Here is a 72,089-nt window from a genome sequence, read left to right as displayed (position 1 = left end):
ATATCTTGTGCTATCCAGTCTGAATCTTCCTTATAACAGTTTACACTCATTAGATAGTTCTCTCCTTTCCTTCTTTGAACTGCCTTTTATAAACATTAAGATTTCTGCCCAACCCTTTCTCTAGAATAAGGCCAAATTTTTCACTTGTCCTCCTCAAGTCCTGTTTTGCAAGTTCTGCCACTCCTGTGAATTCTGACCAACTGGTTAGCATCCAAATTCTGAAAAATTCTGTTATTCTGCTTATTCATACCAGAAGGAACTTTGATTTTTTTTTCCATAAGAGCAGACTTGATTCACACAGGTTCTGTTGATAATTCACCATAAAGACTGATTTTTTTCCCTCTCTAGCTACTCCCTCTTTGTATTTCTCCATGTGGTTATTCCTGCACTCTCCCAGCTTTAAAAATAAAAAGCCCAATGAAACATTGCAGAAACATTTGTGTGACTGCATGGAAAATATTGTGAGAAACTTGCTGTGTTTTCATCAAAGGATTAAGTTTGAGAAAGTAATGTCATGGATCCTCAGCTATTATAAATTTCCCTAAGCATTACCCATGAGAAATCTCTAACTCCACCACAAGTGGGTGCAAACCCACACTAAAATAATACTGAAATTACTCTGACACTTTATTTGTGCAGTGATGTGAACACAAACACTGACAAAGTCCACATGCACAAATCAGGAAGCTGCTGGAACCAAGCAGAATGACCTTAGCTCTTTTTCAATATTAAAAAAAAAAATTACCAGATTTATACACAAAATAATTTGTAAAGGAGGCCAAGTCACGCGTTTCAAAGACAAAACCCTGGAAGAATGAAGTGAAAATGACAATTTTATTGAGAGATTTCAGGGACTATTTTTGGGGAGAGGATGGGGCATGGCGCATTGCAAAGATCTGGGAGAGCACCAGTCAGGTTTTGTTTTGCTCATTCCACAGTTAGCTTGGCAGGTTTACCTTTACAATGTATTTGAACTATTTTTCATCATTATTATGAAGCAACTCTGTTGCAAAACAGGCTCAACAGTGCAACATTTTATTTAAATAGAAGAGAAAGTACAATGTCTAACTGCTGCTATGCCTGATGTTGCTCCCTGGTGGCTGGGAAAATCATGGAACAGATCATCCTGAGTGTGATCACGTGGCACAGACATGATAACCAAGGGACCAGCAAGGGTTTAGGAAAGGCAGGTCCTGCCTGACCAACCTGATCTCCTTTTATGACCAGCTGACCCCCCAGGGGATGTGGGGAAGGCTGTGGGTGTTGTGTGCCCGGACTTCAGCAAAGCCTTTGACACCATCTCCCACAGCATCTCCTGCTGCAGCCCAGGCCTGGACAGGGGCATCTTCCCTGGGTTAAGACTTGTCTGCTCAGAGGGTGTTGGGGATGGTGCCACACCCAGTGGTGTCCCCCAGGATCAACTCTGGGGCTGCTCAGGTTCAGTGTCTTCATTGATGATCTGGGTGAGGGGAGCGAGGGCTCACTCAGATTGCAGACGACATGAGGTTGGGTGGGAATGGGCAGGAAGGCTCTGCAGAGGGATCTGGACAGGCTGGATTGATGGACTGAGGCTTGGATCAGGAATAGGGGGGCCACAGGAGCAGGACACACCTGCACTGGGCTTTGTGAGGCCTCACCTCGAGTCCTGTGTCCAGTTCTGGGCTCCTCACTACAAGAAAGGCATTGAGGGGTTGGAGCATGCCAGAACGGAGCTGGGAAGGGGCTGGAGAATTCCTGAGGGAGCTGGGCAGGGGCTGAGCCTGGAGCAAAGGAGGCTCAGGGGGCCCTTGTGGCTCTGCACAAGTCCCTGCCAGGAGGGGACAGCCGGGGGGGTCGGGCTCTGCTGCCAGGGAACAGGGACAGGAGCAGAGGGAACGGCCTCAGGCTGGGCCAGGGCAGGCTCAGCTGGGACAGCAGCAGGAATTTGCCCATGGAAAGGGGGCTCAGGCCTTGGAACTGCCCAGGGAGCTTTGGAATGCCCATCCCTGGAGGAGTGAAAGAAACAATTGGATGTGGCACTCAGTGCTACTCTCTAGTTCACAGAGTGGTGATCAATCAAAGGCTGGACACGAAGGTCTTGGAGGTTTTTCCCAACCTAAATAGTTCTGTGAACCTATAATACATTCTGTATTTTATTTAGAACACAAGCTTCTTAAACATTTTTTGAAATATGCCTTTTAAGGCTAAAGGAATACATTTCCCAACTCTCCTGCATAGTTTGTACCTGGTTCTCAAAACTCACAGAATATTTTCACTGTTAGCCAACTTTTGGTTTTGCTCTCTGGGACTCAGAAGGTATCAAGAGACCTCACTGACCCGAACTGCTGGGTCCAGCTGGCTTTCTTAGGTTTCCTGAGGTTATCCTGCACACATACATTCATTTTTGGGTTTCTCCACAGACATGTGCAAACCCCTACACAGGTAATAGCACAGCCATAAGCTCAGACAAAGTTAAGATAACCAAGAGCACAATAAAGCACAATAAAGCACAAAGTGCAGCCTACATGCAGGAAAGCCAAACTGTGCTTTTGCTGACATGGGAGGCTGTGGCTGCTCAGCACCGAGGAGCAGTGTGGGGACACTGAGCTGCAGAGGTGTTGCTGTGCCTCCCTCACTCCATTTCTGCCACGGAGGAGCTCCCTGAGTGTTACATCTTGTCACTGTCATGAGGCAGGGACACTCACAGTACTCACAGTGCCAGGCAGAGGAGGCGGCAGAGAGAAGCCAGGAGGAAGGACAGTCAGGATGGAGGTGTGGCAGGACATGTAAAACAGCGGAGCATGAGGAAAAGATGACAGAATCACAGAATATCCCGAGTTTAAAGGGACCCACAAAGATCATCCAGCCCAACTCCTGGCCCAGCACAGGACACCCCAACAATCCCACCCTGTGCCTGACAGCATTGTCCAAACCCTTCTTGAGCTCTGTCAAGTTCAGTGCTCCCCACTTCCCTGGGGAGCTGTTCAGTGCCCAACCACCCTCTGGGTGAAAAACCCTTCCCTAAAATACTAATATCTCCTCTCCTAATATCTCCCTAACCTAATATCTCCCTAACCTAATATCTCCTCTCCCCTGAGAGGAGAGAGCTTCCTGCCCTTCCCTTGGGTCCTGTGTCAGCATTTCCACCTTTCAGCAGCTCTCAATTTCCCTTGACCCTCAGGTGCCTCTTGGCAACAGCTAAATCACTGAATGTAAGCCCTGTACTGGGTTATTCTGTGTTTAGCTGATTCCAAGCCCCCACGCAGCCACACCTCGCTAATACACACTGATCTGCACGCAGCTGGGCTTGAACAGAGGGAAAAAAATTAAAAAAACGAGAATATATTTAAGAGTCAAGCATGACTTAATCCAGACTAAGAGCTGGGTTATGAGCCGGCATCAGCTCTCTCGCCCCTTCCCCTTGGCCATGGGGGTCTCATCCCACCCGGAGTGCATCCTACTCACAGTGCCGGGTCAGCTTCATTATTCCTCCTCCTCCACCTCCTCCTCGTCCCTCTCCCAGCCTCTCCCTGCCAGCACCGGGAAGACAGAGGGAAGGGGAGCGGCCGCCTGTAAACGCCGCACCGCCCCGGTTAAACAACTTTATTGTCCGCAGAGGGCACCCAGCTGGCCGCGGAGAATGCCAGCCTCTCCTCTCCTCTCCTCTCCTCTCCTCTCCTCTCCTCTCCTCTCCTCTCCTCTCCTCTCCTCTCCTCTCCCTCTCCCTCTCCCTCTTCCTCTTCCTCTTCCTCTTCCTCTTCCTCTTCCTCTTCCTCTTCCTCTTCTCCCTTCCCTTCCTTCTCTTTCTTTCTTTTCTCTCTCTCTCTTTTGTCTCTTTCTTTTCTTTCTCTCTTTTTATCTCTCCCTTTCTCCCTTCCTTTTCCCTTCTCCTTCTCCTTCTGTGGTGTGGGTCCTTACAGACCATCTGCTCCCAGCTCCACTACCATGGCCAGGGAACATCCCACTACATCAGGTTACTCAGGTTTGGACACTTCCAGGGATGGGGCAGCACCTCACCACCCTCACAAGGAAGAATTTCTTCCTCATATCCAATCTAAACCTACTCTCTTTGAGTTTGGATCCATTCTCTAGGTGAACCAGTTATTTTTGAGTCTGTTGAACCCAACCCAGGGCTTTTGCCACTGGAGACCCCTCCTCCTTTTTCCACCCCTTATCACAGCTTTGATATAACACAATTTCCACCTCAAGCCCCAGCCCACCGCTGGCTCATCTTTTCTTGAGTACCAGGTGTTGTGCACCATCACCTGGGGGTTTCCTCCTGCTGGGGTAGCTGGCTCACTAATTTTCATTTAGAAAACTGTGGCAGTACCAGTTGTGGGTTTCTCTGGGTCTGGGTTGAAGGCACTTGAGATGGTGTTTCATGTTCACACTCAGGTGTTTATTATTTCTTATCAGTGAAACAGTCTCACTGCTGTGAGTTCTGCAGCTTTTCATTAGAAGGCACAAAATGCCCAACAATCTCTTGTTCCAAGGGCTTTTAAGACTGAACTATCCATGAAGAACTGACACCTGGATTATTTTCCCTTTTACCCCAATAACTGATCCCACAGAGCTGCAATGGGGACTTTTCTGCCCAATTACAAAATGCCACCCAAACCCATGGAGAAGGAGGAAGAAGAAGGTGAAGAAGAAACCCAGGACCACACCCTGTGCCCTCCATCTTGCTTCCATCAACAGACTAAAAACCCCAAAACCTCAATTTCTCACCAAGTGACACACCTACACTGCTCTCTATGATCTATTTCACACTTTAGTGGATTCCAGTCTATCTTAACGTCTGGGAAACTTTCTCCATGGATGAGGGTCAGAGTCAGTGCTGCCCTGAGCACTGGGTTTCCACAGAAAACCACTCAAACTACTCTGTGATTCTGCAGTTGCCCTTAAAACCTCTCAGATTTAGTTTCCACTAAGCTCTTTTGTTCCCTCTGCCTCTAATGATGCGCAGGAATTATGTTTATCTCAGCAAACAGGTGAATAAAATCCTGCAGGAGGGCTCATACAGGAACTGCAGCCAGAGTGGGGCTTTTGCATTCCTCCCAGGACACTGCTGAAAGCTGTAAATGTTTGCAGTCCCTGGAGGAGAGGTGTTTCTTGTCCTTGTCTGGGAGTGGTGTATTATAATACCCTGTAAATTGCAGGTGAAACCTAAGGGAGCAATTGCTGCATGTTATTTTCAAATGTACTGGAGCTTGCAAATGAAAAAGCAACAACCCACAGAACCTGGGTGTGTGAATAATTAAAGAGGCAACATGGGACAAATAAACTTAAGCAATGAGAAGCATTGGACAGAAAGTAAAAAGAGTTATGAGATGGCAAGAGGAAGTAAAGGACAACAATACTCTGACATACTTTTTAAAATATGCAATTACTTCTGCAGGAAGTGTTAACCTGCTAGCTGGCACATCAGAAAATGATGCCTTCTGTTAATAAATGATTGAAATTGTTGAAGACTGCACTTCTAGCCCTTAAAATAACAATAATCCAGCTCTAAACACAAAACACTGTGTGGTAACCAAATGAAAAATTCATATACTTTTATTAAAGCAAGGAATATTGACTAGGAGTTGGGATAATTTAATTTTGAAATAAATTTATTGTATGAGTAGTGGCGGGTCACAGATTCCATAGGGAAAAATTTTAAGCCCTTAGGAACTTTGTCACCACCTCAATACAGTGAAAAACCCACTTCACTGGCCATCAGTGGCTATAGGAAAAAAAGGAATTTTACCTGCTTTTACCCACAAGAAAAGTGTAGCAGGTTCCTTTTCATTATTGCCTAAACTGCATGGAATTACACCCAGGAATTTGGTCCAAATCCTGGTTTGCTGGCCTGCCAAATCCCAGGGATCCAGTGGCTGAGGGGATTTTAAGTGCCTAAGGAAGAGGAAACTCTCAAATGTTTTACTTCAGGTATTTCTTTTGTATCTGCAAAAAAACCAAACACCAAGCTACACTTCTTTCTTTAGTGATTAATCAAAGATGTGGGGTGCAAAACCCTTCTGAAGGATCATTTCTGATTTCATTCTGCAGACATTCATTCTGTAATTTGAAAGTTTAGATGAAAAACTTAGAAAATATTAATCTGCACTCTCAATTCCTGTGAGGCTGTAAGACCCTTTGGTGATAAGCAGGACAGGAAATCCACTCAGGAAACAAATGACACTGAATGGAGCAGGTGAATGCATCCACAGGGTCTTACTCTTGTCTTATCACCACACAATCCAGTCAGCAGAGGAAATTTATGGTCTAACCCAGTTAAAACTACACCAGCAAGTTCCTGCTTGCCCTTTGAACCATGGCACCAACAGAGAGATTTTCTGCATCCACCTCACTTCACTAACAAATGAGCAGAAGTGTCATTCCAGCCCTTGTAAGAATTTAATTTGTGTTTTCTGCTTGCCCACAAATGGCCAGCAGTGGATTTTCCTGCCAGGACAAGTTCAAAGAATTTAATGATTTAAAAGGAAGGCAGGGAGAGAATGTTGGACTAAATATTTGCTTGTAGAGCTCAGAAGAACTAAGAAAAGAGACCTCCTACATAAAATGTGCAACTGGTGTCTAATTTTACCTAAGACTTGGGGCAGACAAGAACATGCACATGGACAACAGGGGCAGCAGTGTGGAAAAGCAGCTATTTAATTCAACCATAATTCACCATGTGCCTGTGCCATAATTTAACTCACCCATAATTCACCATGTGCCTGTGCCATAACTCAGCAGTCTGTGTGCTGGTGACATGAAGGGGAGCATAGAGAAATAGAGATGTAAATGTCTATTATAATAAAATTACTGTTGATTTTTGTTTGGTTTTTTTTCTGGTTTTTGTTTGTTTCTTTGAGTTTTTTACCCTTTCCCTGTTTTTTTTTTTTTTTAATACCTTCACTGTCTTTATGAAATCCAGGAGCATATACTTAAAACAAGATGAGAACTTTTAGATACTTCTTTGTGGATATAAAGGATTAAAGTCACCTTCCCCGAGATATGCAAAAAAGGATCACTGGATTGTTTAACAAAGGGCAAAAAGCAAGCATTGATTGCTTTCAGCTGATAAGCTGGAAAACCTGTAAAGTTTGTGAGTCTGGGGCATTTCTGGCCTGCTGAACAATACAAAGGTGGGGCTAATTTGTGTATTTTTCTTCTGCTTTGTTAATCCAGAGAAACACACGGAGAATATATTTAATGGCACTTGATCCAGACAGAAAATGGATACATCAGGAGTCAAAAATAAATCAGCAGTTAAAAATCAGTATAAACCACCAGCCTAGAGAGTGTTCAAGTTGTCCAACAATAAAAAGAATCTCAATAAGAACACAGAAAGCTGAAAGTAATGTTAAGTTTACAATTAAAAAGCACTCAGGGGAAAAGTAAATAGTATTCCTACTCATACTACTTCAGAATTCCGGGCACATGAAAAGAAAGAATTTGAAGAAACATAATACCTTGTTTATTTATAGAAAGCAGTCTCATCTTGCTAACTGCTGTAAAAATCCAATACTCTAATATTTGTGTAGGCACTGGCAGCACAGATCCCTGCATTCTTTACAATAACCTGCATTTCTTGGGGAAAGCTATTGAATTCCCATGCCAAACAGATGATGAGTCAAGGTGTAGGCAAGTGGTACTTGTCAGCCTCTACAGGGAAAAAAAAAAGCCAAAGAAACCACAAGCCATTTATTTTTTAAAGAGTTTGTTTTGGTGGAGAAAGGGGAGAATAGTAAATGTTTGCTGTTTAAGTGGCCATCAGAATTACACATTGTACTGGAAATTACACAGAGCACTTGCCTTGCCAACCTTCACGTATTGGTGTGCACTCCACTGTCATTATCAAAAAAAGCCATATTCTTGCAACAAATTCTTGCTTTTGTGCTTCTCACACAAACTTAAAAGCTGTTTTGTCTAATCAGGCTGGTTTTCATGGGCAAAGATGAGCAAGGGAAGTGTGAGCAAACAGTTTTACAGTTTTGGATTCAGTGAGCCTGAAGTCCGGAGGGTGCTCTGAATACGATGGTGATTTCAAAAGCATAAGGGAAGTTTAGGCACAAGAAAAAGAATGAAAATTTTTGAGCAGAGCTGTGTAACAATGGGATCATGGAATGGTTTGGAAGTGGGTTTTAAGAATCATCCAGTTCTGATGTGGGTGGGGACAATTTTCTCTAGAACAAGTTGCTCAGTGCCCCATCAAACACCTGAACATTTACAGGGATGCAGCATCCACAACTTCTGGGGGACACCTGTGGCAGTAAAGGAGAAGCTTTGCTGAATATCAAGACAGAAATAAGCAAAACTTGCCAGCTTTGAAGGGAAAATATTAAACAGTTGATGCCACTCCATGTTACTTGACTAATGCCCTAAATTTACAACATTCACAATAAATACACTGTGCTGCCTCTAAAAAGCTCAGGGCTTAAAATAATGGACTTTGTAGAGAGGTGTTTAGGTGGAGGGAAGAGGGAGATGATAAACGATCAGAAGACCCTGAGCTAAGGATCTTTGAGGTTGGATATTCAAAAAACAAAATGAAAGGAACTTTTAAGGGAATTCAGACAAAAATCCAGAAAGTGCTGAAAGGGCTTGATGCCTTAGGAAGGCTGAGCTGGAGCAGAAGCTGGGCAGAGCTAAAGAATAAAGCAGGGATTTATCCAAAGGATCTCCTGCATGGACCCACCTGGGGCAGCACCAGAGCCCAGCCAGGGCTGCACCCAGGATGACCCAAAACGGCCCCAAAATGCCCGGCCGGGCACGGGGTCTCTCCCTGGGATCAGCTCTGCTCCATTTGCACCTTGCAGTTCATTGTCCCATCCCAGCTTCAGCCCCTGCAGTCCCACCCTGCTTGTTTTTCTCTCTCCAGCCCACGGGGTTTGTGCTCCTGGCTGAGATTTGGCTCATTTGTCCTTGGTGCCCAGCTGGAGCAGGAATTGTTTTGTCTCCCTGCTCTGTGCACAGAGCTCACCATCCCCTTCACACGAAGCTCAGAACTGCTCACTACAGCAGCACAGAATGTGGAAAATAGAAAAGCTCAGACCGGAGAGGTTGGAAAATGCCGCTTGGGCTCCACCTGGCGAGGAAAGAGCGCGGAGCAGGAATGGGGACAGGGACGGGATCCGTGTCCCTTCCCCATCCGCATCCCAAGGCAGGAACATCCCAAGTGTGACCCGAAACCATCAGCAGCTCCACATTCTCAGCTGCACGCTTTCTCTGCTCGGCTCTGCCCCGTACTGAAATTAAAAGTTGAAGCGGGAATATCTGTAATTCGGGAATAAGCAGGAAAAAATCACCTCGGAGCTAAACTTGGCTGCCTCCCCCTCCTGCCAGGTTCAGATGGGATCTATACAGCCGGAATTGAGAGTCACAGGAGGTGTTTGGATGGATATAATTTATCAGCTTTGAAGTTCTTCTTAACAGGATTTTAAAAGACACACAGAATAGGTTGAAAGAATTAATCATTTATTTAACGCAGCATAAAATCTGATTTTTTTTACATAGTGTTTATCTGAAAATGGCAAAACCTGAAAGTACAAAGTATCAATTTTTGGAAAATTGAGTAATGAGGCTTGACAGTAAGTGGGATAGAGATCCTGGCATAACCTGAAGATTGAATTAGAAAGACTATACCCCTTTGTTCCAAAGTTTGATCCCATTTTCTTTTCAGTCAATGTTAAAAACATTGTCTAATAAAAACAAAACAAAACAACAGGTGAAGAAATGCCTCTGTAAGTTGACCTTAAAGGTGAAATCCTCTCCACACTTCCTGAATAACATAACAGCTATTGTAGTGTTAAAAGCCTTAAAAGATCTCTGCATCTCCATATAAAATTTGCAATAAAAAATATGAACTGCCTATTTTCAGGTAAGTCTTAAACACTGAACTTTGTGTAGTTTATGCACACACAGAGTATCGGCTACCAAAGCAATTTTTTCCAGCACATATTGCAGTAATCCATGCCTTTGTGCTATCAAGAAATTGTTAGCTGTCCTTTTGTTGCCTCTAAACATTCTCAACTCCATTTTTTTTTTACCTCAGAGTTTTCCAAAGGACAACCGTGCTGCAAATACAGCCATTTAAACATTCAGCTCTATAATCCCTCTCTGAAAACACAGGAATAAACATGCCTGAGAAAGCAGGAGAAAATGTCCCTCATCAGAGGGGGACAGGATGAGAGGATTGTTACAAACAATGTCCTTTATTCAAGTGTTTTGCCTAAATACACATCGCTGTAAAATCAGAGCAAACTTAGTTGCTCAGCTGGAGTTTTTAGGATGCAAAATGTCATGGATGGAGCTCTCACAGCTCCTTGTGGTTCTCCTCTCCATCTCTGTACTTCCTGAGGATGGAGAACAAGCAGAATATACAGGACCAGGGCATATTTCTAAGTGGGATGTGAAAGAAGTCCAGGGAACGTAGTCAAGTGCACAAAGGAGCTCTTGGCACACAGCAAAATTCAGGGACCATTGGCACAGGTAAAGTTCTGGCTCCACTTCTCCTCCTAATGGCACTGCATGTATTTTCAGCCTACAGCTAATTTTTAAAGCATTAAGGAACTACTTTAAACAGGTCTGTGAATGGTAAACAAGAAAAATGTATCTTTTGTTAGAAAGCTAAAATTGGAAAATGGAGACCTTAATCTTTTAGCAACTTTCTTTTTGGGGGGGGGAGGAATGAAAAGGGGTGAATGGCCTAGAAGACAAATCAGAAAAATCAGATTTAAAACCAGTGAATTAGTAGGACAGCAACTATGCTAAAATATATTTATTTTAAGTGATTGTTATCAATTAAATAAAAAAAAAAAAAAAGGAAGAGAACACTTATTGAGGGCTGCTTCTTTTTAAATTCTAAACATTACCTTTGTGGTTTACTTTTTGCCTAGCTCAAAAGAAATTCTTTGTGTGCCTTTATGGTCTGATCTAAAATTCCCAGTATTTCAAAGACTACCTGACCACAAAGATCCAGGTAGATACAAACCATTCTTCTATTACTACTGCACAGTCATTGATATCAGCATGTTTTATGATTTCCTGTCCTGCTGTTTCCAAATGCCACTGCTGGGGGTGAGAAACAGCGCTGAGCTACATGGAGAGGGAAACATTCAGCAGCTGGGCAATGATCCTACCTAAAGATGATTGTGTCCTGTGTTCATCTGGGAGGGGATAATTCCCAGGAGCACCAAAAGGCACCTTGGAGTGCTGCTTTGCAAAATATTCAGGCAGGTGGAGCCTTGCCAAAGGAAATGGGGACTGTGGGATGCTGCACCTAAAGCAGCTGCTGTCTCTCTGTGGCTTTTGTGTTTTGGATCCACCTCACCCAGGGGTTTGGCTGAAGGCAAGCATTTCTGCTGGCATTCCCAAAGAGACTTAACCAGGATGCTGGATTACTGCCAAGCCTGGATTAGCACCTAATTAAGCCTCAAAAGCCAGCAAATCTAACTGGCTCAGAAGATTGCTCCTATCCCGTTACCAACCCTCTTCACTTCTCTCAACAGCGGCAGGAAATGAACAATTTATCAATCAGAGAGTCAAGTTTGACAGGAACTAATGTCTCGGTAAGAAGTGCAGCCTTTTCTGAAAAGGATCAATCTGTTATGTTCTTGCAATTTTTAATAAAGCTAAATGCATCCTATTTATTTTTCGTTCTGTAATTCCATTTAATTGCACCTCCATAGGTCACTGTACCAACACTTTCCATTAAATCACTGATTTTGCTATTTCCATTCATGTCTGAGATGAGGATATGACAACCAACACCAGCCCAGTTGTTGGAAACCCCTGTGGAAATCAAAGCAACTTCCAGCAGCACAATCATTTTTAATAGTGGAAAATTTAAGGATCTCTTTTTCTTTTTCTGGCAATGTGCAGTGCAATGCAACTCTCACAAGCCTTTTAATATTTAAAAGGAAAAGCTTGGTAGACACATGGCTCATCCTTCAGTAAGACAAAGGCAGCTAATACACAGCAAGGAACTGGATCAGGTTGATTTCTGCTGATGAATTTTACAGCTGTTTACAACAGGAGATACCAAAACCCCTTGACACATTGCATTTAGGTTGATGCACATCCTAAACACAATCCTTCACCTTAAAAACAGAACAATGCCCTCCACCTAATTGCTTTTACAGCACCTGAACAAAAGCCTTATTAAAATGCTTCATCTGTTTCCCTTAGCATTTAAATTGCTCCAAAAAACCCATGATAATATTTCCAAAACTTGCAAAGGCAGCGGGATAGAATTAACCTATTCCCAGGGCTAGGCTCGGGTTTAACCACTGGAACTCCAACCACACCCCCTCCAATCCCTGGCGATGGCACCGATGGCTTCAAATTACCTGCGAGGCTGCAGCCAGGGGAACGCAGCTTTCTGACACTTTCCTGGGACGTGGTGTTACATTCCCATCAGGGGAGAGCTGGGTCAGCAAGAAATATTGATATTTCTTACAAGGGATCGTTTGGAGTGCTGTGATTTGGAGCATCCTGTCTTCCATAATAAATAAAGGATATTTTTCTGGTTTTCTGTATCATCTTTATTCAATGCTCTGGGTTTTTTTCATTCCACTTCCTCTTTTTTTCTTTTTTTTTTTTTTTCTTCTTAAGGTGTGGTTTATTCTTACACCTGAAGCTGGCTAACAGGAACATATCTCATAACATATATATTTTTTGAAATATATCAGGGAAAGAGATCATTATGAGTTACCAAGTGACTACACTTGGTTATAGTGTAGTCTATCACCGTGTTTCATCTTCCATACAAAACTGCTCGAGAGCATTATTTTTCTTAATGTGTTGTAGGCTAAAAATGAACCCTCAAGGGTTCCCATTGCTCTCCTTGTTGCCAGAGCAACAAAGCAATGCTCACCTGAATTTCTGCCACTGTAACTATCAATTTACAAGCCCAGATGAAGTTTGTGCTGCTCACAGGTGTCACTCACAGCATTTTTACTACAAGCCACATTTTTAGTGTGAAGGAATGCCAGGAAAACTCAAGAATATATCAGTATTTCTACTTGGTTATTGCTCCTCTTAATTCAGGTGTTTCCCTTAAAATATCTTGACCAAGAACATTCAAAGGGAAAGGGTAATACTTATATCTTTTATATGAAATCCAGTGCACTAAGAAGACTTTAAGAAGAAAATCTCATTAAAAAGCCTTCTCAGAACCTTTCCCAATAAATTCCTTCCTAAAACTCTTTGTGGTGAGGCCATAGGAGGTTCTGAGGTGAGAGGAGCAGTGATGAAACTTTTTAAGAGCATACAAGTTGGTTTCACTTTCTGAATTGAAAGAGGGTTTATTGTTTAAAACTATCCATCCAAAATCCATATGGTGTTTCTGTTTGAAACAAGTGACAGAAGCATAACTTCTATTGCCATACTGTAGAAAAAGGAGGAATACAACTCTGAAGTTATTTGTTACTTATAAAACCAAAGCCAGGAGGATGATGTGGAACTTTTAATTAAAAGATATTAATGAAGATATATGGAAAATAGAACACTGAGAAAACAGTTAAGCTCTATGGCTTATTTCAGGTAATTCACAATTTTTCTCCTCTTAGAAACTAAGAGGCAGAGGAAGAAGGAGACAAGCTCAAAATTCCTTCCTGTTTCCAACTTCAAATTCCACAAGAAATCATTTTCAGACGTTGGATCACAGCATCAATTATTTTACTCCACTGAGCCAAGCAATCTGAAAGTGCAAGAATTGAAAAGAAAACCACAGGCACTTCCAGTTATGACATGAAAGACATAAGTTAGTTAAAAAAAAAACCCACAGTGTTTTATTTTCACACACATGATGTGCACCTCTGTAAAATGCACCATTACCGAAAAAAAAAAATAAAAATCTTTCCTTATTCCATGCAGAGTCAGATGCAGAGGCAGTGTGAATCACAGAGCTGTATGAAGGGATTTTGGGCAGAACATTGTCTAGGCAAGGGATTGAGAAATTCAGAGCTAAGCTTTTTTAAAAATTTCCTCATTTCCCATACAGATATGCAAACTGCTCTGCTATCAAAACGAAAAGAAATATTTTTTTCCTTTTTTAAATGTATAAAAAATCCTCAGCCTTGCACTCTTTCCAATCCAAACACTTAGGCCAGTGTTACAGAGAAGCCTGCAACGAGAGAAAAGAAAAATTGTCCTATCTGCAAAGAAAACACCTCATTCTGACCTCAGCATGATGATCTGCACTTGCAGAATGGAAGCTGGTCAAGTACACCCTCCCCTGCTCTCTCCCACTATCCTTTCCAGTCCCACCACGTGTTTGTTTTCAGCCAGGCAGGACACACACACACTTTTCATTTGATTGATGCCAAACTGAACACCTCAAGCTGAAAAACAAGGCAGCATAAACCTTTCACTTCACAGCCTGTCCATAAAGACAGGTGCTTCTCCTTTGAATTTCTAGGTTGCTGAGCTCAGCCAAATTAAAACAAACAAAAAAGTTGTCGTTCTTACTTTGTTTTCTTTCTGTTACACTCTCTCTAGAAATACAGCAGAACACAGACCTTGCTGTCTTGTCTGTCCATACATATGCAGATCAGCCTTTTCTAAATATCAAACCCAGAAAAAAAAACAAAACCCCACTGAAAGGTTTCTTTTTTTTTTTTTTTTTTTTGGTGCACCAAAGTGGAAAGTCATGAAGTATTGATTTTTATAAAATCACAAAAAATTCAAAGCCAAGTAGTTCCTTTTGGTTGTATGGAGCATCTTTGTGCTTCAAGACCAGTTCTAATCCACACACTCACCAGTGGTAGCATCCTTGTAAATTAAGAGAGGTAGTCTTGTTTTACTCTAAGGCTGAACGAGTTTGTTTCCCAGTTTTCACCACCTTGGACTATTTTGTTACAGCTCTCAGGGAGGGCGACCCTCTCAAATGGCAGCAGTGATCTTGAGGGAAAGAAACCACAAAACAACATTTCTTCTTGATCTCCCTTGCTTTTTCTCTGCTGCTTAAGTCTGACTTTTCTCCCTCCCCCAAACCATAAGCACAGTTTCAAAATAAACTGATGTAAACAGAAAGCAGTATTCATTTAATGCAATTAATAAGAAAGATTATTATTTTTTTTTCTCTTTTTCTACAGTCAGGGCTCGATTAGTTAGAAAATACTGACAGCTCCTTTTTTTTTTTGTGAAAGAGAGAAGGACAATTTTGTTCAGACAGTGGAAGAACATCATGGTGTGGTTTTTTTATCTTTTTTTTTTTAAAGTTTTTTTCATTTTTTTTTTTTTTAAGAAGGTACTGTAGAGAGCATAAAGGCTCATTGTACTGCAGTAGCAAATCCAGTACCGTAGCACTTCAGAGGTGGTTAACAGTGCTTTGGTTCAGAACCGGTGTTAGAAAATAAAGCTATAAAAGTCACGATGCGGGGGATTCGGTGGGAATTTCAACAGCGTTTTCTAGGAACGTAGAAGGGACTGAGGAGGCATTGGCTTGTTCCCCTTGGCAGAGCTCTTTGTCCTTGGTCCTGTTTTTAAGTCTGTTTTTGGGATCCAGCCTCTCACTTCCAGCGGTGGCGCACCAGGGAGGACTCGTCGTTGACCACGTCGTTGTCGGTGTAGCGGTGCTGGCAGCGGGGGGGGATGAGCAGCAGCACGATCAGCACCAGCAGGATGATCCCACACAGGCTCATCAGGGCGTAGGAGGCGATCCAGAGCACGGGCTCGTGGAAGGAAACGCTGGAGACGCAGTTGCTGGCCACATCTGCGGTGGTGAACGGGCCCTCGATCTCAGAGACGGGCGCGCCGTCAGCTTCTGGGGAGGCACAGAAAGGACAGGGTCAGGTCTGCAGACATCATTAAAAAGGACATCCCCCTCCCTCTGTCATCACACATCTCAACACACTCGAGTTTTACCACACCTCTCATTGCAATAAAAATGTGTCTCAGGTTGGAAATGGGGGTGTGTGTTCTGTTCCTATCTGTGGGGCAGTTCTCTGCTGTTCCCTGGGCAGTTTTTCCTTTCTCTCTCCCACAGCCCATCCTCCCTGCAGGAGATCTCTGCTGTCCATGGCCAGTGAGTGTCCCTGCAGGGCTGATCAAATTCCATCATCCCATGGGGAGATGCTGCGCCCAGGGCAGGAGCCAAGCATTCCTACCTGGATACAATCTGCCCTGGAACAGCACAGCAGCCTTTGCCCCCTGCATTCCCAGAGGAGCAGCTTTCTCCTGCCCTGCATTCCCAGAGGGAGAGCAGGCCCATCTCCAGCAGCCCTGGAGCTGCAGAGGAAAACTCCCCCCTTGTGCAGGATCCTGCTGCAGCAGAGCCACAGCTGGCACTGCAGGAGGGCTGAGCCCCCCTGGGATGGGTCTGTGCCCCCACCCTGACCAAGGGTCAGGGCATGTTCTGACTCTGGCAGTGCTGTTTTTTTTAAATTTGTACTATTGCATTTGAATTTTAATTTTCCCAGTAAAGAACTGTTATTCCTATTCCCATATCTTTGCCTGAGAGCCCCTTAATTTCAAAATTATAATAATTCAGAGGAGGGGGTTTACATTTTCCATTTCAGGGGAGGCTCCTGCCTTCCTTAGCAGGCACCTGTCTGTTCAAACCAAGACAAAACACAAGAATCCAGTGTTTATAAAAAGGGACTCTGAAGCTGAAGGAGACTGTGACTCTCCCACATCTCCACAGGCATTTCAATCAGTCAAAGCCCAAACCATTCAGTCAAAGCCCAAAGTGGATCACTTTTTTACCTCTGCACTAATCTTTCAAAAATATCCATTTAAATTCCCTACAACATCCACCTTGCTATAGGACAGGGTCTGGGCAGTTTTTTGCTTGTTTCTGGCATTTCCAAAAACTGGAAAAGCACCTCAGGTGAATCTTTGCTCTTCTGTGTTTGCTGCTTTAGGGAGCAGCAGAAAGGTTCATCAGCTCCACAGATATCTGAAAGGACTTTATGCTAAACACAAGGTTCAGTGTGGAAAGCATCACAGACACTCTTGTGGATGAAAATCCAGAAGGAAGGGGAGGTGAGGCAGGAGAACTGGGGGACAGATGTCCACAAAAGGGGAGTGGACGAGAGGAAGGTCACTGTCAGGAGTGAGGAACAGGGACATGAAGGAGAAATGGTGATGGGCCAGGAGAACTAAGCCAGCAACTCAAAAAATGATGACAAAATTAAGGCAAGAAGCAGTCATAATTCACTTCTCTAGCCAGCCACTTCCATGGCACATCTGAATATTTCTTCATGAGGGCCCCAGTTTTAACTGTCCTGTCTATTTCTCACACATTTTACATACAGGCACACTCTTGCCTGATTGGAACTGATCCCATCTACTAAAAACTGCATCTCTTATTTTCACATATCTTAGTCACAACTGCTGAAACCACATTTAAAGAGATTACCATAAACTACCCCCTTGGAAGGAAGAAGGCAGCCTGGATTTTGCAAAGGTGACCTTTAAGGTTCTTCAGGTTTTTTAAAAAAATAGGTTGGTTGCTTTATCTGCATGGATTTTGGTCGTCATTCAGTCCCTGGCCTCACAAGACCCTGTATCATTTTAAGATTTAGGTTTTGTTAGATTTAATTCAATTCAGTTGTGGGCTGGTGTTGAAAGGGGCAATCCTGCACCCTCACTGCTGTCCCTCACAGCCCCATTCGTGTTGGTGGAGGGAATGGGAGGCTGCAGCTCGCAGATCAGATGGGAGACCAACCTTCACCACAAACAAAATGCCCAAACAAGGAATTTCTGTGGAATCACTCATCTGAACCAGCCCTTTCTCCACCCCTAAGTGTGGGAAGACTCCTTGAGCAGGAATATGCTGTGAGAGCAAACTGGGGGCACCCGAGGCTGCACCCACGAGGACCCTGGCACTGGTGAATAACCAAACACCCACTCCCCAAACTCATTAGAGGGTAAAAATTCTGCCTAGAAGGTCTGTGGCAGAAATCCTTTTTGTCCAGAGTCCCAGGAATGCACTTTGCAATTATTTCTTATGCAATTATTTCTTCTGGACATCTCACCCCCTCACACCATTGGTTTGGCTCTATGAAGCTCTGCAGCAACACCAAACTCAACCACATTTAACACCAATTTCAAATGCAAGGCCTAAATATCATTACTTAGTTGTGTTTTGAAGAATTGTGGGGGAAAGGAAAAGCAGTGCAATTTTCCACCTTGGAAAGAACTTTGAAAATAAAAAGTCTCTAATTACTCATTATTTGGCTCCAGCACAATAATTACTCCTATTAAAGAAGACAACACAAAACTGTTGCCATAGTGGCTGACATTTTAAATTGCCTTTTGAGAATGCTTGATAGCAGCACAGCCTCTGCTTTCTTCCCTCCAAAAGGGAAAAAAGTTTTCCCTCACACTCTTCCACCCCCAGAGAAATTGAGAGGAAATTTCCCTAAATTGTTCAAAGAAGCCCTGAACATAAACTAACAGTCACACACTCAGTGTATTACACATTAACTGAATTAGAGGATTTTCATGTATTATTCTAGAATATCTGGTGGTACCTAACTACAGTACTTGTATAACCTTAAAGAAATGAGATTTTCTTCATTGTTGATAATTACAGGACAAAAAGGGTGCCTCTGGAAAAATGCTATTTTCTATCATTTGTGTAAAACTCAACACATGCTAGCTCACCCACTTGGGTGGTTACAAAAGCAGTAAACCTGGAATTAGATAAAATTCATCATAGAATTGTGAAGTACAGCTTGAAAGGGGCTCCTGGAAGTCACCTAGACCAGGATCCTACTCAGAGCAGGACTGTCAGCATCAATAAATCAGTTCTGCTGTAGGTTTATCCAGCCAGGCCTTGTGAAACCCCGAGGATGGGGACCCTGTTTCAGTGCTGTGCCACCCACCTGGTGAAGAAGAAACTCCTGAATGTCCCTGGTACATGTTGCTCTTTGTTATGTAATTTTATTTTCACTTACCTTGGCTTGCATTCAGCTTAGGGCCTACCAAAACCCCAATTCTTTTCCCACAGGGGTATTTATTTTTTCCTGATTTCTTTTTTTTTCTTTGCTTGGAAAGGGATCTTAAAGATTATCTAGTTTAAACCCCCTGCCATGGGCAGGGAACTTTCCATTAGACCAGATTGTTCAAAGCCCCATCCAACCTGGCCTTGAACATTTCCAGGTTGCTTCACTAAAACCAACTCGTTGATCTGAACATCCTGTCTCAAGAAGGGACCTGATCCAAAAACCTGTCCTTTTCATCCTGTAAACACTAGGATTATCAACAGGCAACTCAAAATTATTTATCTGAATAAGTCTTAAAGGGTTTCATGTAATGAGGAAAAGGCAAATTTCCTGCTACAATGGAAGAGCTTGCAACTATCCAACTTTCCTCATTCTCGGTACATCCTGGAGAATGAAAATGGTCCAAGGAATAGTGTGGGATAAGCCAGTTCTCATCTCTAGCCAAGTCTGAAAAGTAACCTGGAAGTTCAATGAAATTAAGGTTTTTAGTCCTGTTCCCATAATTTGTGTGTTCACCACGCACAGCCCTAACACCTTACAAAATCAATTTGATTTAATTTAACGTTCCCACTAAGAAAGCAAAAGTCATTGCAAAGCCACACTGAACGGTCTTTCACATTCCTCTGTTCCTGAAGATTGGAGGCACCAGTAATTCAGTTTAATTTATGCCCACGAGCTGCCTAGAAGGCTCCCAATAAATGCCATGAACGCAGTTGTTGCTATGGAGGGCAGGGCTGGCCTCCAGGGGAAGCTCCATCCCTCATCCTGCACTCACAGCCGTGGCTCTCTCATCAAAGTGCTGTTAAATATGGAAACCACAAGCTGTGCAGGAGTGAAACTCAGCATCACTGGCACAATCCAGCAAAATGTCATCTGCCTCATGTGAGTGGAATCTGGCAGCTCCGTGCCTCTCCTCTCAGCTGATTCCTCAGGAAGCAGAGTTCCTGCGATGCTGCTGAGACATGTGCGAAAAACGTGGACAAGGAGACCAGGAGGAAGCAGCTCAGAGCACCAGCTGGGTGTAATCACATGTCCAAGCTCCTGTAAATTCCAGTGGCAGCTCTCTTCAGCAAGCTCAGTTCTTCCTCTCTGGCAGAACTACGTGAAGTGGTCAAACTGCGCTTGCAGGCGGCAATACTAACACCGAGGTGTTGTTGTTATGGCTCTCAGATTATTTTTCTCACCAAAGAAGGGCTGGCAAAGCAGTTCTAGTGCACAGCAGCTGCCTGGTGTCCCCTGCTGACCACACGTGGTCCATGTGCTCTGTCTGATGCCCCTTCCTCCCCACACTGATGGATGCAGCAGGACAGGGCCAGGAGGCAGCTCCACTCTCGCTCCAGCTGCAGTCAGGAGGCACCAGGAAGAATGGGAGGCAGGAACACCTGGCCTGCAGCATTTGTCCAGTTACACTCTCCTGCCAGACACATTCCAAACGTGTCTTTCATCACTGCCTGGCACCTCACAGAAGTGTCCATAAAGCAACTCATACCAATACCCAGATTTTCTCTGGGATCGAGCTCAAAGCCAACAAGTCTGAGCTTGTTAACAATGGAGAGATTAAAATAAAAAAGAAGCTTTAAAACTGCCCTAAAGCTACAACTCAGCCAGCCAGTATCTCTGTTTTTCCCTTCATTAAGCACTGCAGTCCTAACTACCTTTACCTTCTCTAAGACCTTAAAGAAGCACTGCCAGTTTCAGTCCTTTTCTCATGCAAACCTCAGGTGAGACAATGTTTTTCAGGGCACAGACCATTCCTGTTTGGCACAGAGACCTGAATATTGGGTGCACATCCTTCCCCTCCTCTCCCACTTGGAGGTTCTTGAGATGTCAAAGCAATGCCTGAACAACAAGGGGGAGAAACCCCAAAACTTTTGGGTTTTAGCTACCCTTGGTGAGAGAAGAGACATCAGGAAAGTTAACCAGCACAGTAAAATCAGCCAGAAATAATGAGCTCCTCACATCTCAGCAGCTAGTTAATAAATTAATGGCTTTCAGCTTACAAAGAGAAAAGTAATTGTTTAGAATTAACACAAACACTACAGAGTCTTAATGTGAGCCCCATTTTCACCTCAGCTCTTTCTTTGCCAGGTTCGGAGGGGCTGAACAGGCTCAATTTACATTAAGAGAAAAGTGTGAGTAAGGCACTTCACTGCACACCTCAAGAGTTGGTTGAAGAATCCATTTATGCACAGCTCAGAGCAGGAACCAGCCCAAAATGAAACTGCATTAAAAACAGGGACTCATCTGATGTAACTGTTGGGAAAACTGCACACACAGGCAGATGTCCCAGAAAGATCATCTCTGTGAGAGAGAAGAACCCAGCACAGATACCCAGAGCTGAGCCTGATTCCCTTCATGCCAAAGGATGTTGCAATACAGTTTTGGGTTTTCTTTTCTTTTTTCCCTTCCTTTGCAATGTGAATAACTTGGAATTTCTTTAAAACACACCCTTCACACTGCAGGAGTAACCACCACACTTTCTGCCAACAGATAAGTGGCAAACGTGTTTCCCTGATTTTCCTCACTCCCCAAATCCTGAGAAATTTTCCTCTTACCTGCACAGGGACTCACTGCAAAGCCCACTCTCCTCTGGGCCCTGTCAAAGATGACATAAAATCCTTCCATGACTGTAGCACCAATGACCAGAGCGTTTGTGGAGGAGGAGATGCCGAATCGGTAGCACTGCAAATTATCTCCTATCACAAGGATGGGTTGAATGTAAAGCTGTTAAAAGGAAAATTTAAAAAAAAAATTATAAAAATAAAATTAAAGCAAAGTATAAAATGCAACACCTCACAGCAGGAAGAAGTTCAGAGTTTTTCATTTTTATAGTTCAGGCATGCAAATTCCACTGGAAATGGAGAAAGGATAGGGGCAAACAGATTTTTGTAAGTGATTTAAAACTGGTCAAAGCTAATAGGCAGGTAAAAAGGTAAAGCTTGTGGATTCTAAAATGAGTTTGAACACAGTCAGTCACTACATGCAGGTGAACAGCAAATTCTTGAGATTCTCACTTTTTACCATAAGGGAAGGGTGGCTGAGGCAGATCCTGGGAGATGAACTCAAATTAGAGAATAATTAGTTATTAAAATAATTATTAGGATGGAGTTGATTCAGAAAGCATTCAGTGTCAGCTTCAAGGTTCTAGATTTTATAAATTCAAGTCACATTTCACCCCCTGTCTCCTTGGGGAAGATGAATGATTGCCAAGCTACATGATCAATACAGAAAAAGCTTATCATAAGGCTTTACTATATTTCAAGTTAAAATGTACTTAATAGGTTCATTCTTTCCTTTGCTCCTGCCTGTCCCTTGAGGTAAAAGAATGTATTAGTAATGTTAGACAACACCAGCCTGTACTGCAACTGACGGGGAGGAGAAGCCAGAGAAGAAAAACAAAAGTGGCACATTATATTCTAAATATAATGGAATGGATGGAATATTAATAAAAGATAAACCAGGCAAGTTACAGAAACTGGTGAAGTGCTCACAAAGGGTCATTGCCAAGATTTTCATATTCAGAAGATGTGCTCCAACTCAAAATGCCACGAGAAACAAATCAATTCTCTTCCCCAACTGAGAAGATCAAAACGAGCAGAGACATTCTGTATTGACATCTGATGTGGCCAAAGCTCATGAAAACAAAACAGAAACTTGCCTGTTTTTCCAGAAAAAATTGAAAAAAAAATAATTCCCAACTATGTGGACTGCACTGAGAGGGAAACTGTGCTTTGTCCCTTTCTTTTTTTGCTTTTAGGTTTGACAAGTTTATTATTTTCCCTATTTAAAAATAGATTTTTAAGATTTGATTAAAAAAGGTTTCCCTTGCATGCAATAAGCCAGTTCCCTGTTACTGCTAAAAATAGCTCTTATTTTTTAAGAGCATGTGCTTTATAGTAGTAAAAATAAATGCACAGATGAGTAAACAAAGAAGGTTGAGACCTGTGGTAGGATAGAGATCCGAAACGACCTACTGGAGTTTTCATCCCTCAGGTAAATGGAGAGTTTGGGAAATAAGGACCAGGGTTTTTCATTTCTATCCCAGCATGCAAGCTGTGTGCCAGTCCAGAATTCAGAAGAGAATTCTTGTATCTGTAAAACAAACCAAACAAACAAAATGATACTTAGAGATTACATCCATTTTGATAGATTGTGGTGAATCACTACCACTATTTGATAGTTCTTTCATTTCCAAGAACACAAATTTGAGCTGCTTCTTTAAGGACCAAGGCAAAAATCCAAACCCCAACACCCAAACTGAGGTGTGTCATGACCCAGCATGACCTGGAGAAAGGGGAAGAGGCAAAAGCAAGTTTGGCTCTCCCTGCCCTCCCCATTTTTGTCCCATTATTTCCTCTACTGCAGTGAACACGTGGCCTCCCTAAGCAATCAATTCCACAAGGGGATTTTTCTGCCTCCCTCCCTCCCCTCTGACCAAACACCAATGGTTTTGCATTTTACATTTTATAAAAAAACACAAACCAAAACACAAACCACGTGAATGTGTCATGAGATAATGAGGTCACCTCCCTTCCGCATGCACCTACAGCTCCTTACTCAGCTTCAGAGTTTTGAAGCCAAGGGCTAAGCCAAAAATCTTCTGGCATCTGAAGGAATCAAGGTTTGCTGTAATGGAAGGAAACACACCCTCTGTCTCTTTAGAAGCCCTGTCACTCTCTACCAGCACAACCTGACACATGCTTTTGAAATAAAACTGATTAACAGTATTCTGTAACATATCCATGGAACTAACAAAACAAAAAGCCAACCCCTACAGAGCTTGTTTGGTTAAGACAAACAGCTTGCTCAATGTTCCTGCTCCCTGGAGCTGACCTGCTGCCAGATCTGAGCAAAACCCTTCCTCATTTTGCTGCATTTCTTTGGCTGGTTCTTGTTCCCCCATAAAGCAGCAGAAGGGAGGAGCTTGGCCTGAGGCTGCCCAGCCAAAGGCTCCATCTGGGTGAAGGAAAAAGATGGAACCCAACCTCTGCACTCTCCTCATTTGAATTTATCTGTGATTGTGGGTTATTCTGTGAGCATCAGCTCATTCACTAAAATATGGCATTTTACAGGTGACAGGCACTCACCATTGCCACACCTGCCCATGAAGGGTTTGTTAGGGCTGCACAGAGACTTCTTCCCATTTCCAGGTGCTCTGCCCTGTCCTAGGGCCTCAACAAGCACAGACTCATGTGAATAAGGAGATTTCCCACCACAAACTTTTACCCTGAACTCTCAGCTCCTGCTGAAGTGCATCCCTTGGCACAGGGCAGAACTCTTCACTCACAGCTGAGTCCCAGGCCAAACCTGCTGAGAAATACAGTTCTCCTCTCTTTCCTTTATGTCTTGAAAAGCAGATCTGAGAAAAATTGCAAGGTACCACCCAGCCAGGTCAGGCCAAGCCAACAAAGTGCTCTGTTTTAATTGCCTGCTTTAATTTCCCACAATGACTGCTTAATGCACTGCATTGCTTTCCCTTCCTTCTGCATGCTGCAGCAATGCAAGTGGGAGATTTGAGTGCATGATCCCCAAAAAGCTAATAAAATAAAGATTTTTAGGATTATCTGAGCCTTCCTTTGTTCAACTTTTTAACTGAACACTGTATTCTTGCTGTCCTGACTTCAGCTCAGTGAGGTGTAGTAGGTGTCCCCCCTCCCTGGCTCATCTCTGCCCATCTGCCAAAATCACCACCCTTCAACACCAAACTGTGCATCATAACAGCTGCTCCCTGAAAGCCTTCAGTCCAAATAATTTAAGTTTAAAAAACCATCTGCACCACTAAAGAGCACAGAGCTCACAGCCTTGTTTTTGAACCGAGCCGAATAAAGAAATGTGTCACAAACAGTTATCCCAGTTTGTCTGAGGGGGAAATAACACCTGGCTGGGGTGCTCATAACAAGCTCTGAGGAGCAGGAACTTGTTAACCTGGCTCACCTGTGGTCAGAAAAGTGTGTCTGACTACAGCAGATGAGTGGTTTTTTTCCAGTGGTACATCTCCTGCCAGAAGCACAGAGCTGCAGTACAATTGCTGAAAATATCCATTTTCCTGACATTGCTCCTACACAGCTGGACTTCCATCCCTGCACCCTCTAACTACTTTTCTTATTTAGTAGACTATCTCCTTTGTTTAGAGCTGTCAAAGTAAATTCTGGGCTGTGTGGAGGGAAAGGGGTCTCAGAGGTTAAAAAGAACTCAGAAAAAAAAAGCTACTTTATGCATTTTTAATAGGAACAGAAAAAAAAAAAAAAGAATTAAGCAGAGTGACTGGTTCCCCTCTAATACCTTATTGATCTGTCCAGTGTTTCCTTGTGAGGTGGAAGGCCCCAGTTCAAATGTCCTGACCAGCATCAGAAGGGAATGTGGATCACTGTGCCCACTCCCCAGGAGGATTCCTTATCCACAGGGTGACATTACAAGAGCTCCTGGGCTGCCTTCTTTCAATTCTCCCCCCATGGACTGAAATTGCTCCAGCCAACACTGAAGTGTTGTGCAAAGAGAAGAACTCGTAACTGGTACATTTATTTCAGATATTGGACATCTGCAGGCAGTGAAGGACACTTCATGCCAAATCTCTGCTCTCCATCAAGCAGGAAAAAGGATCTCAATCTTGAATTATCAGCACACAGGCAAACACTGTCTTTGGGGCAGCTGCTTTACTGTGTTCTCCTGTGATTTGCATCAACAACCACTGGCTGATTGTGAGTCCATGACAAAAACATCAAGTTTGTTCACACTGAAATAGCTGGTGCTTATTCTTCCTCTTTTAACCTTCTTGGTGCTGTTCCTTGTATTGAACAAAAATTTATGAATAGTTTTTATTAACCAGAAAATGCTGCTTCAGCCACTCTGCACACAGAGAACTCCACCATCCCCGTGCCCTACTTCTAAAGCCCACTCTGTTCCCAAAGAAAGATGCTTTTGAACATAAATAATTCAATAATGAAGGTCAAAAGCAGCTTTATTGATATGAATAATCCTAATGAATGGCATTTATTCTAGACAGCACTAAGAATTATACTTGGAAAGGAACTGCTTGCAGCAGCAGGTTCTCCTACTTTATAAACACCCTGTTTTGAATGAAAAGACTGAGTTTTGCACTCTTAGTACTTTGAATCAGAGCAACAGGGATTATGTCTGTGTTTCTGAAATGCTTAGAATAAAACACACCATTTCTGCCCTATTTCTGAAGCATTTCCATACTCACACTTCTTGTCTGCACTCGTGGCCCCCCCCTTTTCCCTCCTCCCTTTTTTTTTTCACCTCTCCCTTTCCATCAAAGGCCATCAGTCATTTCTCCCTTATTAACAGGGCTAGACCAGGGAAGGCTCTGCTCCCCTCAGGTGCAAAACCCACGAGCTGCAAGGCAGGCAGCAGAGATGGCACCCCTTTCAAAGACCCTGCGATCCCTGAAGAGGAATTTCACATTTCTGAGCAGGTTTCACGGCATTTCCTTACCAGGGATGTGCGAGCTATTGCCTGCACCACAGCACTGAAGACTTTCTCTGGCAGTCGAAGCAGAGTGGTTCCACTGTCTACTATGGCTTTATCAGCATTGTACTGGGGAGGGCAGAGAGAAAAGAGAGAGGAGTTGTAAGCTGGAGTTACTGTAATGCAGATCCCACTGTCTCCTGAGCAGAACAAAGCTGCTCCTTTTTGGCAGCTGCCTTCCCAGAACTGCATGTCATACTTGTCAGCAGCTCTCTCCAGCTGACAGCTTCAATTCCAGTTTCAATTCCAGTGAAATCTGAGAGGAAAAAAAAAAAAAAAAGAAAAGAAAAGCAAGATACTATCAGCCTAGACACAAGAGTGGGTTTATCTGCACTGGTCAGGAAATTATTGTGTCACCACAGCTGGTGCAAATGTCTCACTGCTGTAAAAAAGGGAATTCTGGCCGCTCTCAGAGGGGGCAAAAGCATTTTAATATTCAGTAGAGAGGTGTTCAACACCCTGATGCAGCTTCCAAGCCCTGAATCAAGATCTCTGCTAGCATGGGAACAGCTCTAGTTTAAACACAGCAGCCTGTTTTAATGGCTGGCATATCTAATATAAGAATAAGCAGAAAAAATCAGGCCTCATTCCATGTCTGTACTGGCTCAAGAGTACAAACGTCACACCTTTGTCCCTTGTCTGCTGAAAACCCCTAAAACACACACACAAAAAAAACAAGTACAAAGAAACTTGAAGTTTGTCTTGCTGCCTTAAAATCTGCACAAAAAAACCCCCACAGCAAACAGCTCTCTCATTACTTAAAGTTCAACCCTAAAATTAAGAGATTTCAGCAAACTTCAGATACAGTCAATGGGGTATAAACTTTTAAAAGGATAAATCTTTTTTCATGAACTCCTTAAAAACTATGATTAACTGTTGGGGGAAAAAAAGGCAAGTAGCAGTGGCTGCTATTTGCATTAACTACTTTTGCTGCCAGCTTAGGATTAATATAACTGAGCTGTGACATGTTTATGGCATAATCATAAGACACAGGATGATATACAGCCTAAGCTACTTAGGAAGAGGTCAAACAGCAAGTGAATTTTAAATACACTGGTTTGGATGTTATCAAGTCACATGGGGTCCCTTTGGGGCAGTGACAAAAATAAAACCCACCAAAAAAGTCAGAGAAAGTAACTCTTGACAGTTATTTCCACATTTTTTGAAAGAGCTGCTCTGGGGCTGCCATACAGAGCTGACAGAAAAGCAAACAGGAAATCATTTATTACACACTTGGAAATACTTCTGAGGAATGGAAAGAAATGCCAAGACCTTTTGAGTCCATTTTAGCAGAATTGTACCACAAAATACACAATCACTGGCATCCTGGAATGCCATCCTTGGGGAAAAAAAAAAAAAAGTAGTTAAAAGGGTTGACCATTGCTATAAACCTGTGCAAAAATCTGGGAGTAGTGGGATTGCTCACATGGGGACTGAGCAGCTGGTTTTGCCTTCTTGGCTTTCCTGGTCAATATTTACCAGTGCAAAGTGCACTTCTGGCAGCTCAGGACTTCTCCCAGCCCTGGCTGCCAGGCTCAGGGTCACAGCTGTGCTGGGGCTCTGGACACATTCCCAGCACTGGAGCAAGGGGACAGCTTTTCCCTGGCAAGGAAAGGAGCAGTCCCTGGTGGAGGCTGTGCAAAAATGTTCCATTTCCCATGAAACAACAGAGAGGGGAGAGGGCACAGAGCTCCTCATCCTAGAGTGAATCATGCATCCTCTGCCAGCGCCTAACCCGGCCAGCTTTCATTGTGCTGCTCCTGTTTTACTGCTCTTCCTCTGAATTTCTGTGGAATTTCTGTGGGAAGGTCTCCTTTGATCCAGCAAGGCTTGATCCTTCTGCACCAGTGAGAGCAACCCCTGGCTCAGAAAAGAGCAACAATTACAGGAAACTTTCCTAACACACCACTGAATTTTTCAGTGAGCTGTTTTCTGGCAACAGCATGTATTAAACTGCTGAAGGGCTCCCCTTCAAAAACATGTTGTTGACTGTTTTCTAAGGCAAGAAAGAAAAGCAAACATTTGTTTTTAAAGGACTAGTGGTTTTGCTTTCCTAACATAACAACAGAGAGAGGCATTTAAGTAGACCTTGTTCTGCTTATTGAGTTGAAAGATGCTGTGACTCATTTTAAATAATTGATATGGCAATATGATTTCAATATTTTGCATGGGAATATAATATTTATGCACATGTAATACTGGAATCATGCATTTCACTTAATTTATATGAACTATAAAAACTTTAAACTTATCACATCCCATTGATCTCCAACTAAGAGCATCAGAGTAGAATGAAATTAGGATGTCTAAAGAAATTGGGGCATAAAAATACAGAACTAAAATCAAAACATGAATACCAACAAGCAAGAGTAAGAAAGAGATAAAGCACACACATACACATATATCCTCCACAAAAAAAATATAATGAAATGCCTTTGGAATAAAAATTGCAAGAGCACAGTCTCATTAGACTGATCTAGATACAGCAGAACATTATTCCTAATAGAAACAGAAAGCTTATCCATCAGGAATAATAACTGCCAACCACAAGAGAGCAAAAGTTGATTGCAAGAACATAAAATAAAAAAGGAAGCCTAGCCTGAGAACTTCAGGAAGCAACCCAGGGTGACTCCTGTCCCCTGCCATCATGAGCTGTGAGCTCTGACAGCTCTGTGAGCTCAACCCAAAATCTCCCATTTCCTTAGTTCAACCAGAATTGCTGTAATTCAGTTCTCAGGAGACTGCAAAGCACATCTGCTTGCCAAGACAAAACTTGACCAGTCAGGGTTTTTTTCTTTTTTCTCAGAGCCAAGAACACAGCAGGGCTAATACCTCTCTGCAGTCCAGCTGGAGGTTCTGTCCCCCCACCTCCAGTTTGAGGATTTCCACCTGGTAGTACCACTCCTCCTTGATGGGGGTGTACCAGATCTCCCCTGTGTACAGACTGGGCTCAATTCCACCCAGCACCTAAGGGAGAGGAGAAAAGAAGGCAATTTAAAATCCCACTTGTTCAGTTTTGGGGCAAGTGCACACAAAAAGGGGGATGTTTAATTGTGATAACTCAGGAGCATCGTTTGTTACGATTTTAGTGTCAAGTTCTCTGTCAATAACAGAGCAGTATGAAACATCTGGACATTAAACAGACTGTGCTTCAAACAGAATTCCCATACTGGGCCAAATGATCAGCATTTTCACCTACAACCTCACACTGATTCTGTTATGAAAACTCCAGTTTTAATTTTAAAAACAGCATCTTCAGTGGATAAATCTAGGCAATGTATAAAAATGGGACAGAATAATAAACTTACACATTATTAATTTGCTTTATCAGATCAGAAAAGCTTTAATACTGACCAAGAAGATTTCATTTTTTCTTACACACATCCAGAATGGAATCCCATCCTGTCACTGCTATCACTCTTAGCTTCCATCAAAACCTAGGCAGAGGAGGGCTGGGAGTATTTGTGGACTCTGAACTTAAGAAAGTTCTCTCTTGGTCTTCAGTTATATGAAAAACATTTACAATATCTGAATTCTCCTCAAAATAAGTGTTTGTGATCAGCTCCTGTGCTGAGATGTTTATTTCAGCATCATTTGGGAACAGTCATTCCACCTCCCAATTCCAGATACAGAATGGGCAAATTCATGGTCCCACTAAAGATGATGGAAAGACTTCCCAGAGCAACAGCAAGCAGGAGATCTGATCTACAGATTTTTCCCTTTAATATGCTGTTGACAAAAAAAAAAAAAAAAAAAAAGAAAAAAAGACCCTTGATTCCTCTCCCCCTTTTCACATCACATAAAACAAAAATACTGTAGCATTTTGATGAGATTGAATAAATTTATCAGCTGCAAAGGGGACTACTCAGTTTGAGAAATATAGCAGAATCTGCCCTGAGGAAACACCACAACATTCATGTTTTTCTTTGTTAAAAGATGAAAAGTTTACTCAAACTTGAGAGAGAAAAAAAAAAGAAGAATTGAGAAGGAAAATAAATAACACTCAATTTTTGCCTAAGGGCTTAGCTTTTCTTTAAAAAAATAGAAAACCTATTTAAAATACAAAAAATATATTTAAACACTAAATTTGGCAGAAGCAGGAGAGTCAGAGAAAAGAGGGAGAGAGATGAACAAAGATACATTTTCCCTCTCCTATTGACAGATACCCACAAGACTACCTCCGTTGGTACCACTTCCAGAAACAGGGAGTCCAGCACCACACATCTGCAGGGAGAAAATGTTGGGGATCTTTGCCTGCCTCACGAGGGAGTCAAAGAATGTCTCCACAGAACTGGAAGGCTTGAAGGTGTTGAAAAAGCAAAACAAACAAACAAACAAAAAAAGAATTGCAGGGTTCATTAGAAAGTTTCTTCACAGAAACCAGCAAATCATTCAAACAAGACCACTTTTCATGAGTAAATTGAATTTCTGACAAGCAGCTGATGAAAGTTCTAGACATAATAAGCCATTAAAACCCCAATATCTGTCATTTTTCTGTTTCTGTTGTTTTTAAAAACATTTTTACTCTTGACCACTGTCAGCACTGCTGCCACCAAATCCCTAAAACACAGGAGTAATTTTCAATTGCAGTTTCCAAACTCAAACACCAGCTTTGGGCAGAAACTCTCACTGATAATTTCTGTTTGGGAAAGTCTCTGTGTTATTAGAACACTCAAAGGTAACTTGCCTTTCACTCCTTCCCACAGTTAAAAAGCGGAATTTTAAAGTCAAGACTTTCAGTTTTTCAGCACTATTGAATTCTAACGAACTTTGAGTTGAGTGGCCCAAATTTCCTCTCTTTTCTCTTGAAGAACTTCACACCCAAGCACGCTCTCTCCAGCTGGGTACTGGCCAGGTTCTTCCTGACACCACAGGTCCTGTTTTCCTTTGCAGTCACTGGAGTGCTGCAACTTCCCTGTAATTCAGGTTTGTGTGCACAGGGTCAGAGGGGCCAAGTGCTCTCACTACACAAAGCCCAGAGCAGCCTCAGAAGCCAACAGCCCTGAAGTCCTTGGAAGAAGGGAGGAACAAATGCCCTGAGTACTCTGCCTGCCCAAAGCAGAGGTCTGAGAACAGCTCTTCTCTTCTCTCTTCTCTCTTCTCTCTCTCTCTCTTCTCTCTTCTCTCTTCTCTCTTCTCTCTTCTCTCTTCTCTCTTCTCTCTTCTCTCTTCTCTCTTCTCTCTTCTCTCTTCTCTCTTCTCTCTTCTCTCTTCTCTCTTCTCTCTTCTCTCTTCTCTCTTCTCTTCTCTTCTCTTCTCTCTTCTCTTCTCTTCTCTTCTCTTCTCTTCTCTTCTCTTCTCTTCTCTTCTCTTCTCTTCTCTTCTCTTCTCTCTTCTCTTCTCCTCTCCTCTCCCCTCCCCTCCCCCCTCTCCCCTCCCCCCTCTCCCCTCTCCCCTCTCCCCTCTCCCCTCTCCCCTCTCCCCTCTCCCTCTCCCTCTCCCTCCTTTTGACAGTCCATGAAGTCAATAAAAACTACTCTCCCACACCTCCAGAGTAAAGCAGACTCATCAGGCAGTGCTGAATCGTTTGTTCTGTCTGAGTAGAACTCACTATGGGAAGTGAAGGTTGAAAATGGTAACTTCGTAGTTTTCCAATCACATTTTCAGTTTTAGATTTTAAAGTTATACATTTTGGTTTTAATTGAATCTTCTACCCGAATTTCCTGCCTCCAGAGGCGCAGGATGTGCTTGATTCTATGTTCCTGGAAATACTGTAGCTAATATTTGTTCTGAAATTATCCATCCACCTCTGTGGAAGCCCAGGGCACTGGGAATATTTCTCTCTCTCCTCTGGGGTGCCCTGACTCCCAGGGCAGCACTGACTCTGACCCTCATCCATGGAGAAAGTTTCCCAGACTTCAAGATAGACTGGAATCCACTAAAGTGTGAAATAGATTATAGAGAGCAGTGTGGGTGTGTCACTGGGTGAGAAATTGAGGTTTTGGGGTTTTTAGTCTGTTGTGGATGGAAGCAAGATGGAGGGCACAGGGTGTGGTCCTGGGTTTCTTCTTCACCTTCTTCTTCCTCCTTCTCCATGGGTTTGGGTGGCATTTTGTAATTGGGCAGAAAAGTCCCCATTGCAGCTCTGTGGGATCAATTATTGGGGTAAAAGGGAAAATAATCCAGGTGTCAGTTCTTCATTGGATAGTTCAGTCTTAAAAGTCCTTGTACCAAGAGATTGTTGGCCATTTTGTGCCTTCTAATGAAAAGCTGCAGAACTCACAGCAGTGAGACTGTTTCACTGATAAGAAATAATAAACACCTGAGTGTGAACATGAACCACCATCTCAAGTGCCTTCAATGCAGACCCAGAGAAACCCACAACTGGTACCCCAGCACACCTCAACTTTTACTTGATGAACAGAGAATGTCCTAGAATGAACTGCTGAGGACTTTGCCTTGGACCAGTTTTGAGAAGTATCCTCAGAGCTCTAATACCTCCCTCCACACACATCCCACAGCCACACTCTGGTACTACAAACTCTGTCAAAGTTCATTCCAGAGGAGCTAAAATCAGCATTTCCATCACCAGAAAAGCCAAAATCCTCACGTAGGACTGTGGCACTGCCACAACCCAATTTATTCTTTCTGGAACAAAGACAGAAGATCTGTAGGAAGGAGTGGCTGGAAGGGTGGAGCCTAATGCTGACAGATCCTCTGCTGGCTTGATTTTAACACAATTCTGTTTGTTGTCTTTGTGAAAGACAATCAGGGGGGAGGGATGGTTTACCTTGGCTAAGGCATCGTAGGCAAGACCCAGGATCCCGTGCCACTTAACCCCTGGCAGGAAGAAGTTCTCTGACTCCAGGATGGTGGCAATGTTGATGGTGTAGCTGCCATAGAGTCCTTTGGGCATGGTGATGACATCTGTGCCCAGCACTCCAGTCCAGCTGCCTTGGCTGTACTTCACTGTCACCTCAATCCCTTGAGATCTGTATGTGCTTGACCTTTAAAAGGAAAGGACACACTGATTCTGTTCATTTACAATGCAAGACCACAGAATATATTCCAACTCAGTTTTGCCCAGAGAGGGGAAAAAAAAAGGTAAATTAAGCATGCAAAATATGTATTCATACTGCTCCTAAAATCAGGAAAAAGCAGAAATTAAAAAACCCCAAAAGTCAAACCCCCATTTTTATCCAGAAGCAATCAGTAACTCAGCTCTTCACAAAGTGTTTTTTTAAAAAATAAATAATCTAAGGTATTATGTCACCTAGTGCAGTGTCCCTGACTCAAACAGGTCCATAGAAGCAACACTTTTTTAACTGGAGAAGGAATGTATTATATGGCACTAGACAATAGAAAGCTGCTGAATTCAAATCTAAAATTGAAATGTTGTGGACTAATACCCCATTAATATTCCTAAAGATCCTTTTTGGGCAAATTGGAATATTATTGTGAGTATCAGCAGTAAAACAGAGGTTTCCTAAATCTGCAGTTTGACCTATCTGTGAGGAAGTAAGTAGAATTTGATATTATTAACAAATGATTCACTGACTTGGAGGACAAACTGAACCAAGTCTTTCTAGACCAGGGAAGTAAAGGCAAAGGAGCAATTAAGTATGGCAAGCTAAAGAAGGGAACTGAATCCTGTTTAAAAAGCTTAAAAAAACCATTAGTAAAAGATTTTTCATTTTAAAGACCTGTAATCCATAAGCATTGTTCTCATATCCCACACACATCTCTACTGAAGAGCTCCAAAAGTTCTAGATCCCTCACAATTCACTTTGGATCCTCTCCTCTTCTGGAGAGACAGATGACCACACTCAGTTCATCTCAAGAGACTTTTCATGGCTTTTTGGGAAGTAAATTAAGGGGGGGGGAAAGCATAAATAAATAATTATAACAGCATCTTTACATGTGTGTAGAACAATAGAAAGGGAAAGAGTTTATTTATCAGGTGCAGGTACTTTGATCAATCCAGCTTTAATCCAACAGCCACATGAAGTGGCTTCACAGGCCCTGTGCCTGAGCTCACCAGCATGAATCTGGGGTCATTTTCATTATTATGAGGAACAACCTTCAGATGGCAACGTGGACAAGTTCCATAATTCAGACTTTTGTCCTGAGGGACACTTTGGTCATATGGACCATGCAACTGACTCTTCCAAGGCAGGGAGGCCAGGCTCTAAGCCTAAGCAGTTCCTGACACTCCCAAGACTTAACCCTTCAAGGGTTAACATCCAAGGCAGCAGAAATACATGAGATAATATTTCAAAATGCAGGAGTTCCGGAGATAACTGCTATTACCTGCACCTGATCACTTCCACTGCTCCTGTGTGATTCTGCATTTGTGTGACACACACACAAAGGAACATCTCTGCTCAGGCAGGGTCCTCAGAACACCTCTGTGACTCTGGCAGGGCATTTAATAAATCAAAATAGAGTCTGAATAATTAGTGGCATAAGGGAAATTGCAGGGGCAAGAAATGAAAGGGAAAATACTTTTCTTCATGGGGAAAAGTGTCTGGCTGAGCAGCAGAAGAGGAAACATCTGAAATCAGAGAGAAAATTGAGTGCTGGGAGAATAAAGTGAAGCAAATCTGCAGATACAAGCAGTGCATGACTAGAACAGCAGCAGCACACAGCTCTTCTTCCAGAAGCAGGCAGAGCAGTGGACCAGGACACAGAAAGACTGGATTCACTCTCCAGCACAGCTGCTGACCTTTCCTGTGGAAAAGCAAGGCAAGTCCCTTTTTCACCCCTTGTGCCTCAGCTTCCCCGCCTGCAGAAATGGATATGAAGACACTCATGTCATCTGTAAAGTTCACAAATGTCATATTGAAGAGGAGACTTTATTACTTCCTTCAAGGAGCAAAATGGGTAAAATGGGAAGGGATCTTGCAGTAAATTAGATTCTGTTCTGCAAAACCACTTCCCCAACCTCTTGCAGGTAATCAGCCACAGGTTTTTTTGCACCTTTCCACCTCACTGATCTAAAGGAAGAAAACTTTAGAGGTCAAACCTAGAGACTAGTTGTAATTCATGGGCTGAGTGTTATAAAACAAACACATGGCACAGAAAAGAAAATTACAAACAAGCTGTTTTGGCTGTGATGAGAAAAGAAGAAATTCACCTCTTCCAGCAGGACAAAGTATATCTTGGCAAGAGGCAAGGAATAAGGGCTCCTAGATCTTGGTCCTGTAGGGATCCTACTCCCTTCTCCCTCTCCTTCCCATTCCTATCTTCTCTCCAAAGCAGCCACCAGAAATCCTCAAAACTCACGCAGAGCTGGAGCCCCAGCTGAGCAAACCAGCAATGGGGTAATTTTCTCTTGCAGAGTTAATCCTCATTACCAGCACACAGCACAGAACAAAACACAACCAAAATCCTATTTCTCATGTCACAATCCCTTTGCAGCCAGCTCAACATGGCAACAGCAAATCCACCACGTGCAGGAAGCCCTGCTAACACCGACCTCACCGACAACTTTAAGACAAAGCAAACATGAAAATACAACAGAAATTATTGATTTCTAACCAAGAAGTCCCATCTAATCTGCAGGGCTTCCACAAAAATTTAAAATTTACCCCAAACCACAACCTGTACAGTGCACACAACCATCCTGGCAGGATCACACTGCAAAAACAGCAAAACAAACTGCTTTGTTTCTTTGGTTTGATGGTAAGTAATACAATACTTATTGTATTACCTCAATTTATTGCCTATATTTCTCTTACTTCCCTATCTCTTGGAAAGATCAATTCATGAGCAGCTTGCTTTTGAAGCTTCAGATGGTGAGGCAGTAGTAGTACTCTTTATTTATTTACTGAAATAAAACTGAATACTGCTCCTGAATACTGAAAGCCCTGAGCATGTCAGATTTACATACTGCTGCAGAGCCATCACTGATCACTCGGGTTCAAGTGTAAAAATCCCTTTATATGTCTGTTTAAGTAGCTCTTTTATCATAAGTAGAGTACTCAACAAAACTACTTGTTATTTTCAACAGCATGAGAAACAAACACAGTGATTTCTTTTCAGTTCAGGACAAATCAGGTAATTTTGCAAAACCTTCTGTATCATGGTGACTTATAGAGCATGATTATCACAGCCAACTCAGAACTTCTTACAGCAAAGGTTTGTCAGAGCCACTCAAAAACCCAAGTTTTAAAAGACTGCATGGTAACAGCTTTACTCACTTTGTAAAGAAAGAGCCAGATAATTAAACAGCAGGATTATATCAGATAGATTATGTGATACACAACATAATTTAAAAAGTTAGTTCTGAATTGCTCCAGGAGGGTTCTTCCTGAAAAACCTACTCTCTAGGTCCTTTGAAATGCCTCTCCCATGCACCCCCCTCAATTTCAGTCAAAAAAGAATCATGCATTCAATTTCTGATTTTGATCATCTGAATAAAATTAAACTAAGAGTGTGGCACCAGGAAATTAAGCCCCATCACTCTCTCCAACACAACATGAATATTCTAATAAGCACACATCTATAACTCATAACCCATTAATTTAACAAATTACTAATCTTTCTTCCCCCTTGTCTTCAACTTGCAGTTTAAGATGTCGGAAGCACTTCATGACAATATAGGGAAAAACTGCAGGAGTGATTACCAGATGAGAGGAACCCCCCTGTTCCTCTCTTAACTATTCCTCCTAGGAAGGAAGAGAAGTGCCCACAGGTCGTTTTTCTCATTTACACGTGGGCAAAGGTCACTCTTGGGTAATTTTACAGATCCAGCTGATGTGGTATCAATGCCCCTGTTTACCATCCCTGCAAAATCATGACAACCAAGCGTGCTGGTTTGGGCTGGGGATGGAGTTAATTTTCTTCACAGCAGCTAGCACAGGCTGTGTTTTGGATCTGTGCTGGAAACAGAGTTGAAATATAGAAATGTTTTTGTTATTGCTGAGCAGCTCTTGCACAGAGCCAAGGTCTCTTCTCCCTCTCACCCCACCCCAGCACTGCCAGGCTTGGTGTGCACGAGAATTTGGGAGGGGACACAGCCAGGACAGCTGATCCCAACTCACCCCAGGGATATCCCACACCTCAGCATGTACAGGTGGGGGATGAAGGGGGAAATGTTTGGGCTTTTGGTGAGATAGTGAGTTAGTGAGTGGCTGTGTGGGGCTGAGTTACCATCAGGGTTTAAATCACAATGCCAGGGAAGGTGTTTTGACAGCTGGGAAAAGTCTACCCAAAGGCCACTCTCAAAAAAAGACAAGCAGAAGCACCCAGGGAAGTAGAGGTGACTGGACTTCACCTCCAGTCAGGAGAAGACAGGAAATAGAGAGATGTTTTTGTTATTGCTGAGCAGCTCTTGCACAGAGCCGAGGTCTTTTCTCCCTCTCACCCCACCCCACTGCTGCCAGGCTTGGTGTGCATGAGAATTTGGGAGGGGACACAGCCAGGTGACCCCAACTGACCCCAGGAATATCCCACACCAGGGTGCCATGCTCAGCATGTATAGCTGGGGGAAGAAGGGGGAAATGTTTGGGGTTTGGAGTGAGTGAGTGGCTGTGTGGGGCTGAGTTGCAATTGGAGTTTAAATCACAATGCCAGGGAAGTTGTTCTGACTTCTTGGAAAAGTCCATGCTAAGGCCAGTCTCCAAAAGAGAAAAGCAGAAGCACCAAGGAAGTAGAAGTGACTGGGCTTCACCTCCAGCCAGGAGAAGTCTCAAATAAAACCTCCTGGAATCTATTTCCAAGCAGGTGAAGGACAGTCATGCAGTCACAGACACTCAACGAGGAATTCACGTGCACATCACACCTGACCCATCTCACTCCCCTCTACATCAGGACTGGAGGCACAGATGAGGAGAACAGTGGCTGTAGCACATCTTGGCTTCTGTCAGGCTTTGGACACCACCTGCCATGGCATTCCCATTTGGAAGCTGAGGATGTGGGGCTGAGCAAACCAGCCATGGTGTGGGCTGAAGGTGAGCTGCACCCCTGGGTCCAAAGGAGCCATTGACTCCTGACCAGCAGAGCCCCAGAGGTTGAGAGTGGAGGAAAAACTGTTCCACAGCCTGGAGAGAAGGAGGCTCAGGAGAGACTTTCTCACTCTTTACAAGTCCCTGGCAGGAGGCTGCAGCCAGGTGAGAGTCAGGCTCTTCTCCCATGCAACAGCAACAGGACAGGAGGACACACAGAAGCTGTGCTAAGAGAGGCTCAGGCTGGAAGCCAGGAGGAATTTCATCATGGAAATGATTGTGGAACACTGGAAGGGGCTGCCCAGTGAGCTGGGGGACTCATCTCCCCTGGAGGTGTCCAAGGAAGGCCTGGATGTGACACTCAGTGCTCTGGGCTGGTGACAAGGTGGGGAGTAGTTACAAATTGGACTCGATGGTCTTGGAGGTCTTTTCCAACCTCAGTGACTCTGTTGTTCTGTGAAGGTCTTCATCAAGAGCCTACATGAAGGACAGCCTGCACACTCAAGATTTGCATCAAAGGGAGAGGCTGCCATGCTGACTGCCACAGCCACAAGTTACAGTTTTTGAGGTTGGACAACAGGAAATATTTCCTCCCCAGGAGACTCTGGCATGACACTCTGCCTGAGCAGAGCATGGATTCTCCATCTTCAGAGGATTACAGGACTTGGCTGGGCTCAGCCATGGCTCACCCCCTCTGGTGACAGCCCCAGCTCATTTGGGATGTGTGCTTGGGGACCTACAGAGCTTTCTTGCAACCAACATTTTTAAAATATCTACCTGATTTCACTGGGGCCAGGATCCCTCCAATTTATTTATTTAAATGTAGTTAAAATATTTAAAATGGGAGAAGCATGGTGTCCCCAGGAGTCTGCTAATGTTTGTATTCTGAGCCCACTGCAGGACTTCATCAGTGCAACCCAAACCAGAAACTCTAGCTGCAATTTCTCTGGACTTGATTGACTTCTAAGTAATGACTTAAAATCAGGTAATGACTTGATTTTGAGTAATTTTACAAATCACCCTTCACTAACTCTTTAGGGCCTGGACTTCAAGGTATCATTATTAACCTTATATTAAAGTTCTCAAAACACAGTGTTCACTGAGAACACAATCAGAAACTGTAACCTTCACATGATTTCAGTTTGTCTTTCTCCCAAAACAAGCTCTGCTGTTGCTGTTTCTGCTGGTCTTGTTTCTGATGAGAGAGGCCTTGTCCTTCCAGTCTAAATAACATCAATTAAGAGAAAGAATACTTGTCCTTTTAATTCTTGCAATTAAGTTTTCTCTAGCCACTGCCTATGGAAGGGGATAGGTGGCTGGCAGGGAAAACATCCCTACAATTTATTTATTTAAATGAAGTTAAAATATTTTTAAAAACCCTGCAGTAGTGCAGAAATAGCTATCAAGTAGCATCAGGAATAGCTCTCCAAAATTCCAGATTTTCCAGACCTGAATCATATCACCATGATGTGAAATATCTCCATTAACTTCTAAATATATGACAGGAGGTGAGGCTACTCTGGTAAGCAGCAGGGAAATTATAGATTTCCCTCCATTCCCAGTGCATCTTACTGGAGAGAAAAGTGTAAAACCCCATGTTAAAACACATGTGAGGTAGTGAGAGGGGTGATACTCCCCAGTTTCCCAGCACTCTTAGTATTTTTATCCATATGCTTCAGCCAAAAATAGAGCCTGCATTTTGGAGACGTTTACCTGAAATAATTGAAACTAGAGAAAGGAAGAAAGGAAGGAAGAAGAAGTGTGACTCAGACAGACAAAGCTCGGCTGTGATTAATGTCAGCTTATGCTAAACACAGCAAATTTAGTGCATAACAAACACCAGAACCACCAAGTTGTATTTTATAAATAACCAGATTCATCAAGGTCTGTCCAGATCACTGACTGATTGAGGCCTGTGGCCAAACTGAACAACAAATTAGGTTTTGACTAAGTAATTTTGCTTCTGGATGAAATGTCAAGTAACTGATACAATTACCAGCTTTTAATTTTTGTTTTCAAACAAAGGCAAAGCATACTGAAACTTTTAATTCCTTGCAAGTCTATTCAGGTAAGAAATTGGTGTGATTTTGCAAATGATTTTTACCCTGTAATCATCTTCTCTTTTCTCCAGTTCTAATTAGTGCTGCTGATGTTCACTCAGAGCTCAGCTGTGCTGTCACCAGCGGGGCTGTTCATGGTGTCAGGCAGGGTTTTACATCAGGCAAATCCAAAATTCCCACCAGGCAGCCAACACCCCACTCCCATGGGATGTCACAGGAGCCTCAGGAGCTGCCTTATCATCCTGTCTTGCATGCAGGAGCCAGAATCCAAAAGACCCCCACCCCTGATTTCCACCATGGGTGCAGAACAGGTACTTACAGCTCAGGATTGAAGTAGGATGTGACATCAGGATCAGGCACACCTGCTACAGCAAAATTGCTGCTCCCAGTGTCAACCAGAATATTTAACTGAAAAAAAAAAAAAAAAAAAGAAAGGAAAGAAGAGGTGATTTGCATATCCAATTAAACAAATGAACAAAAAAATCATTGCAGTTTTTGTCTAAACTATCTTCAGTTTTAAAATCATGATGAGCATTGCCCTGAGAAATAAATTTAGTGTCACTTTTGGGAAAGATATGCTGCTGCAGCCCATCCAAAATAGCTGATCCTGCTGAAAAGCTTTAAAATAGTCTGTTCCTGGAAGGGGGAAAACCCGCCAAGCCCACATTTGCACAGCAGATGAATTCCTGATCATCTCCAATTTCTTTTTGGCCCAAGCCCACATTTGCACAGCAGATGAATTCCTGATCATCTCCAATTTCTTTTGGCCCAACCCATGAGTCTTGGCAACCAGTCCAGGGCACAGGCTGAATTATGGACTGTTAAAGCTCTCTTTGTCTTAGAGCTTGTGAGATTTCAAGGTAGGGGCAGAGTGCAGGTTAGACAGAGATAAGCAGAAGCATGAAGCTGCTCTGTGGATTGGCAAACACAGGAGCAATGCCCAGTTCATCCTGAGCAGCAGCAATCTTCCACAGCCTTTACCACCTTTACAAATGAGGATGGCAGATTTATTAACACTGTGATTGAAAGGTGGCCTAAGAGGGGGCCACTTGTTTGGTTGATTGGGAGGGTGATTTAGGCTGAAAATTGCCTAAACAAGGACAAAATGGGACACCTCCTTTCCTCATCTAGCTCAGGTAGCCAGGCTGGTCCATCACAGCTGCAGGATGGCAAAGCAGGATCACTTCTTTCAGTGAGACCTGGAAACCACATTAGGTACAGAGGCATTAAATGGTGAGTTTAAGTCAGTCAGACTTACTCTACTGCTACCAAATCAGTGGTCACACTTTTCCCCTGCTCTTGGCTGGATGCTTCCCAAGCCTCCCTGGCAAAGCCACAGGGCTGTAATGCAAACCAGATCAGGTTCCTCACCTACAGATACCAAGAAAAATCTGCCATATCAGACAGCCACTGCAATGGATGTGGTAGGAGTGGATATCAGAAAAGGGTGATTCCCTCCTTTGGTGACAACATGGTCTCAGCAGGCTTAAAACACCTGCTCCACAGAAAAATAATAAAGAATTAGATGTAGAAACCCAGGGCACAGGGAATATTTCTCTGTCTGCTCTGGGGTGTCCTGACCCCCAGGGCAGCACTGACTCTGACCCTCATCCATGGAGAAAGTTTCCCAGACTTCAAGATAGACTGGAATCCACTAAAGTGTGAAATAGATCATAGAGAGCAGTGTGGGTGTGTCACTGGGTGAGAAATTGAGGTTTTGGGATTTTTAGTCTGTTGTGGATGGAAGCAAGATGGAGGGCACAGGGTGTGGTCCTGGGTTTCTTCTTCACCTTCTTCTTCCTCCTTCTCCATTGGTTTGGGTGGCATTTTGTAACTGGGCAGAAAAGTCCCCATTGCAGCTCTGTGGGATCAGTTATTGGGGTAAAAGGGAAAATAATCCAGGTGTCAGTTCTTCATTGGATAGTTCAGTCTTAAAAGTCCTTGGAACAAGAGACTGTTGGGCACTTTGTGCCTTCTAATGAAAAGCTGCAGAACTCACAGCAGTGAGACTGTTTCACTGATAAGAAATAATAAACACCTGAGTGCGAACATGAAACACCATCTCAAGTGCCTTCAATGCAGACCCAAAGAAACCCACAATTAGTACCCCCACAATTAGGAATTTTCCTGTAGGAGGGAGTGAGACATGAAGATTTGGTTGCCCATAGCTTAAAGCCAGCTCACACCAGCCCCTTTGGAAGTCCCCATCACTCCTTAAGATGGGATATAGCTTGGGATCTGCAGTGGGAAGGGCAAGAGAGAATGATCAGGGAAATAAGTTTGGTGTTGACAAAGGAAGGGGAGAAAAAGGGCTGAGCTCAGAATTGAGTGTAAACACAAAGGAGAATAAAGCATTTTAAAAAGATGTGCTGAATCCTTCTCTAATAAGATTGAGTGTAGACAAAAAGTGTGAGTCAATGTTTAAAAACATCTTTGGTTTGCTCACAGAGGAGAAGGGAGGTGATGGTTACCCTTGTTTCACCCTTTTAATATAGTATGGGACTGAGGAACTCTGAAATTTAAACAAGCACACAAAACCAACCAGTAATTTCTGAGAATCTCTTCTGAACTGCAGGCACACTCTGTCATTGGTATTCCCAGCCCTAATCTTGCAGAAATTTTAAGACTAAAAAGAAACAAACCAACAACCTGAGCAAAGCTGCATCCCAGATTTTAGATTAGGCAAAGACAATACATTAAAATTTATTTGGCAACCACATGAGCTAGACAGAGTCATCTAAGAACAAAAGGACATCCACAAGTTCACTTGGCTCCAGGAGCTGAGGCTTTAAAAGCAAATAAGAACCTCTGAGGCTCTGCAATAAAATCCAAAGTTTGCTACATACTTCATTTCAATGCTATCAAAGCCTAACATTTTTTCAACTACCTAACAAAGTACAAACTATTCATTTCCTCCCCTTCTCTGGCATAGAAATCATATTAAAAATAAACAACAAAGAGGAGCTACAATGTGTGCCTGCATCTATCAGGACTGACAAAATTTGCCTCAAAGGGGTGCTGCAGGGCTTAAATTAATTAGCCTTTCCGAGGTAGTCTGTGATGCTTGAGCAATGGGCACTATACATCAGCTGCATAAATACATGTAGGTGTTGCCTTAGCCTCAGTGTTATGCATGGCACCATAAACGGAGGAGGACTTGGGGGAGAAAAAAAAAACCCAACCAAAACCCAACAAAAATCACTAAATATGACACACATGAAAGATATTTTCCCCCCACACCTTAAACACAATGTTATCACCACGGAATTCACAGACCATCCAAGGAAAGGGCAGATTTACTACCCACAGGACGGAGCAAATCAAGATTTCCAGAAGAAAATAGATATCCCCCCACAAAGAAAGAGGCAAAGCACAAAGCTGGCTGAGCATGCAGGCTCCAGCCCACTCGGACACAGCAGAGCTCACATGACAGATGCTATTGAGGCTGACATTCTCCATCCACATGTTTGTGCATAATGAGATGCAGGCAGCCAGGGCAGACACTGATTTATTGTAGTCCTCACAATAGGGCCAGTGATTAGCAGCTCATTTTAGGCTGGGTATAACTTACTGAGTTCCCTTTCTCCCCTGAATTTTCTTTAGTGCCTTCACATCTCATTAAGAGGCGATTTCATGGTGTCTCCACTGGAGCTGCTGGGGCAGCTTCAGGCCAGCTCTGGAAAGTCACAAGGTGGCCACTGAAGGAGCCCTGGTCCAGGGCTGTCCATCCTGTCCTGTCTTAACCATGCACAGCAGCCCTGCTGAGAAGGATTTGGGGTGCCTGAAAGGTTGGACATGTCCTTGGAAATGTCAGCTTGCAGCCCAGAAACAACTGTGTCCTTGGCTGCATCCACAGCAGGGTGGGCAGAGGTGAGGGGGGGATTCTGTCCCTGTGCCCTGCTCAGGTGAGAGCCCACCTGCAGAGCTGCCCCAGCCCTGGAGGAGCTGGAGCTGCTGCAGAGAGCCCAGAGGAGGCTCCAGGATGAGCAGAGGGCTGGAGCAGCTCTGCTGGCAGGAAAGGTTGGCACAGCTGGCATTGCTCACCTGCACAGGAGAAGCTTTGGGCTGAGCTCAGGGTGGCCTTGCAGGGCCTGGCTTCAAACTGCCAGAGTGCTAATATCTAGATTAGATATTAGCATTAAAACCAATGAAAAACTTCTTTCCTTTTGCTTTTGGAAGAGGGAAAGCCTTTTATGGGGATTTTTTTTTTTTTTTTGTGGTTTCCAAGTTCAATTTCAGGCCTGCACAACAGACACTTGAGAGCAAATCCACTCAAGTGTTTCTTCCCCCCAAAGGTCACTTTAACCACAGCTGTGGGACACGAAATCTGCACCTAGTAAAGTACCTGGAGATTATTTTGCTATCTGCATTTGCTATATGCAAATAGAGTTGTTATTATCAACAGGAGGCACATAAAGATCCCTATTTTACAGTGAGCAGGACAGGAACATCCACCTCTGCCATGACAAACTCACAGAAGGAGTCTGACATTATCTATATGCCATTAGTTTGTGGTTATAAAAAGAAGCAAATGCAAACTTGTTTACTGAAAGTCATGAACACTGAAAGCAGAAGCCTTGGAGGTCATGCATTTTATATTTTTTTCTGTTCTGAAGGGGTAGAGACACTAAAAATTCCCCAGTCCCAATGATTTCTTTCAACTGGAAGTTGAACACTTTGTCAATACTTCAAGGATCCCTTAAATTTTCCAGTGCTTGATTCCACAGCAGCATCAAATAGCACTTACTGCATGCTACACAGCTTCAATAATTTAACTTACCACTGTGTCTTTAATATTTTTAAGCCTTCCATTGCTAAATATTACTGCATTTTGCTACCAGAAAAACCAAAAATTTCCTATTAATGTGTTATCATTTTTTCACTCAGCAAAGCTTTGGCTGTCTGGGGTTCAGGCACCTGCCCTGGTTCAGCAGGTGATGTCAATATGACACATCCACACTAGACTGGCTGTTATTCATGCCTCATTTAACTGCCTGACATAAAACAATTTGCAGTTATCCACCATGCATTCAGAAAGTGACTTCCTTCACATTTTCAGGGGAAAGTGAGAGCAGCAATCATTCATTTTTTGTTGCAGAGAGGTTGCTCCTCTCCCTTAGCTGGGACAAAAGTTGCCTCTGTTCTGGTACACACCCTGCACAGACTTTGGAAAAGTTCCTCTTCCCTGTTTTAGTTTGAGGTTGGGAGGTTTTGGTAACTTCCAGAAAAACTAAACGAATCCCACAGGCTGGAAGTGCAAAATGGATTTCTTTGAAGCAGCTGTCTGGGTGATTTAGCACCCACAGCCTTTTCCAGGTGTGGAATCCTGGGCCTGCCTGCAAACCTGCTGCTTTTGATGTGATTCCCTGGGTCACCCACACTGAACTAGGGATACTCTTCATCCCCACTAAAAGACTGATCCATAGAAAAATCCACTTTTTCCAAGTACACAGGTCTGATCAATTCTTTTAGGTCAGGCAATAAAGTCCTACCACTAGACAGGCTTTCTACAGCTACCTAAAAGCAGGTTGGAGTGAGCTGGTGTCAGTCTTTTCTTCCAGACAACAAGTGACAGGATGAGGGGGAATGGCCTCAAGCTGCACCAGAGAGGTTTGGCCAGATATTAGGGAAAATTTTCCTCAAAAATTGTTATAAAGCACTTGACCAAACTGACCAGGAAAGTGGAAAAGTCATCATGCCTGGAACTATTAAAAAACCATATGGATATGGCACTTGGGAAAATAATTTATTGGTGAACATGGTGGTGGTGCTGGGTTGATGGTTGGACTTGATCTGAAAGGTTTTCCCCAGCCTTAACTATTCCACGATTCTGCAAAGAAACCAGACTGCAAAAATGTATTTGGCTCTTCATTGCTGCTTCAGCTGAAGCATAGGGAGGGGGAAAAAAGAGGAATAGGATTTGCACATGTAGGGCCATAAATACAGCAAACAATCTCATTCAGCCTTACATTTACTCTGGGGTTCAGTCAAAACTTTAGTGATATTTGACAGTCTCCTTCACAAGGCAGCAGAGCAAAGAAGGGGGCTGTGTAAGAACTCACAGAACCACAGAATGGTTTGGGTTGGAAAGGACATCAAAGCCCATCCAGTGCCACCCCTGCCATGGCAGGGACACCTCCCACTGTCCCAGGCTGCTTCAGCCCCAGTGTCCAACCTGGCCTTGGGATCCAGGGGCAGCCCCAGCTGCTCTGGGCACCCTGGGCCAGGGCCTGCCCACCCCCATGAAGGAAGAATTATTTCTAATATCTAATCTAAAACTCCTCTCTTTTAGGAATGATATCTCTCTTCATGATGAAAACTACAAGCCATCATGCCTCCTCTGGGATTTTAACTGGACTCAAGGGCACTCCTTTCTTTTCCCTTTTCTCTTGTCCTCAGTAAAGAGCACAACCATTCCACACCAGTAGCATCCATATGCCACTCAAAATCTTTTCATACTTTCATGATTTCTCCCAAAGCACCCACTTAAAATAGGGTTTGTAATTCTATATGCTTGCTGGAGCATGTCACACAGTGAACTATGACAGAGTAAAAAAGTTTTTATCCCCTTGCAGAGAGCAGAAATAGGAATCATCCCATCACCTGCTCAGGAGCTGTTACCACCCATCACAATGTAGATGTAGAAGTCCACCCCATCTCACCCCTGAGCTTGTACCATCTCTGAATTCTCTTTCTTATTTTGTCCCACACATAATAAACCCTCCAGAAAATAATCTGCTAGACAGTGCTTCAAAAACAACTAAAAAAAAGGGTTCAAAGAAGTGCTGCTTCTTGTTAGGGATTAGCAGCTAGAAATTACTTGGGTAACAGCTCTTCTTTTTCAAGCTGGTTAATAGATAGGAAAATTAGTTGGCAATTTAAATGCTGCCTCATTTAACACAATGATTCCTAATTACATTATCAGCCCATCTGGCAAGAATTGCTTACAACCATCTCACAGAAAAGAAAACACCAGTAACTCTATGCTGTGTTTGCCCACAGTTATTACATGTTATTATTGGCACTGACTGTCAGTCAGGTTATTTCAGCAATTTGTTTCTACAAATTAGTAATGTTACAATATACAGTGGCTTTTTAAGCACAGACATACTGTATGGGTTTTTCTCCCCTGTGTTACTTAGAGTTAGCATTTACAGCCTACTTTCCAATAAAAAAAAAGGTATCAGAAGGCTAGGCTTTAATATAGATTCTTCATCTGTTCCTCTGAAAATGCAGAAATAAAAGCAATTTAAAAGATGAGTTAAGAGAAATTTTTGGAAGCATTTCTAGATGTAGAAGACTGCAAAGTCAGACATAAACCTGAAAAGCCTCCACAATGACAGATTTCTGCTTGCAGAATATTGTGCACTTTGCTTAAAAGGTAAGACTGAAAACAAAAATAGGTAAATTTGTTGGACTGGCACACTGCCAGTGCAGGGATGGACTCTCCCATTTCTCACTGCTCACAAGCAGTCCCTGCACTGGAGGAACACCTTACCCCAAAGCCAAATGATCCTCTGCAGCTTGGATGGAATATACTTCACCTCAGAGGAGGAGGAGGAGGAAGCCAGACCCATATTTTACACCAAGTCCAGGAGGGGTATTTCCAGTGCTGCCCTGAGTGAAGTCACCTCACCAGAGGAAACAGACCTATCTGCTCCTACCTCCAAAAAAAAACCCCTCCCATGGTCACAAGAAGGGTTCACCTATGCAGCCAAGATAAGAGAGGCATTGTGAGGAAAGAAAATAAAAAAGAATGAGATTAATTTTCCAATGACGTTTGTTCAGCAGGTGGTGCCCACGTTTGGCTGCAGCTCTGGGGATGCAAAGGAAGGTGATTTATTGCTGCACAAAAACGTGGGCAAACCAGAAGGTCAAGTTTATCACCAAAGATAACTCCTGCTTGAACAACAGCAGAAGTCTGTCACAGAAACTGTGCTGTGTTTGCAGTCTGGGGAGTTAACAGGAGAACCAGTGCCAGCAGCAGACCAAGCTCTCCAGAGAGAGTTTGGCCTTTGCTGCCATTCCCCTCACTGCATTCCCAGGGGGTGCCAGGACCTGGGATTGACATTTACTGTCCTCACATCCCCTCTCTTCCCCAGCCACTTAAAACATCTATTCCCAAACACTCTCACACCCTCACTGGGCCCAGCAGAAGACCAGGAGCTTCCCCCCCATCTCTCCATGATCTCCTAGACTGGAAGGAATATTTCTTTTTTCCTGCCTGAAAAGCAATAATCTCTTTCTTTGCCAGAAGATTACAAAGTACTATCTGGATTAGCCAATCTATCCGTGTTTAAGAGCACTGCATGCTTCTGTAGTGGAGATTTGTATAAAAAACACAAATGCTAAAATGACAGATTGCTCTGAAGTATAAACTTGCTAAACTAAATTGTGAGTTGAAATATGAGCATCTGACTGTGGGACTGATGAATAGTCATTTTGAAGAAAAATATTACAGGAAGTGCTTTATATATATTATCATTTTGACAATAAGGGAAGGCTATTATGGTTTAAAGACAAAAAAAATAGTCAGCCAATCAATCCTGGTAACAAAACAAAATATCTATTCTTCATTTCTACGCTCTCCTTCCTGCCAATGCCCTCAGTTCCCTAAACATTAGCATTCTTTCTGCACATGCCATCTCATGTGCTATCTTATTTTTCAGGCTGAAATTTATTTGCTGTGTCTAGATTTATCATACAACACATCCATCCTATTCATGCTATGTGAACATGCTTTGCTGTTGAACATGAGCCATTACTTGCTTATCTTAGAGCTGTGTGAATCGTAGCAATTTTGTCTCATTGCCTTTTCAGAAGAGATTAACCTTTTTTTCCCTCTTTTTTATTTTTTCTCCCCCCAGATACGAGTCTCTCTCCCACCTCACATCCTATAGCAGACAAAACCAAGTGTGTGAAGCAATCCTGTAGTTCACATAAACCAGCAGCAGCTGAAGTCATGCTCTGCTCTAAGCACTGGGTTTTAAGGAAAATCTGGACTAATTACAGAGTAATAACAATAATCTAGAGGTGTAGAAAAAAATCACCTGTAAATAAGTGTTGACAGGCTTTAAATGGCTTGAGAAGATGAAGGAAAAGTGTGATAGTCTTTTAACAGATGTAGGGGTGCCACAGAGACCCCCAGGGAGACAAACCTTTCAGAAGGATGGGGTTGCATGGAAGCCAAGAGGTGCCTTCATCAGCCTTCCCCAGGGTAGCCACCAACCCTTACCAAAAGCAGAGTTAGTGCTTACTGAGAGCAGCAGAAATCCTCTCAAATTTGAGAGAGGAAAATCTGTCTATCTGCTGTACTTACACAACACACGTTCTTGAATGGAAAAGATAATGAGTGCCTAGACAAAGGGAGGATTAACAAAACCCCCACAAACACTCTGAAATTCAAGGAGTGCATGAGACATCAGCTATTTGTGCTTAAGTGCACACAAAAGCTCTTGTTAAATCCAAAAGCCTGTTTCCACCTGTTAGTAGGTGTAAAGGAACTAAATTAATCAATTTCCTGGTAATTACAGCACAGCACTGACGAGACAGGGAGGCTGGAAGCCAAATGCCACTGGGAGCAACTCTCACATTTAACTGCAAGCCTCGAGAGGAATCCCAGTGCCCACGCAGCCTGCGTTTAGAGACAGCCTAAGTCTAAGCCCTGTGTCCTAAATTAGCAAGAGTCTCATCCAGAGCTCACCCCTCCCTCCCTGGAGAACAGGGTGACTTCAGATGCTGGAGACACAGCTATTAATTCAATAATTCCATGGCTAAAAAAGAGCTTAACTCTTGGAGATGTGCTTGTGAGTGGCATCACCCATTTCACAGGCTCCTTCTCAGCATAAAACTCTTTCTCACTTGGAAACCAGAGTGTCACTGTTGGGACCCAGGACATTCCTCTGGCTGCCCTGGAGGACTCCAGGCCCTGGCAGGGGGCTCAGAGACCCTGGCACAGAGTCAAAAACACCTGTGCCTTCCATTTTAACCCATGGAAACAATTACCAACTTTGTGAGAGGAGTTACAAGCCACAAGGGTTTGAGTAGAATGATAGTGAATTTGTCACAGGGTGAAAAAGTAGAAATTTGGGGTTTTTAGAAGGGGGGTTCAAGAGGCAAGATGGAGGAATCTGAGCATGTCCTGTCCTTCTTCTTCTTGTCCTCCACCTTCTGCTGGGATGGTGACACTCCCGGATTGGTTTAGAGTAGAGACAGACTGTCTAACATAAGTGATAGCTATTGGGAAGTTATTGTAAATAAAATACATGTAGTTCATTGTATAAAAACCCAACACCACTCCAAGGGCAGGGACTGTGCCACAACCCAACCTGCTGGACAGACCTCAGCAGGTCAGAGAGAGAATGGAATGGATAAGAGAAGATAAACAACCTTGAAAAGCAGAGCCAAGGAATCTCAACTTCTTCTGTGGTCACAAGGCTGGGAAAAAGAGACTTTCTAACACCTCAGGAGCCATTCCAGCAACTCAGAACCTGAGATGTCACCACCATCACAGGGCAGACCTGCTGGGCACTGTCCAGCAGGATTCTGAGCTCTTTGAGCCATCAGATGGAGCTAAGGATGCTGTAGGAAGACCTGAGGAGGGGGAGAGCTTCCAGCTCCACAATAAACAGGGCACTGTCTGAGGTTAAATGTCTGCTGTAGTTCTGCTCACCAGCACCACTCAGGGCATGATCTTTCCACAAAGGATAATCATGTCAAAGAATTTTAGAGGTTGGGCTTTTTTAAGGGAGTCACAAGAAAAAAAAAAGGAGAAATCATGCGACTACATTACCTTTCAGAATACAATATTAAGGAGGGCTTCTTGCCTTTTTTCTTTTCCTTGGGTTAAGGAAATGAAATCAGTAAGCCTACATTAATGTATTATACCCAGTGAATGATTACAGTTAGAAGCTGCATTCAGTTCAGAATTTCAATTTTCCGAGGCTTTTGCTCTCCAAAATTAGCTTCCAATTTATTTTGTCAGGTCATTCTTTTCTTTTCCTCTATTGCTCATTAGACTCAGTGAAACTGCTGTCAAATAAAAAAAAAAAAAAAGAAGGCATTTTTAACTCTTCTTCTCTACCTAGCTTCAGAAGTCCTACAGTTAAAAAAAGAAAAAAAAAAAAAAAAAGGTTGTTTTGAAATGAAATCAACTGCAGTAAGACCAAAACAGTTTTACACATATGTACAGAGTCAAGCCATGCTAGGCAAACTCAAGAAGGCTTGAAGTGACTAATTTTTAAACCTTCCTCACCCTGTAGGTGAGTCACTGCCCATGTTTACTGTGCCATCTGGAAATAACCAAATTCATCAGAGGAATGAAGCCCATTCCTAATGTTCTAGAGCTTAGGCTAGGAGGCATCCCTAGCCTCATGAGCACTGCTAGTTTTTTGGTGATCTCCCTTCTGCCAAAGACAGCACAACCCCCTTGTCCTTCAGCAGCAGGCAGAACCCCTGCAGGAGAGGTTCAGTTCCACTCCTGTGTTCCCACCTTCTTCCAAAGGTCTCCCTCATACCAAAGATCTGAACTTCAAACTCAGTTTTAAATAAGATTCCAGCTTTTAAATTGTATTAAGAGATGTGAAACCAAGTGCCAAAGCTGCTCCTTCAATACTTAAGAAGAGGGTTTTATTTTTTGGTTTTGTTTTTTTAGAGACACTATTTACAAGAACATGGGGAATGGCTTCAAACTGAAACAGAGTAGGGTTAGATGGGGTATTAGGGAAAACTTCCCTGTGAGGGTGGAGAGGCCCTGGCACAGGGGGTCCAGAGAAGTTTTGGCTGTCCCTGGATCCTTGGAAGTGTCCAAACCAGGTTGGACACTGGGGCTTGGAGCAGCCTGGGACAGTGGAAGGTGTCCCTGTCCATGGCAGGGGGTTGGAACAAGATGATCTTGAAGACCTCTTCTTACCCAAGCCATTTAAAAATTCTTTGATTTGAAGGTAGTGAGTAAACACTGAAAAAATGCTACATTTCAGAGGCAAATAGAAAATGAGACTTGCAGGACAGCAGTGAGAAAAATCAGCTTTTTCAGAATGCTGCATGCCAGGTCTGATCTCTTACCTCTCTTCCCCCCCTTCACCTCACTCTTGTAGTGACACAATTCTTTCCAGGTTTTTTTTCCCCCCTCCTCTGTCAAGATGTTAGTTTTGGAGAGGAGTGTTTGTTAGCAAAGGTTTTTCAGAGCCTGGAGAGCTGTGAGGAGGAGAGGTGAAAGCAGGACACCCCTGACTCATCAAGTCTATCCCTTCTCCCTGGGATGAGCTGTTCCCAGCAGCACTTCCATACCCACTCTGTGGGGCACCACTCATTAGAGCATCCTCCTAGCTGTACTTACTGCCTGCTTTCAGGAATTCCTCCTCATGCTTTTTTAGTGCTCCTCTTCAAGGACACTGAATGCTTAGAGACATTTTCCAGTCTGTTCTCCTAAAATGCTGTAACAAACCCAAAGTGCAGAAGTTTTCCCTGGGTTTTTTTCTATCTGCTTACCAGTGAAGCAACCAACCTTGCCAAAACATGGAAGTCAATGGATATGATGTCATGGGAACACCCAGCTTGCTGCTGAAGACAAGTTCAGGGCTCTGAAAGCAGCCTGTTCCTCCTGGAGGCCAGGAAAGTACAGCCATTGCCATGGTCACCCAGCGAGATCCCTGGATTAGCTGGGATAATTGGGTATGGAGAGGTAAATAAACAAGCACACACCTTGGAAATCCAGCTATGAACTCCCTGTACTTCAAGGCATGACCTCTGCTATAAAAATGCCATGACTTGTTCTTCAGGCCTGGCTTGTGGCACTGCCAGACTTTATTTAACACGAGATCTGGGTTGTGTCAGCCTGGAAAGGCCAATCCCACCCTCCTGAACCACCTCCTCCTCACCTGTCACAGCAGCTCCCACCTCTTTCCTCCCTTTCTGCCCAGAAACAGCCACCATCCCACACTTTCACGCACCTGCTGGGCTGGCAGGATGGGAAAGGGACATGACTGGATCTGCCAGGGCAGGCAAGGGAAGGGAAGGAGGGAAAGATTAGGATAAAACCCGAAAGTTCATCTGTGTCAGGCACAAAGACTGGAATTTGGTTATTCTGGTGGTGTTTCCTGTTAGGAAAGTTGTGCCACACCTCTGGGGAAAAGGTGTAGGGCCAGGCAGCTTCCCACTGCTCTGTGCCATCCTTGGTGGCCACAGGAATGTGCACAGGGAGTCCCAGGTCTCAGAGCACAAACAAGGTGATGCAACTCCAGTGGTTTTATTTCCCTGGCAATTAATAAAGGGAATACAACAGATGGAAGGCTTTTGCTCCCCATTGCACCTGACCTATTTAGGATATTGCCATGCAGAGTTTGATTGCCATCATGGGTGTTCCTTGGAATTATACAAGGGAGTTCAAAGGCACAAACAGAAATCAGCTTTCTGCTCCACATTAGCAGGAAGGACTATTTGACTAGGAAACAAAAAAAAAAAAAAAGAAAAGAAAAAAAAGGGAAAAAAGCTGATAACCAATGTTATAATGATGTGTTTGATTAATTAAAAATAAGAATCATGTTTTTTATTCATATTTGTCCCAATGCTTTTACTTAAAAACTTGGCAGGACAATTTAAAAGGCAGTTTTGATTCTCGAGTGAAATAAGATATGCTTTAAAAAAAAAATTCTCTTTTTTGAAAGCAGCACTGATCCTCCCCTGCTATTGGAGTAGTTTATTTCTCTCTCTCCTTCTCATACATTCATACTTTCCTCTTTCCCCTGGCTAATACTGGAGAGGGAGCAGCTCTGGGAAATGAACCAGCTTTGCCCGTGGCTCATACATCATTACAATTGTTAACCAAGTTCCACTATAAAAATCTTGATTACACAGGAGAACACAGAGGCATGCAGGAACACAGCTTCATTTCCAGATACCAGATTGAGTTTGTAGGGCAGGAAGTTAAAAGACTTTGTTATGCTCTCGGGTTGATAAAGTCTGCCAGGACACACCATAACAGCAGCTCCCCACAACCCATTCCCCCGCACAGCAAGAATTCCAGTGCAGGAATAAGCTTCCTTCTACTCTGGCCAGGGCTTACATCCCACTGTGTGGTGATGGATGTGTGATGGGAGCTGGAATTGGATGGTCCTGAAGATCCTTTTCAACCCAAACCATTCTATTCACACCACTGGAGCTGATGGTGCTCAGGGCACTGGAATTGTGGAATTTTGCCCACTGGCAACTGCAAATGCTGTTGTGCACACCTGCCATGGAGGAAAGCTCCCAAACCTGGACAAAAAGCTGCATCTGGTCACTTGCCAAAGACCAAAGGTCGTTCAAGGTAAACCTGAAGGCTCAGCAGAGTGCAAATGAAAGTTAATTTTAGCTGGAACATGTAGCACACAGCAGCGCTCATAACCACAGCTCCTGAGAAATTCTGTGAACTCTCCCCATCCCCCACATGGTTTATCTCAGCGGTTCAAATGCAAAAATCTGGCACTTTGGATCATGTGAAATGTTTGTGTTATTCCCTGAAGGACTTTGCTAGTGAGAAGTAATGAGAAGATTATTCTCTGACAGTTAAGCTGAAGCATTGTGACTGCATCAGATGTTACACTGCTCCAGCAGCTCCCAGACTTTTGGGAAGTGTGACCACCTTTGATCTCCTCTGTCTTATTTGCAACCCCAGAGTCACTGAGAAGAAGAATGAATGAAATTAAATAAAAATCTCTTTAGTCAGAGAAAAGGTAGGATTGATGAATCATTTTCTGACACGCCTCACACTTCTGTAGCAGACCAGGCAGCACAGTGAATAAAAGCACAGCCTTTCCAAACCATGCTCAAGCAGCACAGTAATACTGCCCTGAACAGCTCAAGCTGCTGTAGTGTGCTCTGGCTTGAATCATGGAATGGTTTGGGTTGGGAGGGACCTTAAAAATCATCTCATTCCAACCCCCTGCCATGGGCAGGGAACCTTCCACTAGACCAGGCTGCTAAAAGCCCTGTCCAACCTGGCCTTGAAAAGATGCCACAACTGTTAATTTGTCACACTGCAGACACTGACAGTCAAGGTTTCTGTATCAACAGGTATCATAATGGAGTTCTGGAAGCAAAGTTTCCATTTACAGAGAAAAAAAAAGTGAGGAAAAAACCTCCCTTGAGATTTCACAAAGTCACAATTTTGAAAACAGATCCAAATCCTGCAGTCAAAACATAGCACCCCAGTATTTGATTTTCTATGCCAAAACTACTGCTGCCAATGGTATTCTTCAAATTCTTTTCTTCCCAAATGCCACAATAAAATGTTCAAGTTGGCACATGCAGGACCCAAGCTCCCTTATGATGACAAAGCCTTTTTAGAAACCCCAAATCCTGATCTTCTCTGGTGTGAAGCTTCTTATGGAAGCAAAGTAGGAAGCAGAAAGAGCCTGGGTGGTGAAAAAATTCTCACATCTGGCCTTGACCTGAGCCTGAGCACTAGGTGGGCTCCAAGGTGCTCTGCTGAGAGCCACTCTCCCAGGCAGATCCACTCACAAATATCAAGGAATTATCTGAGAGATGGCTGACAAAAGCATCCAATTATTTTTCCCCTGTCAAATGGCAGGAGCTGGCCTTTAATCCCTCCCTCAAGTGGAAAGGTGACTCTCAGTTCTTGAGTTGTCATGTCTTTTTCTTTAAAGCAAAAATGCCAGTTTTGGATCCCTAAGGATGGATTCTTCTCTGTATTTAGGGAGGAGAAGCTTACCAAGTGTTGCTGCAGCCTTAATACCTTTCCTATTTTAAAACAGGGCCAGACTAGGATGTGAGACCAGCATTTTCCCTGAACACATTGCAATCTAGCTTAATAGCAGTTTTTCTAGTAAATAGGTACAAAAATAAGCCAACCATAAAGCTAAATAAAATCAACTAATTTTAGTACTCTCAAGCTGAGCAAAGAGGACAAAATCTACAAGTAATTTGTTTTTCACAATATCAAATTATTAGTAAGCAGTAGTGAGGGGAAAAAAGGATTGCAGAGTGCAATTACTGTCTTAACAGATTCCCTTCAAAAGGGCCTAATTATGACACATTAATTGTATTCGGTGAATTGTAATTTTCACTCAAATAAGATCTTCTCCCCCATCTAGCTTGTTTTCCTCAACTTCCCTCCCCATGACACCCTACAGGTTTCATCTGTTAGGGAAGGACTCTTAAAAAAAACCTCAAAATCCAAGTCTAGAACATTCATCCCCAGCTGCCCTCCCTGTAAAATACTCTTAGACATAAAAAAGGCAGCGAGGGCAGTGGGAAAGACAGGCAAAACAAAGAATGAGGGAAGAACTCTGAGGGAGGAGTGAGACCAGGGGGAAAGAGGTGCTATTTTATCAGCCTTTGGCAAAAGAGGGAGCAAACATTGACTCTGGCCTGAGGCTTTCTGAAAGCTCCAGGGCTGACTTTGCTACGTGGCTGCTCTCGGATGTGCACGGCCAAAAGTCCATGGGACAGCCAGCCACACCTGGGGCAAGGCTGCCGAACTGGCTGGGCCTGTGGGCAGCAGAGTTGCTCCCAGCCTAAGGAGGAGAAGTTTTCAGAGCTCCTTGGTGAGGCTCTCAGGTGATGCCAGGCTGTAGCCATGATGTTTTCTGAAAAAACCCTTTGCCAGGATTTTTCTCCTGAGAAGGCTCAGAGGAAAAGAAAAACGATAATTACCTGCTGCTGTGGAATGCAACAGGTGGATCTTTGATTGCTCTCATGTAGTTGTTATTTAATTAATGGCCAATCACAGTCAGCTGGCTCGGACTCTCTGAGAGTCGTGAGCTTTTGTCATCATTCCATTCCTTTTCTATTCCTTTCAAGCCTTCTGATGAAATCCTTTCTTCTATTCTTCTAATATATCATTTTCTTTTAATATAATATATATCATAAAACAATAAATCAGCCTTCTGAAACATTCTCATCAAGGTTCTCATCTCTTCCCTCACCCTGGGACCCCTGTGAGCACCACCACACCGGGCTGCTGCATCCCTGGCTGTGCCAAGCAGGCGCAGCGAAACCGAAGCCGTGGGGCTGGTGCAGACTGGAGCTGTTGTGTGCGATCTCTGACCTGGCTGGCAGCAGAGTTGCCTGAGAGGGGCTGGCAACAACACCCTAAAGGAGCTGTGGGGTGCACAGGGAACCCTCTGGTCTCGGGGGCTCCGTGATGCTGTGGTGGCGTGGCCACAAGGAAGGGACGGGTACAAGTGAAGTGCCAGCGCTTGCTGCGGTGTGCTGGCATGGCTGGCCTCACATACCCCGCGTTTCTCCCTGAAGATTTCTCCCCCAGGTGTGTCAGCCACCTCTCCCTCCCTGTCTCTTCCCCTCTGCTCAGCGCTGTCTGTCAATCCTGGCATTCCAGAAGGGCGCAGAATTCAAAAGCTGCCCTACCCCTGAGGGGACATTGGGCCATCCAGGTGTCCTTTGTCCCCTGAGACTTCCCCCCCTCCCTGGCTGGTGGTCCCCCATGTTCCTTCCCTTCTCCTCTCCCCGAGGTTAAAAGGAACAGCATCCGCGTGGTTTGTGAGTTCTGTGGGATCAGTTGCTGCATTCAGAGGCCTGTGGGCCAGAATAAAGCTCTGGATGGAAACCCTCCATCAGAACCAACTCCTTTTCCCTCACCATCATCTTAAATCTTCTCTGCCAAGGTAAACCTGAGCTCCTGCTGCCCAGCTTAGCCAAAGGTGTCTCTGAGGTGAAAACACCACAGGTGATGCCTTTTGGTCACGCAGCGAGAGCCAGACAAGCTCAGGCCCGTCCCGTCCGGCTATATTGGTAATTACTCCAACAAACACAGATGATATTTATTAAATAAATAAAAAGTGCACACACGAGGGTGCAAAACAAAATATAAAGAGGCTGCTTCAGAAGACCCCAAAGTGGGGCCGACACACAGATAGATGTATAGTCTCTCACAGAATGTTCTAGAAGCCTTCTGGCCGATCACAGGCTGTTGATGTGCATGGCCACTCCCAGGAGTGCTTTGGGAGTACCAGAGCCCTTTGTGAGCCCTTTGCTCCTCACCATAAACTGCCTGCCTGGCATTAGTTGTGGCTTCTCATTCCTTGAGGCCTGACGTTTGTTGTCCGTCCCGGGCCCGTCCCCTCCAGTGCCAGCTCCCACACTGACCTCCTGCAGGCTCTGCCCGTGGTGGAGGAGCTCCCTGGGCCTTTCCAGACGAGGGAGAAGCTGTTCATGGTGAGGTTCTCCCCTCAGCTGGGCTCTCCCAGCCCCAGTGAGCCGTGTCCCGCCAGCCCAGCGCCGCCACCCAGTCGTGCAGAGAGCTGTGATGGAGGCACGGGCAGAAAGGAAAGTAAGATCTATCTAGTCCTGGGCTACTTAGAGTGCTTTGGAGGGCACTGAGCTGATGGATACAATTTCAGGTGTAAATGTGACCTTAGAACATGTTCTGTGTTTGCTTCATCAGTTTGGATCTACAGAACAAACCCAGCAAGACGTAGGACAGGCCTGTCAATAGCAGGAAAAAACACTTCCTTCTGTAAGGCAGCTGAGAGCTGCCTCCTTTACTTTGAAGATTTGATCTCAAGCCCTAATCTGTGCTGAAAGAGAAGCAACAAGTTCCTTCACTTATTTACACAAGTTGTTTGCATGATGAAATCTGTATTTTACAGCCAGTAGGAAAAGGGGGAGAGAGGTCTGTCCGACTCCCACTGGAGAGACACATGTGAGAGCCATTGTACCAGCTTCCTTTTTCAAAGAGAGCTGTACTTGACAATGACCAGACAACACTTCAGGTCAGACTCCTTTCACTTACATTGAGTGAGGACATTTCAAAAATTATAATATGTGGAGGCAATGTAATAGCTAGGGTGTCCTCACATATTCAAAGTCGTAAGAGCTCTTGAAGAAAATGAAGACCTCTGCAAGGTGTAGTAGCTTTTAAATCTGTCTTGCCAGATGCAATCCCTAGAGCTCACAGTCCTCTAGTTAGAGAAGGGGGAAAAAGGGAAAAAAAACCCACAAGAAAAACCCAAATAAGAAGAGAAAGATTTCTTCCGTAATGATCCAAATGAAACAAAGACATGGAAATTCCACACGGGCTTTCTTTCGTCCACTGTTTCATTTTCATCTCATTTCTACTCCAAATCCCAACTAATTTACACTTTATTCAGGCTAAACAGTTATTTGCTCACCTTTTACTTTCCTCTTTCCAGATTTAACTGACGCTGTTTCCTTGATAAGGAATGAAATGCAAAGTGGTAAAAAATGTGAGCCTGGCACCTATTTCCACCTCCCCTGCTCCTCACAACAGCTCTTCTGCCCTGACCCACCAGGATCTGAATGCAGGATTGCCTCAAGCAGAGCAGAGCCCCTGGATATAAAGCTTCCATCGCTTCTCTGAAGAGGAGAAAGCTCCTTTAAAGGAACAGTTAGTGGGGCTCTAATCCCTAACTCAGGGAGAGAAGCACATCCTGAGGGATGACCATGGTGAGCCTCTTCCATTCAGTGTAAGCAGCACTCCTATTTTGGGTTATTTTATAGTACAGCCTCTGCTACTCCCACACAGCCTCTTTTGGCAGGGCTAATTTTGGATGGAAGAAGGTGCTAGAATGCTAATTTGTAAAGGCAGAGACTTTTTGGTCAACCCAAACCTGGTATGTTTGCTTGCTTGGGTCAAAAACACATCACAGGCCACAGCTGTTCACTGGATTAGTCCTGAATTACAACTGCCAGGTGCTTGTCCTTTTTATTTTGCAGGTATCCAACGACAACAACAACCAAAATAGACTCATATCACCATTTAAAAACAGGAATATTTTTGCATTTCAATACTATTTTCACTAGACAGATCTGGAGGGATTTTGACACTGCCACCTCAAAACACTCCAACGCACCACAGAAATTGTCTTTGCTTCTCAGGCTTTTGTTTCTTCAGCTTTCATAAAGAACGCAAAAATAAACACAAAATACCTTAGTAATTAATTAAAAAAAAGACAAAAAAAGACAGAAAGAGAGACTTGAAATGCAACCTGCCTTCTGATATTTGAACAAAGAAAGATCACATTTTAAAACTCCTTGTGTCTAGAAAGACAGTGAGACCCTTTCCAGCAAAATTAAGAAAGTGGAGCTGAGCCTGTTGGGCAATAGCACAGCACCACAAATCAGATTACAAGAGCAGCTGAATCTTTCCTCACATCTTCATTCCTTTCAACACTCAGGGAATGAGATCTACCACCAATTAAGGAATAATGGCTGCAAGTTCAGAACTTGTTAATGTGTGTGTACATCACCCTCAAAACATGAAGGCATAAATTCTGACTCCACGACACACTAGAGGTATTTAATACATATCCCTCTTTATCATTCCTCTCCTTAATAGCTGGAAGAAATGGAAGGGAAGATAACCTCCCACCAATTATGTGGGAACTGAAGTTTGTGTTTTGCAGAGGGGGTCGTTCGACCCAACATCCACACTGACCTTAAAACTTGGGAGCAAGTTTATAGAAGGGGTTTTTGCTCTCCCCGTGCACAGAACAAACTGCCATTAGGATAAACAGCAGATATAAAAGCCTCTTCATGAACAGAATGAAAAACTGACACTGAAAGACAGGAGCTGTGCATTCAGAGCACAAGTTGGATCCTTCTGTGGTTAATCAGACCAGAGCTCTCAGGGGCCTCTCTTTCACAGAGAAGCTGCAGGATTAAAATTTACCTGTTCTCAATAAAAACACAGCTTGGAAATGCAGTGGGATCAGCAGGACTACCACCACCTCATACAAGAGGCAAGATGAGGCAATGGTACTGTCCCTGCAAGCATTTAATGCAGTCCAGATGGACTTCAAGAAAGCTGTGAAAAAAACATGAGGTTTTTTAAAGAGTTCGACTATTCTTTTGGTCAAAAGCTTGTAGGAGAAACAAAATTAATATGAAGAGAACTGCAGTGAAGATAGCAAAAAAAACTAAATGATCTTGGATTCAATTTCTCACAGTTCTTATAATCTCAGGGTAGGCAAAATAATAAAAGACAGAGCAAAGGAATTCCATTGGATTATTGAAAGAAATAGCTAAGAACACTGCACACAGTTCATATTGGGCTCTTGCCACCTCTTACTTAAATCTGGCACTGGAAGAAATGCACCTATGCAGACAGGTGTAAAGCCCATAATCCATCAGGAGTAGGACACATAGTAAAACATCCATGAAATAAGGGACAAATACATCACACCCTTCAATACAACAGACCATTTTCACCTTTCACATAATTCTTAAGTAGCTCTACATGTGAATGAATAAGAATTAGTGAGAGTAATAACACTTGACACCAACCTGGTAACTGATCCAGAGATCTGATAGGATTAGGAAGGATACTGTATCATAAAACTGGAAATGATCAGAAACACTTTGGCTGCAAACACTTTGCAAAACTGGATTGACTGCATTGAAGTTTCCTGTCTTGGAAATAAAATAAATTTTGACTTCACACAGCTGCTCTATTTTTGTACCATCAGAACAAGTGTTTCAGAACTGCCATTGTGAATCGCAGCTCTGTGCTGTGTTTATCTGCTATATGACAAATCAGAATTGGAACGAAAGCCAAAAAGTATGCCTTAAATGACCTGAAAAATGATATTCTGTCATAGTAGCTTCCTTCCAAGAAGAGGAATTAAAAAAGGAAAATTTCTAAAAATGCAGCTGAGCAGTAAAGCAAGCCCTGTAGTGCTGAAGCCTTTCACAAATGTTCATTCCCCATTCTGGCACAGCAGCTTCCAACACTTGACGCACACACTTCCAAAGTCACTGGGCACCAACACTACTGTAACCACCACATCAAATCTGCTCTCTCTTCTCACAGCCTGCTACCTGGTTGTGGTCCATCACTGCCCTGGGAGCATTTCCCCATCCCCTCTCTGCTCCTGTGCAGAGCAGCAGCTGTGCCGTGCACCTTTCTGTTCCGCGAGCGCGGGAGCGCAGCCGCGCTGCTCCGGCGCTCCTCGCTGCCAGCATCCTCCTTCCTCCTTGGCAAAATGTCAGGGCAGCTCCCTGGGCTGGCAGTCCTGGGACAGGCCTGGCTCAGGCAGGCAGCTGGGAAGCCCCAAGCTGGAGGGGTGTAAGAGCAGAGGAAGGTGTCCAAGCATCACTTTGCAGCGCAGCTGCTGACGTGAAGCGAAGTCAGGCTGGGAGGAGCATTTAAATCAGGAAAAGATTTTCTTTTTCTACACCATCATGCACAGCCCACTCCCAACTCCAGCAACCACTTGCCCAAGGAGCTTAACACAATCCAACGCTTGGCACTATCCAGACACTTGCTTTTAGTAGCAGCATGTGAAACATTCAAGTACCAACAGTAGCAGCTTTGTAGCTTTATACTACTCGTTGCAAAGCAGAGAACCAGCAAGTACTTTTGTGATCTTTAAGTCTTCTGGTTTCAGGCGGGGAACGAGATAACAAATTCATCCTCATCAAAAGTACAGAATAAATTCTAACTGCACTCCACTGAGTCATTACACACCAAGATCTGATTTGGGAAGCAGAAGCATTTGTAATCTTACAATCTCAGTGGGTCTACTTGTGAATAAAACCTCACATGTGCTAAACCAGTGGTAGTCTTTAAAATATTTAACTTTGCAAGAAGTTAGAACTAGTTCAAAATAGTAAAAGCTTTGGAATCAGATTCAAAGCATGTTTTTTTATGTAGGAAAAAATAAAAATCAGAGGCAAGTCTAGCTGAAACCTTCCATCACCTGTAATACAAGTGATACGAGCTGTTAAGCCTAAGTGAAGCATGTGGGTGTACTGAGGGCAGCACATTTCTCCCTCTTAGACCTCCAGTCATATTATTAAAGGCCTGTCACATTTTTCCTTCTCCATTTCTTCCCATTTCAGAATCCCCCTAGACATGTAAGGAGATAATATGCTTGATAGTCACTTTTCCTACCTGAAGTTATTTTTTTTCATCTAAGACATGCTGAATCGGGTGATTAGTCCAATCAAGTCTGGTTCCTCGATTCTGGCAGAAGCCAATACGGAATGTTTGAATGTTCCCTGGAGTTATGAAGCACACGCCACACCACACTAACAGAACCAGTCAAATATGCATCACTCAACACGGGGGAAAAATTATTTCATGGCCTCCATGGCTACTGGGCCACACCTTGATATCTCAGACCTAGTTATGGTTTGTTTTTTTTTTTTTAATCTCTATTTATTGATCATAAAACAATGCCAGCCTCTCTCAATGCATGTATTGATCCCAGTGTGATACCTTTTGATTAGAGAGATGATGTGGCCAATCCTCTTACACTCGAGGGGCAAAAAAAGAAAGAGCTCACAGACGTCCAAAAATGCAATGACGGCTGAACGCTCCCCATTGGCTGCGAATTTTGGCATTCTTTGGCTTTTTATTACGTAGGGGAGTTAAGCAGAAGAATAAAGATTTTTTTTTTTCTGTCTACACTGGGAACCTCAGGACCTAAACTCCTGAAGCAAACACAAAGTTCTGAAGGAAAGCCCCGAGGGCTCTCAGGAAATTAATCCCCACTCAGCTGACTAGTCATCCCACCAGCAGCCCAGCACCGCTCCTCCTGGGATCTCATGACACAGATGAAAGAGCAACTACACGGCAAAAAAAAAACCCAAAAAAATCAACAACTCGAAACAAACTTCAGCCACACTGGTGGAGACAGAGAGGGAAGATTCGAGGCGACACGGTTTATCTGAAAACAACATTGAGAACACACACATTCTTTGCCCCGTTAACGAGCAGCACATGGATTCCCGACAGAAGGGGCTGGTTGTGCCCAGCCATCACTTAGTTTAGCAGGAAGATGCCGAGTGATTCTCCCGGGAGCACCGGGAAGATCTACCAGAGCACCCAATCACGATGCAGAGCAGCTTAAAAAAGCAAAGAATAACAAAAAAAGCATCCTCTGTCTCTAAAACACGGTCAGTTCGACTGGCAGATCAACTCGCTTCGGATTCAAACGCCGTGACACAGCCTAAAAGAAATCCTGGGGACCAGATATGCAGATTTCCCGAGCAGGGGCAGGACAGGGCAGCCGGGGGATGCTTCTTTCCTTTCTCCCCTCCCTGCGGGTCCTCGGAAAGTCGCTGCTGCTGCCACTCCGCCGCGCCGGGCACCGGCCCCGTCTCCCGGGAAGGGAGGGGGAGAAAGGGGAAGGGAGGAGGCGCCAGCGCCGAGCACCGGGACAAAGTTGCGTTGGAGCCGGAGGGGTAGGAGCCGAGTCGCTCCCACCCCGGAGAAGTTTGGCCCCCTCCTCCCCATCCCTCCCAGCGCCCCCAGCCCGCAGCCCCCGGCCCGCTCCTACCGCCTGCGGCGGGGTCCCGATCAGCATCTCCAGGTAGTAGCCGCGGCCGGAGTCTCCCTGGAGGTTCTCCACCATGGCTAAAAAGTTGAGGGTGCCGCCGGGATCCGAGGCCAAGGCCAAGCCGTCCGCAGCCCCGGGGGCATCCTGCTGCCGGCTGCCGCTCGCCGGCCGCAGCACCACCGGGGCGGGCGGCGACCCGGCGGGGGCGGCGGGGTGGGACACGCGGAGCGGGAGGGAGAAGAGCGCCCGGCAGAGCCCCGCCGTGCCGGCCAGGAGGAGCAGCAGCAATCCGGGAGCCGCCAGCGGCGTCCCCATCCCGGCGGCAGCGCCGGGGCCGGGAGTCGCTTCCCAAGTGCGGCGGCTCCGGCCGGAGGCAGCCTGGCTGCCAGACTGGAGCAGCCGAGGGGGGGAGGAGGAGGAGGAGGCGGAGGAGGAGGAAGAAGAAGAAGAAGGGAGCGGCTTACCCACGCCCCGGCTCCATCTCCCCCTCCCCCGAAGCGAGCTCCTCCTCGCGTTTCTCCCGCACGGCCCCCGGGCAGCCGGAGCGCTCGGAGCTCCGGGGGCCGTGCGGGGAAAGTTGCTCCGACCCAGAGCCCACGGGAGAAACTTCCCGGCTCGGTTCGGCCCTGCCCGCAGCCCCGCTAACGGGGCGTGACGGCACGGAGAGGAGAAAAGTTTCCGAAAGCCCTAAAGGGAGAGCGGCGGAGCGGGGAGCCGCGGCTCCGCTCGCCGCCCGGTGCGGTGCGAGGGTGCCCGGGGTTCCGGGCCCGGCCGCCGCCGTGGGGAGCCGCTCCCAACGCCATCCCCAGGGAGCCGGGGCTGTGGTCGGCAGGAGGAGGCGGAGGTGGGGATGCGGGGTCACTCGGGGATGCGGGAGTGTCCCCGTGTGCCGGTTCACACGGCGGCGGCTGGTGCGAGGAGCGGGCGTGTGTGTGTTTGTGCGTGTGGAAATTCAGCTGCTGCACCGGTAGGAGCGAGGCACGCAAGGCGTCTGCTTGAGAGAGCATGCGAGGCTTTAAATGTCTTCATCATGCACGGAATTAATAACGGCAGTCAAGAGCGGCCTTTTGAAAGATGGGAACACTTAGGGTGGAATTAGTCTCGACATCTCTGGAGTAATGACAGTACCTGATGGATCGCTGGATGGAGCGGAGAGTCCAAAAACCTTGAAATGTAGCACTGGGCAAGTCTAAGCAGAGTCACTCTGTGGTTGTTTCTGGCTCTTCCCCCAGTCCTCGGCTGTAGATAAAGTTGAAAAATATCCAGCTGAAGTCATGTGTACTCTCGGTGTCCCCTGATCAATTTGCTGTCCTAGGCAGCCACCTGGTCTCTCCCTGTGTGTAAATCTGTGCAGAACTGTGTGGACTGAGATCCCTTCTCTGCCAGAGTAAACTGAAAGAGCTCCAGCTCCCCCCTTCCCTTCCTTGAGCTGGTGTAATTGTCCACAAGATTTCCAGGTGTTTCACAGGTATTAAATGAAGTTTTATTAAGAGGTAGACAGTGTTTATTCCTGGGAAGGCTGTTTGGGGGAAGGATAATTGGGTAAGGCTGTTAACTGTAGGCATTTGTCAGAGTTGCTCGAAGAGGATAATCCTTAAAGAGAAGGTGGGAGCCCACCTTCCCTTGCAGAAGGAAAAGAGGTGTTTTCACATTTTTTCACTGATGTGTTTGTTACTCTGGCTATGTCACCTCAAATCTGGAGCCCTTGTGCTCATTTTGTAGGTTCTCCCTTGGATCAGTTCAGTGCTTCTGGTGCAGCTGGATGCTTTTCCTCCTGCATCCATGGCAGGAGGGGGATACAGACCCTGTCCTGGCTGATGGAGCTCTCTGCAAGAAGGAAAATGCTGCAGGGGAAGCCTGCAAGGACTGTGGCCTGGCTGGGGGCTGGAGGAGAGGTTATAAATGAAGCTTCCTCTCAGGAGGTTGTTGTGCTTATGGGGAACCACACACCTTGGTAAGAGGTGAAATTGTGCAAAGTTCCCCTGCTGCACAAACCTTTCTATTTGCCTGACAAGTGGGAAGGTGAAATATTGCAGCCCTGCTCTGTCTGGTCTCACCTGCTCCAGACAGAGGGAAAATGCTGCTGGGGGCTGATGGCAGCTGAGCACCTGAGGGAGTGGCAGCCAGGCTCACACAAAGAGGTTATCTCCGGGGTGCTGCAGTAATGGCTTTTCCTAACGTGGCTGGGATAGTGACAGGCTGCATTGTAGGGCCTGTCTAGTCGCAGCTGAAGCCAAAGGGGAATTAAAATGCTCGGGGCTCTTCATGGGTGAGCTGAAAACTGGAGAAATGCCCCCGCCCCTTTGGAAAAGGGAATGGGAAAAGTAATCAGGAGTATAATTGAACACCCCCTCAGAGTGGTAGGGATGTATTTAGAACAGTCAGCAGCTATGTGCATTTTGTTTTAATTCTTTTACAGTACAGTAAGTCTTCCCCCTTGCTGCTGTTGCTAAGATACATTACCACACTCCTGGCTAAAGCAATTCCAGCCAAAGGAGTGCATAGTTTTCAGAGCATAGAAGATATAGCATAGCCTTTAAGTGTTGAAGAGAAAACTTGTCCTTTATTTTCATGCTGTTTGGTAAAAGTTGTTCTTGTCCTGTTTTCCACAGCATCAGTCTCACAGTAAATGCTCATCAGGCAGCTGCTGTGTGTGAGATGCTGTGTGTGAAACCTTCTTGCCCTGCCATGGCATCATCCCAGCAGGGCTGGTGTGCAGCATGGGGTTTCTGCCTTGCCTCCCCTGTTCCTTTATTTATTTAAGTATCTGAGGAGGATTAGGCTGTGCCACGTACAGGTGAGAAGTTCCAGTGCATTTCTGAACAGGAATGGGCCTTAAAAGTGCAATGTGAACAGCTGCTTGGGAAAGGAGATGTAAAAAAAAAGTCCTCCCAGAGAGCCAAATGTGACTGCATCCAAGATGTTCCTCAGAGGGGAAGTCATCTGTATGCAATGAATGCCACAGTCAACATGCACATTTGGGTTTTGATGTATCACATACAGAAAATTACTGAAATGCCAGAAATAGGCTCAAGTTTAAGTGTCTGTACACTTTGGAGCCTACAATATTTGGTGAATCTTGTTTTCCTCTATTTTTGTGATTCCAAATATGTGTTTTTTGAGTAAATAATAATAAAAATTGTATCAGTCTCTGTAAATAAGCCTCTTTTTTTTTTTTTCCTTAAACTCAGCTGTCCGAATATAATTTTTCAGGTAAATACTGACTTTAATCCAACTCTGTTTTAATTCAATTTGATGGCACCGTGGTGCTTTAAACCTTGAGCCACTTGACAGTGAATTAACATTTGTCTCTATAGCACAGCCTTCCATCAGTATTTACAGAATACAGAGAGAGCGTCACAGAAATGCAGATGCTCTGTGCTGTGGACAAGGTGTGTGAACTCAGTCAGAGGGGACAGTTGCTCTGTGGAGATGTTAAATCAGTCCTGTTGAGAAAACCAGCAGGAACAGAGAAAGCATCTGAAGATGCAGAGGAAGTGCTGGAGCTGATCTGAGCAGAAGGAGCTGTGTGTGGCTAAAAAGAGATCTCTCCCTCCCCAGGAGGAAGCTATTAGGGGACTGCTCAGATCGAAGTGTTTATCTGCCCAGCTTCTGAAGGAGTCAGGCTGACCTGTGCTAGTGTTACACAATGATAAGGGCAGATGGCCACAAAGACTTCTGTCCTAAAACTGCTGTGTCTGCTTTCTGTGTTCTTGCTCTTAGCATAATCAATACTTTGGTTTTAAGAAGAGTGATTGTTCCTTACTGTAATTCCGCAATGCTCCTGAAGGAAACCCAGCTGGACCTGCAAAGGGTTAATTCACAGAATTCAGCAGCCCAAGGAGAGGAGGGGTCTTGTTCTTCCTGAATGTGACTGGGAAAAGGTCTTCTCTGTCTGTGACTGTCTTGCAATCAGCTTTTTCATATTTTAGGCCTATTCCAGTGAAGTATTGCTTGTACAAGATGAGTGTAAACAATCAAGGGGCAGCAGAGGCCACGAGGTCTGGCTCTGCTTTGTGTCTGCCAAGACTTGGCTCTGTTTGTCCTCAAAGGCCATGAATAGAACAGCTGGCCCATGGGATGAGAAATGTGCCACTCAGGAGAGCTCTTCCAGTGGCATTCCTGGGGCTCTGAAATGTCTCCTGTGCCAAAGGGGGGCATGGACACTTCTGGGACTTCTTAAAGGATGGAGTTTCTGCCCTGTGTGTAGAGCTCATGCAAAATGAATCTTGTGGCTGAAGACTCTGTGCTTGGGGATGTAGGTGCAAATTCTTATCACCATCCATCTCTTTATTGTGGGTAGAGGATCTGTGGGTGGGGGTGTCTTCTTTGGTCACTGTGCAGTGAGTTTTCTGAATGATGGTATCTCCCTTTGGCTGCAGTTGAACATGTGAGGTGTTGCAGAGCCAAGATGGTCAGAGGGATGGAGCTGATCTCCTGTGAGGAAAGGCTGAGGCAATTGGGATTGCTCAGCCTGGAGAAGAGAAGCTTCAGGGTGACCTAATTGTGGCCTTCCAAGAAAGATGGGGAGAGACTTTTTACAAGGACATGCGGTGACAGGACAAAGGGGAATGGCTTCAAAGTGACAGAGAGCAGGTTTAAATTGGATGTCAGGAAGAAATTCTTCCCTGTGAGGGTAGTAAGGCACTGGAAAAGGCTGCCTGGAGGAGCTGTGGCTGCTCCTGGATTCCTGGAAGTGCCCAAGGCCAGGCTGGACACTGGGGCTTGGAGCACCCTGGGAACACCCAGCAGAAGGTGTCCCTGCTCATGGCAGTGGGGATGGAACTGGATGAACTTTAAATTTCCATCCAGCCCAAACCATTCCATGATTTTCTGATCCCTTTTTCTCTAACAAAGTGGCGTGTTGTTGAGTTTGCAGGGGTCCCCAGGATGAGGTGAGAGATGAGGAATCTGACTCCCTGTTCTAAGAAGGCTGATTTATTATTTTATTATATTTTATTATGTTAAAAGAATGCTATACTAAAACTATACTACAGAAAGAGAAAGGATACAGACAGAAGGCTTAACAAGAATGAATAATAAAAACCCCTGACTGACTCCTCAGAGTCTGACACAGCTGATGGTGATTGGTCATTAAGTAAAAACAATTCACATGAAACCAATCAAACAACGATCAGTTAGTAAACAATCTCCAGACCACATTCCAAAGCAGCAAACACAGGAGCAGCAATCAGATAATTGTTGTTTTCATTTCTCTCTGAGGCTTCTCAGCTTCCCAGGAGAAGAAATCCTGGTGAAGGGGTTTTTCAGAAAATATGATAGTGACAGTGTGTGACCAATCAAAGGGCAGAGATGCAAAATGCACCTTGTTTTGTGCTTGTCCCAGTGCTAGGGCAGAGGGGCTGTGCAGAAGCCACAATCCCTCCTCTGTGGAAAGGAGTAGGAACCAAGGAAGGGGAGGCACAAAGAGCTGCAGGTCCAAGAAAGGCCTGCTCAGACCACATAATCTCAAAGGGCAGCACAGAGCTGAGGTTAAGGGAAGGCTCATGAACGCCCTGATGCTACAGCACCATCAATGTATTCAGCATTATGTTACTTTGAATTTTTATCACCTTGTGTTTGGGTGTTTCTAGTCTGGTGTAACTTATTGCTGCCTGGGGAGCTCCTGCCCCACATCTGAGGCAACCTGCAGAGCTCGTGATAAATTGATAAATGCATTGACCACTCTCACAAAAGTGTTATTTCTCCTCAGAAAGTTCTGCAGGCTTCCTCAACTCTATTCTGCAGCTGGCACCAGGGAAGAAATAATTTGTGGGTTAGACCTTCAAATGATCCAATATCGACCTTCTGATTCCAGACCTTCCTACACCACAAGCAGCAATGGTTATAAATTCATAAACTATGAAAAATTAAACATGCAGTGAACTATAACAGTGCTTTAAAAACAACAGAGAGAGAGCTGGCACTGCTGAGATTACCCAGATATAAATGTGGGGCTGCAACCCACTTGCCCAGAAGTGGTGGACTATTCATTTATTAATAGTAAAAATTGTAAGAATAGTTTGTTACTGGGAAATCACTCAGCTTGGTTAAGACTTTTCAGAAATGCTTGGACTCCACAGTATTTACTTAGAAGTGGAGAACTTGGGCTAGAGAACCCACAAGGAATTCTAGGCAATAGCTGTTCAGCTGGAAAGTTCAAGAAATAAAGGAGCTCACACATGGCAAAATGAGTTCCTGCAGCCTGTCTTTATAATCTGCTGTTTTTTCTGGTCCACCTTTCTTTATGACCCTGAGTTGACCCTAGCAGAGCCTCTGCAGACTGGTAAATTTTGTCATAATCTATGAAAATCTGCAGTTTCCTTAACTTGGGGTGCTCAACTCAGTGACTGCCAGCTGGGCATAGAAATTCCTTCCTTTCCTCTCTTCCTGGGCCAGTTCATTTCTGGATTCTGTTTTAGATATGCTGCTGTAGTAAATTCAATCTGAAATGCTGAAGGCTGAGCACAAACCAGGTTCCTGAGTGATCCTGGGATGAAGGAGAATTAAGAGGGACAATCTAAGTCCATGTAATTAGTGGGATTAATTAAAGATTTTTTTAAACACCCTGTTTTTGTTTTTTTTTTTTGATAAAAGATTATTTGGAACCTGACAATGTTTTCTTGATTTTACATTTTTGGCTTTTTGGTCTTGAAATTAGACTTTGTTTATGAATTTTTGGGGTTTTTTAGGTTTGGTTTGGTTGTTTTGGTATTTTTGGGTTTGTTTGTTTTTGTTTTGTTTTTTAAATCCAAAATAGTAATAAAGAAACACTGGAAAAAATGTTATACTCTTCCCAGTGACCTTGATCAAAATAACTTATTCTGTATCCCATTTCTTTCGAATTAAAAAACCAAACCTGACAAAAACCATTAAAAACTCCCCAAAAATTGAGCTCTGTTTTTCCAAAATTCTTAGAAAGGTTGAAGTTTCTCAGTTCATGCATGTAAAGACAAACATGTGCATGACAAATGAAAATGTCACCAGCAAAGCAGTCCACAGGCACGGAAACATTCTTGGCTTCTAAGCCATGGGGAAAACCTGATGTACCAAAGAGAGCTTTGCATCCATCAGCTTTGCAAAATGAGGTCTTGTTGTCATCCTCCTGGGCCTCTGGAGATCTCTGAGATGCCAGGGAAAGGTGGAATGGAATTGTGTTTTACAGAGTGAACTTCTAGTTCAGGATGTACCAGGGTATATTTAGACTTTTGAGTGTTTGTGTTAAGGATAAATCCAAAATGCTGCTTAAAAATCATACATGCTTTTTAAAAAAAGTGATAATGAACTGTTTGCAGCTGTGAATGTTGGACTTTCTGCAGGATAGAGCTGAAAAATGGTTTAGGTGCTTTAAGGTTAAGCAAGTCAATAAGGAAAAGGACTGTTATCCTGCATTTACCTGGTAATGGCAGTACTGAAATGGTCCAGGAAAAAAAAAATGTCCTGAGGCAACACACTCTGATCCCTTTC

The 72,089-nt window shown here is 44.1% G+C and overlaps 2 protein-coding genes across 2 annotated transcripts in view; both read right to left on the bottom strand.

Annotated features, from left to right (window-relative positions):
- The window catches only part of FAM3B (FAM3 metabolism regulating signaling molecule B), a gene marked incomplete at both ends in the record, with an annotated part of 11,364 nt that extends 7,901 nt beyond the window's left edge, over positions 1 to 3,463 (bottom strand). The window contains one exon of the mRNA XM_084226813.1: positions 3,445 to 3,463. Within this exon, the coding sequence (XP_084082939.1) occupies positions 3,445 to 3,463 (19 nt within the window). The remainder of the gene's footprint in view (positions 1 to 3,444) is intronic.
- Positions 3,464 to 15,036: 11,573 nt separating this feature from the next.
- On the bottom strand, positions 15,037 to 65,103 carry BACE2 (beta-secretase 2; the record flags this gene model as incomplete). Its single annotated transcript, XM_084226250.1, is given in 11 exon segments — positions 15,037 to 15,736; positions 21,479 to 21,647; positions 22,866 to 23,015; positions 26,379 to 26,480; positions 29,244 to 29,378; positions 30,582 to 30,710; positions 33,142 to 33,358; positions 40,679 to 40,767; positions 64,623 to 65,030; positions 65,032 to 65,082; positions 65,086 to 65,103. Coding segments are annotated over 11 exon segments (1,722 nt in total). The 3' UTR covers positions 15,037 to 15,482.
- Positions 65,104 to 72,089: the final 6,986 nt, after the last annotated feature.

This window comes from Fringilla coelebs (assembly GCF_963513975.1).
Source record: "Fringilla coelebs genome assembly, chromosome: 2".
Lineage (NCBI taxonomy): Eukaryota > Metazoa > Chordata > Aves > Passeriformes > Fringillidae > Fringilla > Fringilla coelebs.
The sequence above is the reverse complement of the archived record's forward strand: the minus strand, read 5'-3'. Positions and strand labels throughout refer to the sequence as shown.